Source organism: Lissotriton helveticus, chromosome 3_1 (assembly GCF_964261635.1).
Source record: "Lissotriton helveticus chromosome 3_1, aLisHel1.1, whole genome shotgun sequence".
Taxonomy (NCBI): Eukaryota; Metazoa; Chordata; class Amphibia; order Caudata; family Salamandridae; genus Lissotriton; species Lissotriton helveticus.
Window position 1 is genome coordinate 2,105,305,969 of NC_136061.1, and position 72,089 is coordinate 2,105,378,057.

At 47.4% G+C, this 72,089-nt stretch overlaps 1 long non-coding RNA gene across 1 annotated transcript; it reads right to left on the reverse strand.

The window, feature by feature from the left end:
- Positions 1 to 17,940: 17,940 nt before the first annotated feature.
- LOC144824147 (uncharacterized) lies at positions 17,941 to 46,801 on the reverse strand. Its single transcript, XR_013608910.1, has 4 exons — positions 46,720 to 46,801; positions 18,970 to 19,053; positions 18,837 to 18,872; positions 17,941 to 18,748 (listed from the first exon to the last, which is right to left on the reverse strand). It is a non-coding gene; the product is annotated as an uncharacterized LOC144824147 (long non-coding RNA).
- Between the last annotated feature and the right edge of the window lie 25,288 nt (positions 46,802 to 72,089).

Sequence of the window (72,089 nt, forward strand, 5' to 3'; positions counted from 1 at the left end):
GATAATATTAAAAAACCTGATAGATATCAAGACATTGATACACGTCCCTCTCAATCTTTTCAGAATTCCTCGCAGAAATCGGAAAGAAGAGGACGATCAGAAGAGCACGCCAAGTCCAAAGACAAGGAACCTGCTCAACTGAAAAAGAAATCACAATTTCCAAAAAAGAAGGTAGCCAGTATCAAGGTAGTTAACAATGCCGAGAATACTGAGGACACAACTGAAAAACGGAGAATGGGCTCAGACAATGCTAGACAGCGCAGCAGAGGTGAGCATAGCTCGCAAAGTCCTTATGGATCATCTGGAGACAGTGGACACGAATGAATACCTTCAAGTGGAAACTGCAGATACCAGAGTTAGCAAGCCCCACAAAATATACGAGATAACATTACGTATAGAGGGAGATAAGACTAGGAAAATAAGGGGACTATTTTGGGATAACCTATCCAAAGGCTATGACATCCTTCTAGCTGAAAAAGACTGGCCACCAGAGTTTGTCAGGGAGTGCCCTCATGGCGAAGAAGTAATTATGCCTGCCTTCTCGAATCAAATACCGATTCATAAAAAATATACACTTGCTAGAAAGTGGGCAGTGGCCTTAGCACCTGCTTTATATAAAAATCATGTAGGATGGGATGAGGATTCTCCTCCTCACAAAATCCAGTTAAAATCACAACCTACTGCACAAAGGCAGTACCCAATTAAGCAAGAAGCTAAAAAACAAGTAAATGAAATACTAGATCAGCTAGAATACCAGGGGGTGATTGAAACTTGCACCTCACAAATGAACAATCCTTTGTTTCCGGTCTCCAAACCAGACAATTCGTACCGTCTAGTTTTGGATTACCGACACCTTAACACATGTTGCAAAACTTTTGCAGTGCAAAACTCACACAGTGCTGCACTAATGAATAACATAGTGCGCAAAAAATACAAAACAACCTTGGACATCTCCAACGGATTCTTTTGTCAAAACATAGCACCAGAGAGCAGATATTTAACTGCATTCTCAGTAAATGGCACTCAAAAACAATTCTGTCGGTTAGCCCAGGGGTACAAGAACAGCCCGGGGGTATTCTCAGCGAGAGTAACAGAATTACTACAACTATATGATGATGAAGCATTATCTTATGTCGATGACATTTACTTAACAGATGATGACTTGGAAACTCACTTGAAAAGAGTGAACACCATAATACTTGGTTTCGCTGCAGAGGGTTACAAATTCAACTTCAAAAAGTCCAGAATTGCCCATCTGACGGTCCTATTCTTAGGATATGAGTTATCAAGTGAAGGCAAAAGCCTGGCAGACAATTTCCTAGAGAAATGTGCCGTAATCCAAGCTCCTAAAACACTAAAAAACCTACAGTCAATTCTAGGCTTCCTAAATTTCGGAAGAACATATATTGCAAATTACGCAGAAAGGGTCAAACCCCTTTATGATCTAATTAAACCAGACTTTAAAAGATCCAGTTGGACTCAAGCACACACAGAAATTTTGAGATCCTTACAAACAGACATGCTAATTAAAACAAAATTAGAAACCCGTGATAATACACGCAACCTTGTGATCCGAGTCATCCCAGGGAGATGCGGATTCACATACCTAACCTCTAATGAGGGAGATAAGGTAGCAATTGCATTCAAATCACATTTGTACACAAAAGCTGAACAGAGATTCAACAACAAAGGAAAAATTGTTCAAGCAGTTCAAACCGCAATAGCTAGAGAAAAAGACATAGCTGACGGTAGACATATCACAGTCAGAACAGCAGAATCAGCCTTTGAGGCATTAACAACACCGTGTAATTTACCAACAACAACATTGGATCCAGAATGGTTACAATGGGTAAATTCAATCACAACGGACAAAGTATATTACTTCTTTGATCCAGAACTAGAAGAATTAAAAAATCTAAAATATGAAAAAACGTATCCTCTGCCAATCGACATTCTGCCTCTACGACACTACGCCTGTGTAATCTATACAGACGGACATGGTCAACCCTCCGTTTGGGGAGAACATGCATACAATCCCACATGTGAGATTACAAAAGAAGTGTGGCACGGAGGTAAACTAAGACCTCTATTAACAAAATCACACTCAGTAGAAACTAATTCAGAACTACAAACTGAAATATTAGCTTTGAAAATGGCGCTAGATAATGCGGATCGCGAATTCCCGACACTTATAGTGTCAGATTCATATTTCTGCGTCAAAGCATATAACAAGGATTTGCAGACCTGGATTCAGAACGATTACAAAGATGACACGGATGCACCAATAAAGCAGAGACTGCTCTGGGAACAGGTAGCTCTTTTGAAAAAAGAACTACCAAAGACTCACGTGACACACTCACTGAGTCACCAGCGTGATGGCGTTCACGTTGTAGGGAATTCATTGGCTGAAACAGCCGCAGCGGCAGCCAGTAAACCGGCTCCCGTAGATCGAAAAAAGCGTACATTAAAATACATTGACGGCGAAACATTGCTGGCAGTAAAAACGTCATCAAAAGGCGACTGCTCGGCGTTACCGATCAACTATCCACTCAATTACACATACATCATAGATGCAAACTCCATTCCTTTTGCTCGAATCCCTGGAGTGGGGGATAGAGTGATTCCAAACATGGACAGGAGAAACTTGTTAATCGCAGACGCACACATGGGCGAGGGTCTCAGACACCTTAAATTAAAAGATTCTCTGGAAGAATTACAATCACGGTACTGGTGGCCAGGCATGAGCCTGCACTACACCATGTTTGTAAAAAACTGCCCAAACTGCAACAGAGATCGCAGTGGGGAGAGAAGCAGTTTAATACCTCGTCGTATCAGGGCAGATAAACATCACCACTAAAAAGAATGGCTTGCGATTAACATATACAGGCTAGTTTCCACTTATAATGTAGATCCACAGCACTCGGCTGACGTCCGGACTGTTATACAAGATTTGCGAGTCTAAATGGCATATACGCTAAGAGCATGCTACGTTCGACCATTTTTTTTTCTTTTTCTCAGGCAATCCAGCCTGGGGGGGGGAAAGAATGGCCAAATGAGCACAGCCCAGCGGGAATCTTCTCACTTCCTTCCTGAGGGTATAGGATGGTGTAAAGAAAAAACCAAGACAGAAAGCAATCTATAATAGAAAGGATATTAGGTTCGGGAGCTGGGTGGGTCAAACATCTAATAAGTGTCCAACGTAGTCTAAATAACTTGCCAAGAAATTCTCTGAAGGGATTCAGTCCGTACGAATTATTATTCGGAACTAGGATGTTGATCTCTGACCTTGATAGTCAGACTTCAGTGGTAACAGAAAAAAGCTTTGATGTCAAAGACCGTTTGGCTATTTTGCAGGACTTAAACAAAACAAGAAAAGACCTGAGCAACATACAGTTGAAAGAACAGCCAACGACCACTGAAGAATCACCACCTGTCCCAGCAAGACCTGTCTGGATTCCAAAAGTCGGGGATCTAGTCAGGGAGAAGATCGCGGTAAAGAAGGAATTTGGGCCTTCTTACAGAAAAGCAGTTCCTGTCTTGTCTGTCAACGGGACAAGATCAGTTGTACTACCGCCACTTGCTGGAAAAAAGGAGAACCGAGTTGTATCCATCGACCTGGTAAAACCACAACATGTGGCCGATAACCAACGGTAGGCCAAGTGGACTCCCAATAAGTAGCAGAACACCAAGGTTTGCTACCAGTACAGAGGTCCTATCAAAGAGGCTCATCACATTCGAAACGCCTACAGAAGAACAACAAGGACTATGCAACAATGCAATAGAACTAAGACCTCTGAAAACCCAAATAAAGACATTTAGCAGAGACACACCAATCTATACAGAAGTACCAAGTGAAAATGCAAGAAACAAAAATCCTGAACCAATTGGAACAATTGACAGAACTGCATCCGGTTACTTCATCAACTTCGATGATTCCTCTGACGGTTTCAGCGAACAAAAGACACAGCCATCATCAAAATCCTTTAAAGACAAAGCGAGGGAACTTTTGAAACAACTAAAAGAAACATATCTGATTTCTCCATGGATTGAATTTTGGGTGGGTTTTGGTGCATTTATCCTCATACTTTGGCTCATCATGGTATTTACCTTGGGACGCTTCATTGAGGGAAAATATGCTAAAATGGACACAGCAAGTCAGAACATCAACTTGGTCCTCAAACCACACACATCTTCACACGTCGAGAAACGAGAACTTTCTTCAGAACTTTCTTCAGCCAACTTCACAGCAATTCCAATACCTGGTGGGGTAGCCTGGGACAACACTGACTATGAAATTTATGGTCCGGTCGAGATCCTGAAATATCCACACCAAATTAAGATCTCTTTGAGTGACTTTGCAAAACCAAACTCATTTGCTGATGATTGGGACTTTGAAAGTATTAACAATATGATGTCTGACTTAGTAATGTCTGCTAAATATACAAAACATGATTATTTGCAGGGTTCTACAAATTATGACAGCATGTACTGCTATAACCATTATGGTAACCATTTCGTGCATAAATCTGCACAACCTAGAAATGTTTTAAGTTATAATCAATGGGAACATTGTGCTACACCTCCAAAAGGGAGCTCTAGAACCGTTTATGACAAATATTCATATTTTTCAGGTTTTAACATAACTAATGCTGAAACATTTTATTACAAATTGTCAAACAAGACAGGGATGAAAACCATGATAACCAACACAAAATTGATATATTCAGATTCTTTCTTTGAAAAAATGAATACTTTTGGATTTGATTATTGGGACAAAAATGTTGATTTGAAAAGTGTTTGGGGTACAAAAGAATGGCAAGTACAGGGTTTAGAAGCTTTGTTTAGAGCCTGCATGATCCCAGAACAAATGATATTTTTAAATGACACGGTTCAACAAACCACCTGTCTTGGCCTAGCAAAAATCAAAGATTTAAATAACCTGTCTATTCCAAAGCCAACAATGTTTAGCAATAACTCTGATATAGACATAAACCATATACTTAACCAAAACAGAACACATCCTGATTGGAAACAATGGTTGATCTGGCCCACAGATACAAATAACTGTCAAGATAGATTCCTGAATAAAACACAGGGTTTCAAAATGAACAGGCCAGACCCTAGATATCCTCAAAGACATCACCCAGGGATAATAACAACCTACAGTGTGGGCAAATTATGCCTTCAATGGCTACAAACTTCCACACTGCCTGAAATTAAGCAACACCTAACTTTACTTACTGATGGTGCTGACTTGCGTGATTTCATACTGGGACCACGCAAACAGCGTCATAAGCGTTTCATAGCAGCCTCTGTATATGCAGCATACAATGAGGCCTGGAAGGTTACTCAAATTGAGACAGCAGAAAGAATACGGGAAATTGACCGTATTAATTTGGAAAAATCACTTTCTGTAGTGGACAATGGGTTAATGACTCTGTCCTCCAGAATTTTTTCATTGGACAGCATTGTGTCTTCAGCAATCGATATATTATCGCAAGACTTACTGTTATTACAACATGGTCAGTCACAATTGCGTTCTATTGTACAGCTTGGCTGGACGTTACAAAATCTGCGTTCAGGCTACGTGCCTTGGCGTTTAATCAACACAACGTCACTATTCCAAATCTTTAACCTTACTGATAGACAAATCGGTATGGCGCAGAAGGGTGCTGATTATACAATATTGAGCATTGAAAAACTAGAAAGATTACCAATGACAATGTCAGAACGACCTGTCAGTGAATGGATAATCCACGGAATCATAAATATTCCAATCTCAACCTTCAGGTTTCAATACTGCCAAAAATATATACAGGCTGGCATGTACGAGAAATTGGGAAAGGGGTACCTTAAAACAACTTGGAACCTGCCCTATTCACATGCATGTGTCAGTAACAAAGGACAGAAAGTGTTTCTTAGTGGCAACAATTGTGCTATGTCACTAAGCGGCACGCTTCTGTGTAACGGTATTAGTTTGCACGGAGCCTGTGAAGGGAATTCATACAACCTTTCATGTCACCAGCAAGGCGCACCTGCAACTGAAATAGAACCATTCTTTCAAAGACTCTATAATGGGAGTTACATTCTTATTGTAGACCGCAGATGCTGTAGTCTTATGCCCGGGACTCCTTATCTCGTCACTACGACGGCGAAGGTCAAGTGCTGTGGACGTTCTTTGTTCCCCAGCTCCTTTCCAGACAGGGAGGCAAGGGCATGGCCCGGTCTGAAAATTACTTCTATTCGAATAGACACTTTAAGCAGAATGAAAACAGTGCTTCTTCAGACGCCTACAAGGCTCACGTCATCTAAAGAAACGTATGATCTACAAGTCGCAAGGACGACTGCAGAGATACATACATTATTATCAACCAATTCCCCCGTACATTTCGCGGAAAACCTGAGCGAAATCTTAAATATTTCTGATACCACTGGGGTCTCAAAGGTATTTAAGACAGTATTTTCGATGGCATTAACACCATTCAAAGCCATACTGGGTATTTTTCCAGATTTCGTCCATTCGATTTTTGGCGGACTTCCCCTGATCCTAGGACTAATTGCAGGAATCCTATTCCTGGTCCTTATTTTTCGTTATGGCAACCCATGTCACAGAACAAAATCTCACGACAATGGAAGATACGATCCTAGCCATTGGATACCGGGACCGGATATCAAAAATCCTGGGACTCTCCCGGCTTAGAGACCTAAACATGACTTGGTTTCTATCATTTCGACCAATGTGGCAAAGGTGTGTTTTACCTGTACTAAGGTGTCTGCTATGCGGAGAAGAATGCGTGTTAGACACCTGTCTGACGCTACAATCGGATGCGCCGGTGGATGCAGATACACTGTTGGTTCCTACCAAGGTTCACGCACTGTGCTGCCCTCAAAGGCTGCCAATTCTGATGACGGCATTCCTGGAATCTTCACCACTGCGATTGAAGAGTAGTGAAGTTCAAGATGAAAGCAGCATCGAACAGGTACGACCTTCTGTCAGCAATGCAAATCAGAATGTCAATGGAGACAATCATGCGCACGAATGCATGGTTACCCCTATTTCCGACTTAGTGGAACTTTCCCATGAAGCTGTTGACAGTTTTTTCGAAAGCCTGAATGATATGATGTTCTCTCCGGAACAGAAATAGAGACTTTTGAGTAAACTCGCACACGGCGTTCCCTGAATTCGGCCTTCAACTTTAAAAATAAAGTCACATGAACAATTACAATCCAGTTCACGGACAGCAACTTTTTTCAGCAAGCCCCTAAAATATTTTTCTATATATTTTTTCCCGGGACACTGATCGTCTGCTTAAAGTAAGAAACTATTCCTAGAGAACTAAGATTTCTATTTTTTTAGATACTTTATAGACTTTATATAGACTTTAGCTGCCCACTGGTATGTTCACAATATATTTTATGTGATGAAATGGTTTCGACTTTTTTTCTGTATAGCCATATTAAGAGCCATTTCATGTGTATTTCTCATATACCAACAAGCAATAATGCATAACAATGCGTGTTTACTTTTGCATTTAATTCATAGCTTATGTGCATACAATATATATGACTGCAATTTTTCAGTATATTTGAAAATTTCAAAATGCATTTATGTATTTTGGGGTGGTAAGGTATACACTATACTCTATAGTATGTTGTACTATGTTATACTATGCATAGATTAGTAGATATGACCATAGTTAGCGTGGAGTGGGTGTCGTGTATTTCTATAGGTTCTGAATCGATCCCCCTATTCCTGACCCTATTCTGGTTAAACTTACTAGCTAGTTAACTAACAGTCAGCCCATGAGGCAAGAAATCCCCCATGATGCAGATACCGTTATCTGACGCAGTCACACTACGGCACAGGAACGTGTTATCTGATTAGGTCATAACGCTTGAGATCTAATTAGACAAGCGATATTCCTCCAGCCCCTGATAAGGCATACGACGTTCTCATAACAAATCAAACCTATGACAACCTGGATAATCCGTGCGGCCATTGTTTTGATTTCACAGAGAACTTTAGTAAAGAATGTGCTAACGAGCAAGTCGTATGACATCTTTATTGACGTACCTATGTCCATCCTTACGTCAATCCCGGCACCTTTAAGGTATAAATATTGCCGACCTTGCCCTATGCAACACACACGCGTGGTGACAAGACGGAGCAGCCATACTTGCCGAAGCAGAGAGCCGAAGCAGACCCCGCAGGCAGCAGCCCCGCCTTCCTGACGCGCTGAGAGACGCGCTGCTATCTCAAGCCGAGAGACCCAGCACCGGCGCTTCTGGGCAGCCCTCGCAGGCAGCCTGGAATATCGAGAGCAGAGAAAGAGATACCATTCCTCATTCATCCTAAATTCCAGGTACAGAACTGAATAACCCCTCCTAGAGAATTCTTTAGTTATTCACTTGGCAAAAACAAAACTTAACTTAAACTGTAACTTTCTATTCCCGCCCCCGTATTAGACTTAGGTCAGGTACACGGGGTAGGCGTATTTAGAAACACCAGTTGAGTACGTTTAGTCAAATGTATATGTGTATGTAAATATATTTTAATCATTTTAAACATCATATGGCTCAGAAACCATATCAATGTTTTTACAGTATTATTTTATACTATTGCTTCTAATGTATGCACTTTACTTAACTATAAGTATCGCAATAATATCGATCCATTTCTCTTGTACGAGAAAAGAGACTGATCAATAAATAACATCTTTTATTGAACACGCCCGTCTCTTCCTTTTCTCTACATTCTGATGAGACTAAGAATGCACGTACTGACTGAGTAAAATAATTGCCTTGTGCTCACACGACTCTTGAGATTGACTCTTGATTAGGGGAGAGCAAAGTTGTCATGTTCTATGGTTGTCAGAAACTAAATCCCTTCTTGTCTAATCAGGGAAGTTAATCCTTCCTTGAACATTCGAGAAAGTTTCTAGCGAACTCTGAGCTTAGCTGGCAAACCCAAAAATTAAGTCTAGTATCGACAGTAGTAGACCTAGTTAACGTCTGGCCTAGGCCTTTACTGCTGTAGGTACTATTCCAATGCGCAGAGCCTATTGGGAAAATAGGAGCTACACTACAGTAGATCTACAGCCCCCCTATCGAGGGAATTCTCCAGGTGAATATTAAGGTCCCCCAGCAGTAGAAATTTGTCGTTCCATAGAGTTGATTCCGTAGTACCATCCAACAGGCTGGAGACAAAGCGTGCATGTGGGCCAGGAGGTCTATAAACCAGGAGTTCTTTCACTGTAAGGTGAGGACTGACCCCGATTATAAATGCACCTGCCTCACTATCAGCTATAGTCATCGGTTCCAGTTGGCATCTTAATGGATGTTTGAAAACAATAGCTATACCACCACCTCTACCAGACGTCCTATCCAGCCTAACAATCATGTACCCCGGGGGAAGGGCCTCGATAATTTCTGGCTCGGAATCGGAGTCCAGCCATGTCTCCGTGAGGAATAAAAGGTCAAGCTTTTTATCTGTGAGTAGATCAAAAATGTCTAGTTTATGTTTGCACATCGATCTACAATTCAGCAGGCCGCAAGAAAGCCTTGCTGCCCCTCGCTTTATCTTACCTACAGCGCTGTAGCTAAATGAACAATGTTCACATCCCACATCATGGTCTACCTTCATGCTATGGCTACACGCGCTGGGTATCTTGGGGCAGAGTTCATAGAGTTGACTATGGCTCCACTGGACTCTAGCAGTAATTTGGCCAGGGGTTATGGCGCGGTCCCCGAACGGCCGCGGACGGGCGCAGACGGGCTTCCCTTTGGCGCGCCCGTATTACACGTGTACATAGTGGTACACGTGTAATACTTACACTTTATGTGCACGGCCTGTAACATAGGAGCCGGCTACCAGCGTAAGCAGTACGCACTTGCAGGACCGACCCGGGCGCATGCACACTGCCTATTGCATAGACCTTGACATATCGATGGAGCTACATGAATAGAACCTTACGCGTAAATATATATTTGATCAAGTGTAGTGACCTCTGTAGAGTCGGAACCCAAAACGCACAAAAGAAAACAGGGACACACACCTGTTAGCAGTTTTGCGCATGCGCGATAGGGGCAGCATGGCATACTGCCTGCACCAGCGGACCCGGCGGCGAGTGCTTTTATCGCGCATGTGCGATGGACACGCACGCTATCCCCGAGCACATGCGCTGTGGCGGTAGCATCGACCATCATACAATGGACACGCACACTATCCCTGAGCGCATGCGCTGTGGCATAAGCATCGACCATTATGCTTTTCCCATAGCGCATGCGTTTCAATGAAGACATTGGCTATCCTATGGGCGTTCACTAAGAAAAGCCTGCGATCGGTTCTCAATAGCCACTTACCGACATGCGCTGGCAAAGATAGACACTCCTCCACTCAGGCGGCCAGGCGTTTTGTGAGAGGGACACAGGAAGTATAGCATACTCCCTCAATTAACACTCGTTACCCAGGTAATTGGCCACTTAACTATAGTATATACATCCCCTGGATCTGCACCACTTGCAGTCGATGGGGAGATCGAGAGGACGCCGCTGGGAAGAACTGCTGGAAGCACTGAAGCTAGACAGTAAGAAAGTGGATGACTGATTGAGTGTGTGTGAAAGGGAGGGATTTTTTACCCTTTGAGTACCAGGCGGCTGCGACATTCCCCTTGTGGACTGATTACACTCTAAATACTAAGCTTGAATGTACAAAGTATATTGTCAAATTTGCTAAAACTAATATCCTTGACAAACCTGTACATCTCAATTTCATAAAGTCTAAGTAGGTCCTTCCACCCTCCAGTCTCCCATGGAGCAAGTAGGATAGGATTTAGGGTAAGAGTTGATATGGTACAATTTACTTCCAGATGAAATGATAGATGACACAGGCACTTGCCACGTGTCTCATAAATACCAAACCTCACACGCAAATAGGTGTGATGCAGTATGAATGGGAAAATGTGCCTTGTTATATACATGCTCACCTTGGTTTGTATGTCTCTCCTTTTGTTTCCTTTTTTCCTTACAGAGTTACTTGCTTAGGTACTACACCTCCACTTTAGAGGAAGGTCCCCTCCTTTTTACACTAGGTGTGAGAAGTTGAACAGTTGGGTAGTAACTTCCCCTTTGGTCCTGAAGAATGCAGCGTACCCTACGGGGACATAATTGCAGAAACATGTCGACTGCACTTAAAACGGTGAAGGGAGAATAATGTCCCACATCACTGGTTACTTCTTTTAATCACCATACATTTGTGCCCTGAATAAACTTAGTCATTAGACAAAAGTAATGTTTTTTAAGTCACTTATCACTTACCCACGGCCATCACTTAGCTTTAGAAGTGCATCCCTGTCTCATGCCTCACTTGCGGATTTCAGGCTATGGACTCCTATATTATTGCTGGACGGCCCACTCACAACATAGGCCCCCAAGGAGGCGTAAAAAGCTTTTTGTTGAACCTCAGATCCCTCCCGAAACATCATACACAATTATGGGATACCATTCATAGTATTCAACCAGAGATTTGCTTCCTAACGGAAACTTGGCTGAAACCCCACACTACCCCTACCATCACTCTGGGGATACCCACAGGATACAGAATCCTCCGGCTTGATCGACCTGTGAAAATAGGAGGTGGAATTGCCATCATATACAAGGACACTCTGAATATCAGAGTCTTAGACCAAGTCATGCTACCTACCATGGAAGTGTTAATTTTCCATCTGGCATTCAGCCCCAAGGTATACTGGCGAGGAGCATTAGTTTACCGTCCGCCTGGGCCTAATGCGGGGTTCTCTCTTGCCCTCACTGAACTGTTAGCTCCTCATTTGAAAGCTAACGGAGATTTTATTCTCTTAGGAGATTTTAACTTTCATGTTGATATTAAGGATCACCCGGATACTAAAGTCTTTCTTGCGGACCTTGCTCTCTTAGGTCTCCATCTTAGAAACAGTGAACCCACTCACTCAGGTGGCCATATTTTGGACTTGATTTTCACCTCACATCCGAATGTTCACTGTTCTTCCCCTAAATACATTTTTTGGTCTGACCATAAATTGATTAATTTCTCTTTCACCCACCTAACTAATCCTATGAATCGCTCGCATTCCCAGCATATTAAACGCAGACCCTGGCATAAAATAACTTCTGCTAAACTTATGCAAACATGGGAACAGCCAACACTCTCCAACTCTGACAACATCAATACTGCTCTCTCTAAGTTTAATTCCACCCTGATGATGGCTATTGACACTCTTGCCCCTCAGAAAAACGTAAAAAAACCTACCATGGCCAAAAGGGAAGCTTGGTACACCGAGGCCCTAAAAACTGAAAAGCAGGGATGCAGAAAATTAGAGAAAATTTGGAGACGAACAGGCAAGGAGGAAGATAAAACCCGTTATCTGGAAGTAATGACCTCCTATTATAAAAATATCAAAAAGGCCAGGAAAGTAGGCCTTACAGCCCAAATTGAAGAGGCAGGTAACTCTACAAGAGAGCTTTTTAAAATCATTCAGACTTTTACTAATCCTGAGGTGTGTGAGAGCCCAGACACTTTCACCCAGGTCTTGTGTGATGATATATCTCAGTTCTTTGAGGACAAAATTGAAGGGATCTACAAAAAAATCACTGCAGTCTCAGATCCTTTGGGACACGAGGTCCCTGAAATGTCCCCTATACTGACCCCTGTAACGACCCTTCGGGTAATCCCAGAAATAACTCTTGAGGGCCTGACCATACTCACTCATCAAGTAAAGACTGGCTCCCCCACTGATTTGCTACCTGCCAAACTTATCTCCCCTCTTATTGACATAGTAGGACCTCCCATCCAGAAATTACTTAATCTCTCCTACACTGAGGGCCTGCTCCCATCTGCCTGGAAGGAAGCGGTGGTGAACCCCATACGCAAAAATTCCATCTTGCCCTGGTCTGAACTCTCCAACCTTCGTCCGATTTCTCTCCTTCCTTACATCAGCAAACTGGCAGAGAAGCATGTAAACACCATTCTTTCCAGCTTTATCGAAGCGACAGGGGGCCTGGACCAATCACAATCTGGGTTCAGGCCCAACCACAGCACTGAATCAGCCCTTCTTTCTGTGACTGATCAGATCAAAATGTCACAGGATAGAGGTGGCTCCATGATTCTAGTGCTGTTGGACCTGTCTGCAGCTTTCGATACCGTGGATCATAACATCCTCCTCAGCCGTTTGCAAGGAGTAGGAATCGGAGGCTCTGCACTATCATGGTTGGAGAGTTTCCTTTCCGGGAGGTCACAATCTGTCAGCCTGGGCCCCTTCCGCTCCACCTCTAGGGGGCTCACGAAGGGGGTGCCACAGGGCTCGTGTCTCAGCCCAACATTGTTTAATGTTTACGTGGCCCCCCTTGCTGAGATTGTGCGGAAGTATGGGTTCACACCGATCTCCTACGCTGACGACACCCAGCTCCTCTACCCTTTTAATTCCCTTGACTCTAGAGTCAAAGAGAATTTTGCTGAGGGTATGAGGGCGGTGTCACATTGGATGGCGACGAACTGCCTCCAATGCAATGTCACAAAAACTGAGGTCATGCTCTTTGGTAAAGCAAGCATTCTCTGGTCCCCTGACTGGTGGCCGGTAGATCTTGGCCCTGCACCCACATCTAAACATCATGTAAAGAATCTTGGGGTGAAGTTGGATCAAAAGCTAACCCTGAAGGAGCACACCAACCACATTGCAGGACTGTGCTTTTATACTATTGGTCTACTTAGACGTGTCTTCCCGTATCTCCCTGCCACCTATAGAAAGACACTTGTGCAGGCTCTAGTGACCAGTCGTCTGGACTATTGCAACAGCCTGCTGACACTAGCAAATGCTGATGCAATAGGTCGTTTGCAGGTAGTCCAGAACACGGCAGCAAGACTGGTCATGGGTGCACCAGCTAGAACCCCCTCCAAACCCCTGCTGAAGGAATTACACTGGCTCCCTATACGTCAACGCATTGATTTTAAGATCTGCTGCACGGTCCATAGGTGCATTTATGGTGTAGGTCCTAAATACCTGTCTCAATCTCTGGTGTTATATCAGCCGAGTAGGTCTCTTCGCTCAAGCAACCAAGCGCTTTTAAAACCTCCGGCCACAAAGAAATCCAGACAAGGAGACCGTGCCTTTTCATCGGTTGGACCTGCCTTATGGAACAATTTGCCACCTGATGTTAGATCAACTACCAACTATCTATCTTTCAGGAAAACATTAAAAACCCTTCTTTATCAAGAAGCATTCCTGTCCACTTAATTCACCTAGATGCACTGACTGAGAATTCTATAGCTGGCTCAGCGCGGAGATACCCTTACGGGATTGATTCCAGCGCTATAAAAGAAATTAAAATAAAATAAATAAATAAATAAGGTGTATGCCGGCCCTCTATTAAACCAAGTTTTTAGAGGGCGAGGACAGCCGATGATGAAGCATGACACCGGGCTGTGTGTGAGGCCAGTCCTTCATTTTTTGTGAGATGCCCTCATTGGTACTGCACACCTTATAGCTCTGCAAGCAACTGGAGGAACGCACTCTAGGGTCAGCCTAATTTTTGTGTTTACATGCTATAAAAAGTGCCATTGCTGTTGTCATTGGAGGTGCCGTTACACCTGTGCATATTGTTGAAGTCGCAGATAATGCTGTTATAAATGATTATGGGGCCTATTACAATGGCGGGTGGACTTAGCCTGCTACATTGTGTATGCAAATGGAGGGAGGTACCATGGGTACACCCAAAGTGCACCCCCAACTACTGGGGGCCCGCAACAGGCCCTCAAAAGTGAACTCCGCCTGGCTTTCCATGGCGGGCTCTCTGCCATGGAAAGCCCTGCACCGTCACCCATCCTAATATGCAGACACCGTCACCATATTTAAGCCCTTTTCTGCCCCGTCACCAGTCTGACTGGCGGAAAACCGGCGGACGGTCTTTCCGTCCGCCGGGGTCCCCACCGATGTGGCTATGATAAAAGTTGGTTAACTGATTTTTCAAAAACCTGTTAAATTAAATTCAAAACTAAAACAAAAGATTTTAGACTAAAACAAAGAGAATACCTAAAGAGCATGCAATGTCATTTTTGAACATTTGTTTTGCTATCTTTGTTCTCATGACCAAGACATATGTTTATATTTGAGTAATTATAACTTTACTGCAATGCACAATGAGCTGATCACTTACAACAAGGGCTCATATTTCAGACTTTCCAAAGTGCTTGTCTAGTGTTGTGTATAAAACACAGACATCTAACAGAAGACTGATGTAAGAAAGCGCCACTTTTAAAGTGCACACACTCAGCCGCGGCTTCACATCATCAGCTCACAATCCTATTTGCATAGACTAGGTGTGAGAGAGCCAAGGCTTTATTTAAGAGCAATAACAGAATCTTGGATTGCAAGGCACTCAATTACTTCGTATTCGTGTTCCTTGAGTACACACTTGCGAGCAGATTTATGGGGGTTTGGCGTAGGGTAGCGCACAGTTCACCTGGCTGTGCTGCCCTACCTCAAAGTGAAAGGGCAGGAAGGCACCTTATTTTTCTAATATGATGCATTCCTGTTCTTTCCCCCTGTACTGATGCCGTTTCAGCAGCCTAGCGCCAATGCAGGTGACCTTGCACCATAGTGCATTGGCAGGATTGTTTTCGTGCAAGAAGGGCACCTTCCTGCACAATAACAACCCTGGGAGACTTTTTCCTCTTATGTGTGTGTTTGCACATCGGGCATCATCAAGTGTTTTAGTGGTTAATGAGGCATATCATTTTACAGCAGGTAGAGTGCATTGAATTAGGTCTCCATCAACGCTGAAGTGGTGTAATCTGTGGGTTTCATTCTTAGGTTTGGGCAGGCCACATGAGACAGTTGAAGAGTGGATATCATTTTGTTGAGGAGTTACAAATGTATTACATTGCAGGAGTACATCCCCAAAGGGACCAATGCGTGAATGAGAGTGATCCCTAGCAACAGGAGTAGCAGATCCAATACTCCAATGTGGGCATGCAGGTGGTAGAAAGCATTCTTGTGTCATGTATTCCATACATGGCCCATTGCAATTTTCACTATGTTAGTCTAACTGTGCACGACACAGGACGCATTCGCTTTTCACATTACTATATAAACATGTTTGCGTTTGTGCCACATCATAATTTCAAACAGAAACTGCAATTGTTTTCTCGTATTGTTTTTCCTGGGATTTAGACTGAACACCGGGGACAACGACAAACAACAGTGTCCGTTGTTTTTTTGTTCTGGTCAGGCACTCACCACTAGACAGAGAAATGCCGCTATTGTTTATGAACATCTATACCTTGTCATATAAGTATGCAAAGCAATGGAACAGACAGAGAGAGATTTTCTGAGAGAAGATCACGGCTGATTCTGAGACGTAGAACATCCATCTGTGTATCTGAGGTACGGGTCTGCTACTAATCCCAGATATCTTTGCTCTATAATCAGTTTGCTTCTGTGGAAGGAGAGGGGGGTTGGGCTGTTCTGTCTTATAATATGACAGGGCTTTTCATATTATACGGTTTATTGACTATGCTGAAGGTATTTTTGCTAGGCAGGTGTTTCCTGATTGTGGCACGTATACTGCATTCTAGAGCACAATAGTTTAAATGAACATTTCAAACTTCCTTCGTGTCTCTGTCATATCTTACTGTGGATGAGTACAAGAGCAAGAAGGTGTATCTAGTTACCGCGATCCCTGAGAGGGTTGGGAGTGTTGTGTTCTGGGGTGTCAGTTCACTTTTCTCTCTGGATATGGGTAGGAGGAAAAGTGAGACACTATAGCTAGTCAGACTCTGGTTCATGGTGCTGATGTGGTATGGTGTCTCAGTCCCTATCTACCAATTTTCTATGGTCCCAGGATGGTTCTGTTCCTGAGCAGAATCCCTGTAGCACTTGGTGACTTTGTTCATCTGGTGGGCCAGGGACAGGATGTCCTCCAGGATGCTTCCCATCACACAGACTTTGTTCATGTAGTTGAATAGACACTTAGGGGCAGATTTATGAGGCCCTTGCGCCTCTTTGCGCCGCAATTGCGTCACTTAATTTGACGCAACGGCGGCGCAAACAATGCGCCCTATTTACAACGTGACGCATCTAGGAGATGCGTCACGGTGGAAAGCCCTGCGCCATAAGGAGGCGTTCCTGCGCAGGGGGGGGCGTTCCTGCGCAGGAACGCCTCCTAAAAGTGGCTGAGTGAAATCTATGAGATTTCACTCAGTCACTTTCTACGTCAATTCCTTACGCCTGCTTGAAGCAGGCGTAAGGGTGACGCACCATGCATTGTAGGGGTGGCCCCTGTGCATTGCAGCAGTCATGTCGCACTTGCGACATGACTCCAGCAATGCGCCGCCCGTACGCCGAAAGATGCGTCACGCATCTTCCCTGCCTTGCACCATGGTGCGCCGCATTGTAAATGCGGCGCACTATGGGTGGCGGAGCTGTGGCTCACTGTGGCGCACATTAACTGGCGCATCCCTGGGGATGCGCCAGTTAACATAAATCTGCCCCTTAAACTTGAAGAGCAATCCAACGTTAGTGTCGAGGAGTCCGGTGGTTGATGAAGCCAACTTTAAACTGTCTTTAATCATTGCATAAAGGAACAACCTTTCCACAGTCGTGTACCCAAAGCCCTACTACAGCTTCAAAGAAACACTGATTCAACAAAAGTAATTTGTCGGTGAGCCAAACTAGCTTACCCCAAAACCTTGGTATGTGATAACAATCAGTGCAAATATGCAGAAAGACTGGTCCTCACTTGAAGGAAATGCTACCACATCAAACCCATCCAAACACCCACAAGCCGGCATTTCATTGCATCATGACGAATAATTATTTATTGAAACAAAACACAACAAAGCAGCAACACACACATAATTAGCAAATAAAAACATAATGTGGACATACACTTTACTTAGCAGAACCCCAAACAATCTCTCAACTGGTGTTGATTCTGGAAACATCTATGAACAGAACACGTCATAGTTCAGGAACTCTAGAAGCTCAGAACTGGAACCAAGAGGGGGGTAGAGAGGAGCATCAAAAAACACTTTGGTTATAGTGTGTGAATCCTGGGTGAATGCTGTCTGCCATATCCTGGGTATCGAATTATGGGAAGTGATTCAGTTAAGGTGGACAGAGGCAGGAATCAAAAAATCAAGAAGGTTTAACAGCAGTTTTACCTCTGACACCATTGATCATATGCAATTTTTACAAACACAGAAGTCCCTTTTATTGACTCTGCTGTTCTTATTGCTTCTATCTCTTTAAACAAACTTTCATATAGATTAGGCATCCTTACATCCAATACACAGTGAGCTCAACATATATACACAGCATGACAATTGCTAAACAACCAAAGACAAGTATTTACAATACATATATTATGATCAAATTGAAGTCTAACAGTTATTATGCTACTGTAAGAAGAGTAGCCCTATTCTATATAGATTAATCAAATTAGCGTCCTACTTGTTTGCCGGAACCAAACTATTCTCTCTAGGCAGTTCCTGTTTGTTGGGTCCTGTTAAGAGTCAGAGATTATTGTTGACATTGTTCGGGTGAGCTAGAACACTCAAGCTCCACTCGCTGATTTAAACATTGTCCCTTGTAGTTATTATACTCTGATCCTCTAATAGTGATGCCAAAGCGTTTCGACTTTGCGAATTCTGGACCATTACTTTCTATAAGGTCTTCCTCAGGGCACGATCTGTTTATGGTAGGACAAATTTCAATCTCTGTGAAAAATAACGAAATGGCTATTTTTAGTTTTTTGGATTTAAACCTCTTAAAGTGTGCAGGTTGGTTGAATCATATTTTACTTACCGACTTTCTAGAAAAAGTACTCTTGATGGAGATTTTCTGTCAATAAAGAAAAGTGAGAGGGCCTGTAAGTTGTCACATGTTTCATTATGAGTGTCTCAAATGTCAATAGGCTTTTTTTATATCATAGACCTACCGATGATAGTCAGGGATTTTCGTTAGTGGTCGTCTATTTTATTCTAATGTTCATCTATCCTCTTCTGTGTATTGATTCATATTGCTGGAGAGAGAAAAAAACGTACTCAATATTACCTCTTTCTAAAAGAAAAAATCCTCAAGTGCAGCTTGCTCTATTGGTTGGCTTTTTTTTTTTTTTTTTTTTTTAAATTTTTTAACCCCCTCAAGGTCCACCACCTCCTTCCTCCCTGCCCTCTTAGCTTCAACAATCAAGGAAAGGGCCTGACCACGAATCACAGTTTTAAAGGCCTCCCACAGGGACACAGCCGAAGAGACCGACCCCTCATTTTCCAGGAAATATGCATCCATGGACTTGAGCAAGAGGGTACGAGTCTCAGGGGAGGAAAGATACCAAGGGTTAATGGGAGCCACTCGGCCCGCCGCCTCTACCCCAACCTCAAAACGAAGCCAGAGCGGCGAGTGATCAGAAATACCCCTCGGCAAATGTAAAATCTCGCGAACCGCCGATGATTGGGCTGCGGGCATCAGGAAATAATCCAGCCGGGACAGACTGCCATGGGCCCCAGAATGGAAGGTGTATTGGAGCTGAGTAGGATGCAACAGTCGCCAGCAGTCCACAAGGCCAAAGGTATCTAAAAACCCACCCAACCACTGCTGAGCCTGCGGGGTATCTCTAGGGGGATGGCGATCGTGAAGGCCGGAAAGCACCGAATTAAAGTCACCGGCAAGGAAGAGAGTGCTATCAGGGAGATCTAACAAAACACGGCCCAAGTCAGTAAAAGTAGAGGCCTGCAAACCCGGGGGAACATAAACATTGAAGAGAGATAGGGTGCGGCCTTCATATCTACCCACCAGGACAGTATATCTCCCACGGTCATCATGAATCACCTCATCGATAGCCAGGGGGAGGGAGGTTCGAACAAGAATACCCACACCCCTAGATCCGGAGGTAAACCCCGAGTGCGCCACAAGGCGGTAGCCCCATCTATTCATTGCATAACAAACATTACCAATCAAATGGGTTTCTTGCATGAAAACAATATCCGGTGACAAACGTCGTATACATTTTAAGACCACACTGCGCTTAATACGATCTCCCAGGCCATTAACGTTCCAGGAAAGAAATTTCAACCCTCTACCCCCCATCCCAACCGCCCGAGCCAAGACCCCCCGTCCATGAGCTAGACATCAGAAACAGCAGCAAACACAGGAGCAACTCGCCTTGAAAACAACACACAGAAAAGAAAAAACTTCCCAACCCCCCACCCCCAAACTGAAGAGAAACACCCCCCACCCTGCACCCCTGCAAAAAGCTAAAGAGCCACCCCAACCTGCAGTGTGCCTGTCGCCCAAGAACCCCTATTCTACACAAAGACCCCGGAGGAGGAAAGGTCTCCGTTCCATCCACCCCCCGACCTCAGCAAGAACAAAAATAACAAACGAAAGACAGAGTGATCACAATGTAGAGGGACGCCGGCCAACACTCCTGAGAATGTATTCAAAATAAGACATAAGAGCCGAACAGTTAGATCTCCACACCACCTTCGGCACCACCAGGGTGAGCGGCGGAGTCTGTCTCAGGAGGACGGTCAGGCAATGAGTCCAGCCAGTCATTAACAGCATCTGGCCGATCAAAGAAAAGGGTACGTTCATTGTATTCAACCCGGAGTCTAGTGGGAAAGAGCATGGCGTAACGTAGGCCCCGATCCCGGAGACGTTTCTTGGCACCACGAAACTCCATACGTTGTCTCTGAACCTGTTGGGAAAAGTCCGGGTAAAAGGTCACCGTAGCATTCTCAAAGGCCACCGGGCCCTTCACCCGCGAGGCCTGCAGGATAGCGTCCCGGTCTCTATAATGAAAAAGCTTCGCTACAATGGGTCTCGGCGGGGCTCCCGGCTTGACTTTGCCCCCTGGAACACGATGTGCACGTTCCACCGTGAAAAATTTTGTGAGACCAGAAGGGGCCAAATGATTCAAGACCAGATCCTCAACCAGGAGATCCACCGAGTGGGGTTCAGGGTTTTCCGGTACACCAACCAGGCGAACATTGCAGCGACGCGCCCTATTTTCAAAGTCCTCCAGGCGACGGGTCATGAAGTCGTTCCCCCGACGGAGATTTCCAATCTCTGTTTGGAGCTCCGAAACGTCATTCGTAAGGCTAGAGGATTTAATATCCAGCGATTGTACCCTCTCATTCGTCTTGCCGAGATCAGCACGAATCAGATTCACCTCAATAGCCACGGTGTCAAGTTTGTGGGCCAAGGCCTCGTACTGCAGGCCGATGGATTCCCTCACGCCCGAGATGGCGCCCATGATATCCTGTAGGGAGGGCTCCGCCGACTCTTCCAAAATTCGTTCGGACGCTATACTAGAACCAGGCAGGGCAGCTCCGGGGGACCCCTTAGAATGGGTATAACGGTCCATGACATTTGATTGAACTGGAGCTCCGCGCAGAGGTGTTTTTGTCTTGCGCGTCTCTCTGTCCCCTCTGCCCGCCATTTTGAAGATGCGTCACAGGACAAGCCACCAGGTTCGACGGGCCCGACACCCAAAATACAGGATCAAAAGTACATAAAAAGGGGGTACAACTCGGGTAGAGGTCGCCAAGCCAGCAAATAGATCACATGAAAGCCCAACAGCCGATCTGCCTCCAAGTCTCAGTCGCAACACGACATCCACGTCCGTGGCCCAAGTCGGAACGGAATCGAAACCGAAACTTAGGAAGGGGGGACCCACAAGGCCAGATCTCCTGCCGTTGTTGTTCAATTGCAGGACGGCTACAGTACCGCACCCCGTCCCGGGCGCACCTCAAGGGCGGAGCCCAAAAGTTCAGAGCACCATATCTCAGGAATACGAGATCCAAATCGATTTCTGAAAAGTGCCAGGGTAATCAGCCAAACGTCCCCTACACGAATTCTTGCAAGAAATCAGGATTCAGCCAGGATAAAATGTCGGGAGCGGCGAGGGTCCGGAGAGCGCTGTGCTCAAGCGGCCATCTCGGATGCCCGCCAAGCTCCTCCTCTATTGGTTGGCTTTTAAGGGGGACACCTTGTGGGATCAACCTCGCTCAGTGTGGAGTGAATCAGCTTTACTTTTTGTATTCAAAAACGTGCTGTTGGTGTGCAGCCTCGTATCTGATTTATCATCGTATGTAGTGCACTTGTGAGCAGGCGCATGCACATGAAGTGGGATTGCTACGTCCTCCTTAAACATAATGTGGTTATGCACAGAGAAGCTCTGGATGTACTTGATATCTGAAATTAAATCTTCGCAGTGTCTCAAAAGCAGATGACTCTCTTCTGGAACGCTCGTATCTCACGCCAAAGCGTACGCGGCTGCACTCGCAGTCTATGTCGGCGTCTGACGTCTTCGTAATGCGCTGCGTCGCCTTGGCACTACTCGTCCTTTCTAAAGTTGTAGTCCTTCTTCTAACGCATGCGCGTTTTGTTGAACTACTGTGTAGTTTCTTCTTGTCAATCACTATTCCCTAGCAACGTTTTTCGCATCGTAGTGTTTATGGAGATTTCTTGCATTTACGATATTTTAGGCTTGAGGATGCCTTCGTTTACATGTTTGGATTAGTTTTGCCAGTGGATATTCCACGCTTTGTCTACATGCGGAGTTTAAGAATGTTATCATTTTTTTCATCGAGCTTTTCTTGGATGATTGTTTTGTGCATAGATGTTTTATGTTGAAAATACTAATACAAAAATGAGGCCACAGGAAACCTGTACACAGAAGAGGATAGATGAACATTAGAATAAAATAGGCGACCACTAACATAAATCCCCGACTATCATCGGCAGGTCTATGATATAAAAAAAGCCTATTTACATTTGAGACACTCATAATGAAACATGTGACAACTTACAAGCCCTCTCACTTTTCTTTATTGACAGAAAATCTCCATCAAGAGTACTTTTTCTAAAAAGTCGGTACGTAAAATATGATTTAACCAACCTGCACACTTTAAGAGGTTTAAATCCAAAAAACTAAAAATAGCTATTTCGTTATTTTTCACAGAGATTGAAAATGGTCCTACCATAAACAGATCGTGCCCTGAGGAAGACCTTATACAAAGTAATGGTCCAGAATTCGCAAGGTCGAAACGCGTTGGCATCACTATTAGAGGATCAGAATATAATAACTACAAGGGACAATGTTTAAATCAGCGAGTGGAGCTTGAGTGTTCTAGCTCACCCGAACAATGTCAACAATAATCTCTGACTCTTAACAGGACCCAACAAACAGGAACTGCCTAGAAAGAATAGTTTGGTTCAGGCAAACAAGTAGGATGCTAATTTGATGAACCTATATAGAATGGGGCTACTCTTCTAACAGTAGCATGATAACTGTTGGAATTCAATTTGCTCATAATATATGTATACATTTGTAAATACTTGTCTTTGGTTGTTTAGCAATTGTCATGCTGTGTATATGTTGGACCTGTCAGCCTTAGGGTGGTCTTCCCCATTCTTTTTGCCCTTTAGCATCTCATTTTTACCTTACCTTTTGTTGGACTTAGGACTCTGGGCGCCTCACCACTGCTAAACAGTGCTGAGGTGCAGGTGCTCTCCCCTAAAACCTTGTGAGGCTGGCATATCTACCACAAGCCACTGGTACCGCAGTAAAGCTTAATCCACCATAGGCTAACATTGGGAACCTCCCCTTATGGGATAACTTCTGACAGGGACCTAATAAGTCTGTCATGTTTGGTCTTGTTGGACTCAGGGCGGGGAACCCTTTCCAATGATATATAGGGTTTGGGCATTACTTCGCTAGGGATCCCACTTTTATAAAGGGGACCTTTTCCTGCCTACACTTAGATTAGACTCTGCAGACTCCCCCCTCCCCTCTGCATACTGATAGCCTGCCTGGGTTGGGAGGTGGGAGTGGTGATTCACACCTTCTTCCCTGGGAGGAGCTGTGATGGGCTGGCCACTGTAGCCTTAACGACCTGTCTCTCGTCACTGTGACAGCTAGGTCAGGGAAGGCAGGGAACATACAAGAACTCCCTGGACTCTTCCAGAAGCCCCTGCCCCCAGACCCTTCCAGAGACTTCCACCACTTTCTAGCCCCTGTACTGTAGAATATATAAGGGAGGGTCCTGGCCTCACATTCTTGTTACACTGCTGGACCTGGAAGAATCCCTGCTTGAGTGAGGACTGCTACGCAAGAGGATTGCCACTGGGAAGGAGGCTGACTGCTCCAAGGAACTGCTACCATACAACCTGCTGAGCTGCCCTACTGTCTGCTGATCCTGCCCTGCATGGGAGACTGCAACATCACCACCAGAGTGTCTCCACAACATCCCAAAGGAACCACTTTTCTTTGAACCACATTTTAAAGAGTCTTCAACCTTTTAAAGATTGCCTTTTTGGGACTGCACCCTTTTTAAGCTAAAGGAAACTACTTGTCCTTGGACCATAGCGTTTTAAAGACTGCCCTTTGGGACAGCAACAACACTCTCAAGATTTGCCCTGCAACGCTGTGCCTGCCCTCAGCACTGCTTGCCCCGTGATCCTCCCGAGGGCTCTGTGATTGCCTCTGCTTCTGGCGCAAGCCGACTGAAACTGGCCCTGAGGTCACTGCCTCTGGGACCGGAGCGCGCTGTGTAGCGTTGAAAAGCGAATCGCTGTGTGGCAGGAGGCTCCGTCGTTGCCCCGGACTTGGAGGCACTGTTAAGAGCTGTGCTAAAGGAGCGCTGTGTGGCCGTGACCCCCACCCGTGCAGCGCCTGCTGAGCCCGAGGCCCCAGGGGGAGAGGAGCCTCACACCCGCGCCCGCAACCACCACCCCAGGTAACGCCTCAGTGCAACCAGCATCCAAGTTGCCTAAAGATGTGATGGCCAGTTTTAAGGTTGGGGAAAATATTGATAAGTGGTTAGCTGCCTATGAGGTGTCACTAAGAGCCCATGGGGTCCCAGAGAGTCACTGGGGGGGTGATCTGTACAAGTACATACCTCCGTAAGTTAGGGACACCATCCTTAGCCTAGAAAACGAAGACCAGACCAACTATTCTGTTATGAAAGAAGCATTGCTTAAGAGGTTCGGTCTTACCCCTGAGAGGTATAGGCCGAGGTTTAGGAATAGCCACAAACTTCCCACACAGAACTGGGTAGACTTCCTGGACTACGCTAGTAAAGCTTTAGAGGGCTGGGTGCGGGGCAGCAATGTGCATGACTATAAAGGGTTTTATGACTTGTTTTTAAGAGAGCACCTTCTAGGGAAATGTTTTCCAGAGCTGCGCCAACACCTGGTTGACTGCAAGTTGACCAATCCTAGGAAGTTTGCGGAGGAGGCGGACACCTGGGTCAGTACCAGGGTGTTCAACAGGGGTTGTGGGGGGACTCCCAAAGGGGTGGTCAGGGTTCCCACCAAAAGAAAGAGGGGGAGACAAAAAGAAAGAGTTCTCCAAAGGCCCCCAAAATAATTCACAAGGGAAAGGGTCTGGGTCCCAGCCCCAATCTGGCCACCTGAAGCCCACTTATCCTGACAAAGGTCAGCAGCCCAGAATTGTCCGGTGCTATGAGTGTGATGAACTTGGACACTACAAGGGGGATCCCAAGTGTCGCAAGAGAGCACCACAGCCCACTGGAGGTAAAAACCTCGGGGTGGCTAGTGTAGCGCTTGGGGAGGAGCTGTCCCTAGATGATGGGAGTGAGGGGGCAGGGCTTGTCCTAGTGTCTATGGGAGACAGTGAGATGGATCCTAAGGTCCACGTGCCCTCCAATACTACTAAGTATAGGCAGTGGGTCACCCTCAGTGGTCAGGCGGTGGAGGTCCTGAGGGACACAGGTACCAGCATGACTATGGTAAGGAGTCTGCTGGTGTCCCCAGAGCAAATAATTCCCGATGCATTCCATCCAGTTGTGATGGCTGACAAACGGGAGGGTCATTATCCCGTAGCACAGGTTCCATTTGAGTGGGGAGGGGTTTCAGGCCTTTTAAGAGTGGCTGTGAGCCCTGCCATGCCAGTGGACTGTCTATTAGGGAATGACCTTGAGCACACTGCCTGGAAGGAGGTAGAGCTCAAAGCGCATGTGTAGATGCTAGGGTTACCAGAGTGGATCTGTGCTACCACACGGTCCATGGCTGCCCGGAAAGGGAGTCAACCAGGGCTGGAGCCTGGGAAAATGGCCCAGCCAGCTGCTAGAAAGGGAGGAACCCGAGGGCGTGGGAAGCCCGCCCCGGGGCGGTCACCCCGTGAGATGGATGGGGCACCTCAGGAGGTCGCACCAGAGTCCACGGAGGGGGACGTTGTTCCCTTGGGAGACCTACCTACCCCTGCAGGGTGGCAGGTGGAAGGAGGGCCCACCAGGGAGGAGTTTTGCCGGGCACAGAAGGAGTGCCCCACCCTTGAGGGCATGCGGCGACAGGCCGAAGCCCAAGCAGCAGGCAATGCCTCCGCAAAGTATCATATTTACTGAGAGGATGGGCTCCTTTACAGTGAGCCCAAGGCTCCTGTGCATGGGTCATCAAGGGCCTTAGTGGTCCCAAAGTGCTACAGGGCCTTTCTTTTGGAACTGGCTCATGAGATCCCTTTGGCAGGACACTTGGGCCAAGACAAGACCTTTGCTAGGCTTGTCCCACATTTTTATTGGCCGCAGATGAGGGTCTCCTCAGATACATTCTGCAGGACCTGTCTGACCTGCCAAGCTAGTGGGAAAACAGGGGCTAGGCTGAAGGCTCCCCTGGAACCACTGCCTGTCGTTAGCACCCCCTTTGAGAGGGTGGGCATCGACATCGTTGGGCCCATGGATCCACCGACTTCTTCTGGTCACAGGTTCATCCTGGTTCTGGTGGACCACGCCACCCGGTACCCAGAGGCTATTCCTCTGAGAACCATCACTGCACCTGCAGTGGCCCGGGCCCTGATGGGGATTTTTACCAGAGTGGGTTTCCCAAAAGAGGTGGTGTCCGACAGGGGCACCAATTTTATGTCTGCTTACCTGCAATCCATGTGGAAGGAGTGTGGGGTTACTTATAAGTTCTCCACCCCTTACCACCCACAGACTAATGATCTCATGGAGAGATTTAACAAGACCCTAAAGGGCATGATCAGGAGTCTGCCTGAGGGCCTGAGGAAAAAGTGGGACGTCCTCTTGCCCTGTTTGCTGTTTTCCTACAGGGAGGTACCGCAGAAGGGGGTGGGTTTCAGCCCCTACGAGCTCTTGTACGGTCACCCTGTTAGGGGACCTCTCAGTCTAGTGAAGGATGGGTGGGAGAAGACTCCAAGGAGGTTTCCCCAAGATGTAGTGAGCTACATGCTGGCCTTCCGCAGCCAAATGGATAAGTTGTGGAAGCAAGCTTCTGACAACTTAGAGGCCAGCCAGGCGGTGATGAAGGAATGGTATGACCCAAACTCACACCCTGTGGAGCTAGAACCTGGACAGAAGGTGTGGGTCATGGAGCCTGGGGAGCTTAGTGCCCTCCAGGATCGCTAGACTGGCACCTATGAGATATTGGAGAAGAAGGGTAAGACCACTTACCTGGTGGACCTTAAGACCCCCAGGCAACCCCACAGGGTACTACACACCAACCGTCTCAAACCCCACCATGAGAGGTCTGAGCTCACCTTACTGATGGTGACTGATGGGGCCCTAGGAAGAGGAAAGTGAACCTCTCCCGGACCTCTTCGCTTCCAAAAAGAAGGATGGATCGGTGGAGGGAGTGGTCCTCTCCCCATCCTTGACTCCTGAGCAACAGAGGGACTGCCGTCAAGTCCTGGGGCAGTTCGCCGCAGGGTTTTCCCTTATCCCTGGGATTACCCACCGGTGTACCCATGATGTGAACACAGGATACAGCCCCCCTGTCAAGTTCAAATCTTACAGGCTGTCAGATAAGGTGAAGACCAGCATCCAGAGTGAAGTCACTAAGATGCTGGAGTTGGGGGTGATAGAGCCCTCCAACAGCCCTTGGTCCAGTCCGGTGGTTCTGGTACCAAAAGCTGCCCCAACGGGCACCACAGCAGAACTTAGGTTCTGTGTAGATTACAGGGGACTGAACTCCGTGACCAAGACTGATGGTCATCCTTTCCCTAGGGCGGATGAGCTCATTGACCGGCTGGGGGCTGCCCGATACCTGAGTACCTTTGGCCTTACGTCAGGGTACTGGCAGATCACCCTAACAGATGGAGCTAAAGAGCGGTACGCCTTTTCCACCCCAGTGGGCCACTACAAGTTTAGAGTGATGCCCTTTGGATTGAAAAATGCTCCTGCCACCTTCCAGCGGCTGGTGAACCGGGTCCTCTCCGGTTTAGGGGCTTTCTCTGCTGCCTACCTGGACGACATAGCTGTCTTCAGTAGCAGCTGGGAGGACCATCTGGGTCACCTCCAGGAAGTGCTTCAGGCCCTTGAGCAGGGAGGCCTGACTATCAAAGCCAGCAAATGCCAGATAGGGCAGGGGTCGGTAGTCTACCTAGGACATTTGGTAGGCGGGGGCAAGGTGCAGCCCCTACAGGCCAAGATAGAAACCATCCTGGCCTGGGAGCCTCCCAAAACGAAGACTGAGGTCAGGGCATTCCTGGGACTCACAGGTTACTACTGCAGATTTGTCAAGGGCTATGGCACCATTCTGGCCCCCTTGACTGAGCTAACCTCTAAGAAATACCCTAGAAAAGTGATTTGGACGGAGGCTTGCCAAAAAGCCTTTGACTCTCTAAAGCAGGCCATGTGAACAGCTCCTGTGCTCAGGGCCCCTGACTTCTCCAAAGAGTTCATTGTCCAAACGGACGCCACAGAGCATGGCATAGGGGCAGTACTTTCGCAACTCAATGAGGAGGGACGGGACCAACCAGTTGCTTTCATCTCCAGGAGGCTACTCCCCGGAGAACAGCGGTGGAGTGCGATAGAGAGGGAAGCCTTTGCGGTGGTCTGGGCTGTGAAGAAGCTGAGGCCATACTTGTTTGGCTCCCACTTCCTGATTCAGACTGACCACCGGCCCCTCAGGTGGCTCATGCAAATGAGGGGCGAGAATCCCAAATTGTTGAGGTGGTCCATTTCCCTACAGGGGATGGACTTCAGGGTGGAACACAGACCCGGAGTAGACCACGCCAATGCTGACTGTCTCTCTAGGTTTTTCCGCCTTAGTGATGAGAACTCCCTAGAGGTTGGGTAGTTCTCCCCACTTTCAGCTGGGGGGGACACGTCTTGGACCTGTCAGCCTTAGGGTGGTCTTCCCCTACCTCTTTGCCCTTTAGCCTCTCATTTTTACCTGACCTTTTGTTGGACTTAGGACTCTGGGCGCCTCACCACTGCTAAACAGTGCTGAGGTGCAGGTGCTCTCCCCTAAAACCTTATGAGGCTGGCATATCTGCCACAAGCCACTGATACCGCCGTAAGGCTTAATCCACCATAGGCTAACATTGGGAACCTCCCCTTATGGGATAACTTCTAACAGGGACCTAATAAATTTGTCATGTTTGGGCTTGTTAGACTCGGGGCGGGGAACCCTTTCCAATGATATATAGGGTTTGGGCATTACTTCGCTAGGGATCCCACTTTTATAAAGGGGACCTTTTCCTGCCTACACTTAGATTAGGCTCTGCAGACTCCCCCCTCCCCTCTGCATACTGATAGCCTGCCTGGGTTGGGAGGTGGGAGTGGTGATTCACACCTTCTTCCCTGGGAGGAGCTGTGATGGGCTGGCCACTGTAGCCTTAACGACCTGTCTCTCGTCACTGTGACAGCTAGGTCAGGGAAGGCAGGGAACATACAAGAACTCCCTGGACTCTTCCAGAAGCCCCTGCCCCCAGACCCTTCCAGAGACTTCCACCACTTTCTAGCCCCTGTACTGTAGAATATATAAGGGAGGGTCCTGGCCTCACATTCTTGTTACACTGCTGGACCTGGAAGAATCCCTGCTTGAGTGAGGACTGCTACGCAAGAGGATTGCCACTGGGAAGGAGGCTGACTGCTCCAAGGAACTGCTACCCCACAACCTGCTGAGCTGCCCTACTGTCTGCTGATCCTGCCCTGCATGGGAGACTGCAACATCACCACCAGAGTGTCTCCACAACATCCCAAAGGAACTACTTTTCTTTGAACCACATTTTAAAGAGTCTTCAACCTTTTAAAGATTGCCTTTTTGGGACTGCACCCTTTTTAAGCTAAAGGAAACTACTTGTCCTTGGACCATAGCGTTTTAAAGACTGCCCTTTGGGACAGCAACAACACTCTCAAGATTTGCCCTGCAACGCTGTGCCTGCCCTCAGCACTGCTTGCCCCGTGATCCTCCCGAGGGCTCTGTGATTGCCTCTGCTTCTGGCGCAAGCCGACTGAAACTGGCCCTGAGGTCACTGCCTCTGGGACCGGAGCGCGCTCTGTAGCGTTGAAAAGCGAATCGCTGTGTGGCAGGAGGCTCCGTCGTTGCCCCGGACTTGGAGGCACTGTTAAGCGCTGTGCTAAAGGAGCGCTGTGTGGCCGTGACCCCCACCCGTGCAGCGCCTGCTGAGCCCGAGGCCCCAGGGGGAGAGGAGCCTCACACCCGCGCCCGCAACCACCACCCCAGGTAACGCCTCAATGCAACCAGGCTGATGTGAGGGGGCGGGGTGCGGGCTGGCCGGGTACCTGGAGTGTGAGCTTTGTGCTCGGCTGGGAACCGTCCTTCACTGACCGGCCTACGGGGGCATTATTACTTGGTAATTGACACTGGGGCATTTTTTTAGCATTACCAGCAGCGCCTGGGCAGCCGCACTTCCTACGCTGGGAGCATCACTTCTATGAGAGGCACACTTATTACGCCACAAGGGAACTTTGGACTAAAAACCTTCCCACAGAGAATTTTGACCATAAGAACCTACCTCAAGTGAACTTTTACCATCCAAGGACACTGTGAGAGAGACATTACCAGCAGGAGCCCTTGGCACACATGGGCTTTTGGTGATTTGATCAGGCCTGGGAACTGGATTAATTCTTATTGATTATTGGTCTTGCTTGGAAACTGGAATCCTTTTTATTATTGATCAGGCCTGGGAACTGGATTCATTCTTATTGATTATTGATCTTGCTTGGAAACTGGAATCCTTTTTATTATTGATCTTGCCTGAAGCTGGATTTACCTGCTTTTGGTTCTCGCATAATTGTTAAATAAAGAAATTCTTATTCTTATACAAAACTGGTGTGGTGTTCCTTTTGTGAGTGTTTTTACTGTGTCCTCGCCGTTGTGTGTTGCAAAAATACTTTACACATTGCCTCTGAAGTTATGCCTTTGCTGCTTTGCGCCAAGCTACCAGGTCGGAAGCGGTGGTCCCTAATTGGACTAGGGTGCATACCCCTGCCAACTAGAGACCCCGGTTCTAACATTGGTGATCGAGGGGTGGGATAGGACTTGTGCTTGTGTAACACCACACAGTGACTCAGTGTACACCACAACCCTACACCTGACTCCACTGAAACCTTTTTTGTCTATCCTCTCCAATTGGCATTTTAATTTTTAAATTCCCCCTGACTGGCTGCTCTTTTGCGAAGTTCTATTTGCCAAGTTCCATTGGTTTTCTCTACGAACGTCTGAGGTCCTACCTGGCAAGATGGAATTTGAGCTGGCCGACCTGGAAACTTACACGGCGGCGCAGCTCAAGGAATTCTGCGAGGAGAAAAGTGTGCCCTTCAAGCGGAGCGCCAAGAAGACGGAGCTTCAGAAAGCCTTGAGGGCATGGGTAACGGCCCACCCAGAAGGAGAAGGAAAAGGGGACGGGCAGGGAACGGAGCACGGCGCCACAGGAGAACTTGACCTGCTGCACTTGGTAGAAAATGGCAACTTGTTACCAGGTACAAGAGTACCTTCCAGGGCAGGCAGTAGTGTGTCAGTAAGGACCCTGTCCTCAGAGGAATTGGAGGACAGGAGAGAGGGGAGACAGTTTAAATTGGAACTCGAAAATTGGAAAGGGAGCGTGAGGAAGAAAGGTGGGCCATGGAGGAGAGGAAACTTACCCATGAGCTCAACCTGAAGGAACTGGAAATTCGAGCCCTACAAGCAGGGACGAAGAGCATCAAGAGTGGTGGCAACATACCTACGGAAGCTTCACGTGAGTCCAGGGTCTTTATGCCTAAAGATGTGATGGCCAGTTTTAAGGTGGGGGATAATATTGATAAGTGGTTAGCTGCCTATGAGGTGTCACTAAGAGCCCATGGGGTCCCAGAGAGTCACTGGGGGGGTGGTCTGTACAAGTACATACCTCCGTAAGTTAGGGACACCCTCCTTAGCCTAGAAAACGAAGACCAGACCAACTATTCTGTTATGAAAGAAGCATTGCTTAAGAGGTTCGGTCTTACCCCTGAGAGGTATAGGCAGAGGTTTAGGAATAGCCACAAACTTCCCACACAGAACTGGCTAGACTTCCTGGACTACGCTAGTAAAGCTTTAGAGGGCTGGGTGCGGGGCAGCAATGTGCATGACTATAAAGAGTTGTATGACTTGTTTTAAGAGAGCACCTTCTAGAGAAATGTTTTCCAGAGCTGCGCCAACACCTGGTTGACTGCAAGTTGACCAATCCTAGGAAGCTTGCGGAGGAGGCGGACACCTGGGTCAGTACCGGGGTGTTCAACAGGGGTTGTGGGGGGACTCCCAAAGAGGTGGTCAGGGTTCCCACCAGAAGAAAGAGGGGGAGACAAAAAGAAAGAGTTCTCCAAAGGCCCCCAAAATAATTCACAAGGGAAAGGGTCTGGGTCCCAGCCCCAATCTGGCCACCAGAAGCCCACTTATCCTGACAAAAGTCAGGAGCCCAGAATTGTCCAGTGCTATGAGTGTGATGAACTTGGACACTACAAGGGGGATCCCAAGTGTCGAAAGAGAGCACCACAGCCCACTGGAGGTAAAAACCTCGGGGTGGCTAGTGCAGCGCTTGGGGAGGAGCTGTCCCTAGATGATGGGAGTGAGGGGGCAGGGCTTGTCCTAGTGTCTCTGGGAAACAGTGAGATGGTTCCTAAGGTCCACGGGCCCTCCAATACTACTAAGTATAGGCAGTGGGTCACCCTCAGTGGTCAGGCGGTGGAGGCCCTGAGGGACACAGGTGCCAGCATGACTATGGTAAGGAGTCAGCTGGTGTCCCCAGAGCAAATAATTCCCGATGCATTCCATCCAGTTGTGATGGCTGACAACCGGGAGGGTCATTATCCCGTAGCACAGGTTCCATTTGAGTGGGGAGGGGTTTCAGGCCTTTTAAGAGTTGCTGTGAGCCCTGCCATGCCAGTGGACTGTCTATTAGGGAATGACCTTGAGCACACTGCCTGGAAGGAGGTAGAGCTCAAAGCGCATGTGGAGATGCTAGGGTTACCAGAGTGGATCTGTGCTACCACACGGTCCATGGCTGCCCGGAAAGGGAGTCAACCAGGGCTGGAGCCTGGGAAAATGGCCCAGCCAGCTGCTAGAAAGGGAGGAACCCGAGTGCGTGGGAAGCCCGCCCCGGGGCGGTCACCCCGTGAGATGGATGGGGCACCTGAGGAGGTCGCACCACGCCAATGCTGACTGTCTCTCTAGGTTTTTCCGCCTTAGTGACGAGAACTCCCTAGAGGTTGGGTAGTTCTCCCCACTTTCAGCTGGGGGGGACACGTCTTGGACCTGTCAGCCATAGGGTGGTCTTCCCCTACCTCTTTGCCCTTTAGCCTCTCATTTTTACCTTACCTTTTGTTGGACTTAGGACTCTGGGCGCCTCACCACTGCTAAACAGTGCTGAGGTGCAGGTGCTCTCCCCTAAAACCTTATGAGGCTGGCATATCTGCCACAAGCCACTGGTACCGCAGTAAGGCTTAATCCACCATAGGCTAACATTGGGAACCTCCCCTTATGGGATAACTTCTAACAGGGACCTAATAAATCTGTCATGTTTGGGCTTGTTGGACTCGGGGCGGGGAACCCTTTCCAATGATATATAGGGTTTGGGCATTACTACGCTAGGGATCCCACTTTTAAAAAGGGGACCTTTTCCTGCCTACACTTAGATTAGGCTCTGCAGACTCCCCCCTCCCCTCTGCATACTGATAGCCTGCCTGGGTTGGGAGGTGGGAGTGGTGATTCACACCTTCTTCCCTGGGAGGAGCTGTGATGGGCTGGCCACTGTAGCCTTAACGACCTGTCTCTCGTCACTGTGACAGCTAGGTCAGGGAAGGCAGGGAACATACAAGAACTCCCTGGACTCTTCCAGAAGCCCCTGCCCCAGACCCTTCCAGAGACTTCCACCACTTTCTAGCCCCTGGACTGTAGAATATATAAGGGAGGGTCCTGGTCTCACATTCTTGTTACACTGCTGCACCTGGAAGAATCCCTGCTGGAGTGAGGACTGCTGCGCAAGAGGATTGCCACTGGGAAGGAGGCTGACTGCTCCAAGGAACTGCTGCCCCACAACCTGCTGAGCTGCCCTACTGTCTGCTGATCCTGCCCTGCATGGGAGACTACAACATCACCACCAGAGTGTCTCCACAACATCCCAAAGGAACTACTTTTCTTTGAACCACATTTTAAAGAGTCTTCAACCTTTTAAAGATTGCCTTTTTGGGACTGCACCCTTTTTAAGCTAAAGGAAACTACTTGTCCTTGGACCATAGCGTTTTAAAGACTGCCCTTTGGGACAGCAACAACACTCTCAAGATTTGCCCTGCAACGCTGTGCCTGCCCTCAGCACTGCTTGCCCCGTGATCCTCCCGAGGGCTCTGTGATTGCCTCTGCTTCTGGCGCAAGCCGACTGAAACTGGCCCTGAGGTCACTGCCTCTGGGACTGGAGCGCGCTGTGTAGCGTTGAGAAGCGAAGCGCTGTGTGGCAGGAGGCTCCGTCGTTGCCCCGGACTTGGAGGCACTGTTAAGCGCTGTGCTAAAGGAGCGCTGTGTGGCCGTGACCCCCACTTGTGCAGGGCCTGCTGAGCCCGAGGCCCCAGGGGGAGAGGAGCCTCACACCCGCGCCCGCAACCACCACCCCAGGTAACGCCTCAGTGCAACTAGGCTGATGTGAGGGGGCGGGGTGCGGGTTGGCCGGGTACCTGGAGTGTGAGCTTTGTGCTCGGCTGGGAACCGTCCTTCACTGACCGGCCTACGGGGGCATAATTACTTGGTAATTGACACTGGGGCATTTTTTTAGCATTACCAGCAGCGCCTGGGCAGCGGCACTTCCTACGCTGGGAGCATCACTTCTATGAGAGGCACACTTATTACGCCACAAGGGAACTTTGGACTAAGAACCTTCCCACAGAGAATTTTGACCATAAGAACCTACCTCAAGTGAACTTTTACCATCCAAGGACACTGTGAGAGAGACATTACCAGCAGGAGCCCTTGGCACACATGGGCTTTTGGTGATTTGATCAGGCCTGGGAACTGGATTAATTCTTATTGATTATTGGTCTTGCTTGGAAACTGGAATCCTTTTTATTATTGATCAGGCCTGGGAACTGGATTCATTCTTATTGATTATTGATCTTGCTTGGAAACTGGAATCATTTCTATTATTGATCTTGCCTGAAGCTGGATTTACATGCTTTTGGTTCTCGCATAATTTTTAAATAAAGAAATTCTTATTCTTATACAAAACTGGTGTGGTGTTCCTTTTGTGAGTGTTTTTACTGTGTCCTCGCCGTTGTGTGTTGCACAAATACTTTTCACATTGCCTCTGAAGTTATGCCTTTGCTGCTTTGCGCCAAGCAACCAGGTCGGAAGCGGTGGTCCCTAATTGGACTAGGGTGCATACCCCTGCCAACTAGAGACCCCGGTTCTAACATTGGTGATCGAGGGGTGGGATAGGACTTGTGCTTGTGTAACACCACACAGTGACTCAGTGTACACCACAACCCTACACTTGACTCCACTGAAACCTTTTTTGTCTATCCTCTCCAATTGGCATTTTAATTTTTAAATTCCCCCTGACTGACTGCTCTTTTGCAAAGTTCTATTTGCCAAGTTCCATTGGTTTTCTCTGCGAACGTCTGAGGTCCTACCTGGCAAGATGGAATTTGAGCTGGCCGACCTGGAAACTTACACGGCGGCGCAGCGCAAGGAATTCTGCGAGAAGAAAAGGGTGCCCTTCAAGCAGAGCTCCAAGAAGACGGAGCTTCAGAAAGCCTTGAGGGCATGGGTAACGGCCCACCCAGAAGGAGAAGGAAAAGGGGACGGGCAGGGAACGGAGCACGGCGCCACAGGAGAACTTGACCTGCTGCACTTGGTAGAAAATGGCAACTTGTTACCAGGTACAAGAGTACCTTCCAGGGCAGGCAGTAGTGTGTTAGTAAGGACCCTGTCCTCAGAGGAATTGGAGGACAGGAGAGAGGAAAGACAGTTTAAATTGGAACTCGCAAATTGGAAAGGGAGCGTGAGAAAGAAAGGTGGGCCATGGAGGAGAGGAAACTTACCCATGAGCTCAACCTGAAGGAACTGGAAATTCGAGCCCTACAAGCAGGGACGAAGAGCATCAAGAGTAGTGGCAACATACCTACGGAAGCTTCACGTGAGTCCAGGGTCTTTATGCCTAAAGATGTGATGGCCAGTTTTAAGGTGGGGGATAATATTGATAAGTGGTTAGCTGCCTATGAGGTGTCACTAAGAGCCCATGGGGTCCCAGAGAGTCACTGGGGGGGTGGTCTGTACAAGTACATACCTCCGTAAGTTAGGGACACCCTCCTTAGCCTAGAAAACGAAGACCATACCAACTATTCTGTTATGAAAGAAGCATTGCTTAAGAGGTTCGGTCTTACCCCTGAGAGGTATAGGCAGAGGTTTAGGAATAGCCACAAACTTCCCACACAGAACTGGGTAGACTTCCTGGACTACGCTAGTAAAGCTTTAGAGGGCTGGGTGCGGGGCAGCAATGTGCATGACTATAAAGAGTTGTATGACTTGTTTTTAAGAGAGCACCTTCTAGAGAAATGTTTTCCAGAGCTGCGCCAACACCTGGTTGACTGCAAGTTGACCAATCCTAGGAAGCTTGCGGAGGAGGCGGACACCTGGGTCAGTACCGGGGTGTTCAACAGGGGTTGTGGGGGGACTCCCAAAGGGGTGGTCAGGGTTCCCACCAGAAGAATGAGGGGGAGACAAAAAGAAAGAGTTCTCCAAAGGCCCCCAAAATAATTCACAAGGGAAAGGGTCTGGGTCCCAGCCCCAATCTGGCCACCAGAAGCCCACTTATCCTGACAAAGGTCAGCAGCCCAGAATTGTCCAGTGCTATGAGTGTGATGAACTTGGACACTACAAGGGGGATCCCAAGTGTCGAAAGAGAGCACCACAGCCCACTGGAGGTAAAAACCTTGGGGTGGCTAGTGCAGCGCTTGGGGAGGAGCTGTCCCTAGATGATGGGAGTGAGGGGGCAGGGCTTGTCCTAGTGTTTCTGGGAGACAGTGAGATGGTTCCTAAGGTCCACGGGCCCTCCAATACTACTAAGTATAGGCAGTGGGTCACCCTCAGTGGTCAGGCGGTGGAGGCGGTGAGGGACACAGGTGCTAGCATGACTATGGTAAGGAGTCAGCTGGTGTCCCCAGAGTAAATAATTCCCGATGCATTCCATCCAGTTGTGATGGCTGACAACCGGGAGGGTCATTATCCCGTAGCACAGGTTCCATTTGAGTGGGGAGGGGTTTCAGGCCTTTTAAGAGTTGCTGTGAGCCCTGCCATGCCAGTGGACTGTCTATTAGGGAATGACCTGGAGATGCTAGGGTTACCAGAGTGGATCTGTGCTACCACACGGTCCATGGCTGCCCGGAAAGGGAGTCAACCAGGGCTGGAGCCTGGGAAAATGGCCCAGCCAGCTGCTAGAAAGGGAGGAACCCGAGTGCGTGGGAAGCCCGCCCCGGGGCGGTCACCCCGTGAGATGGATGGGGCACCTGAGGAGGTCGCACCGGAGTCCACGGATGGGGACGTTGTTCCCTTGGGGGACCTACCTACCCATGCAGGGTGGCAGGTGGAAGGAGGGCCCACCAGGGAGGAGTTTTGCCGGGCACAGAAGGAGTGCCCCACCCTTGAGGGCATGCAGCGACAGGCCTAAGCCCAAGCAGCAGGCAATGCCTCCGCAAAGTATCATATTTACTGGGAGGATGGGCTCCTTTACAGTGAGCCCAAGGCTCCTGTGCATGGGTCATCAGGGGCCTTAGTGGTCCCCCAGTGCTACAGGGCCTTTCTTTTGGAGCTGGCTCATGAGATCCCTTTGGCAGGACACTTGGGCCAAGACAAGACCTTCTCTAGGCTTGTCCCACATTTTTATTGGCCGCAGATGAGGGTCTCCTCAGATACATTCTGCAGGACCTGTCTGACCTGCCAAGCTAGTGGGAAAACAGGGGCTAAGCTGAAGGCTCCCCTGGAACCACTGCCTGTCGTTAGCACCCCCTTTGAGAGGGTGAGCATCGACATCGTTGGGCCCATGGATCCACCGACATCTTCTGGTCACAGGTTCATCCTGGTTCTGGTGGACCACGCCACCCGGTACCCAGAGTCTATTCCTCTGAGAACCATCACTGCACCTGCAGTGGCCCGGGCACTGATGGGGATTTTTACCAGAGTGGGTTTCCCAAAAGAGGTGGTGTCCGACAGGTGCACCAATTTTATGTCTGCTTACCTGCAATCCATGTGGAAGGAGTGTGGGGTTACTTATAAGTTCTCCACCACTTACCACCCACAGACTAATGGTCTCATGGAGAGATTTAACAAGACCCTAAAGGGCATGATCAGGAGTCTGCCTGAGGGCCTGAGGAAAAAGTGGGACGTCCTCTTGCCCTGTTTTCTGTTTTCCTACAGGGAGGTACCGCAGAAGGGGGTGGGTTTCAGCCCCTTCGAGCTCTTGTACGGTCACCCTGTTAGGGGACCTCTCATTCTAGTGAAGGATGGGTGGGAGAAGACTCCAAGGAGGCTTCCCCAAGATGTAGTGAGCTACATGCTGGCCTTCCACAGCCAAATGGATAAGTTGTGGAAGCAAGCTTCTGACAACTTAGAGGCCAGCCAGGCAGTGATGAAGGAATGGTATGACCCGAACTCTCACCCTGTGGAGCTAGAAGCTGGACAGAAGGTGTGGGTCATGGAGCCTGGGGAGCTTAGTGCCCTCCGGGATCCCTGGACTGGCACTTATGAGATATTGGAGAACAAGGGTAAGGCCACTTACCTGGTGGACCTTGAGACCCCCAGGCAACCCCACAGGGTACTACACGCCAACCGCCTGAAACCCCACCATGAGAGGTCTGAGCTCACCTTACTGATGGTGACTGATGGGGCCCTAGGAAGAGGAAAGTGAACCTCTCCCGGACCTCTTCACTTCCAAAGAGAAGGATGGATCGGTGGAGGGAGTGGTCCTCTCCCCATCCTTGACTCCTGAGCAACAGAGGGACTGCCGTCAAGTCCTGGGGCAGTTCGCCGCAGTGTTTTCCCTTATCCCTGGGATTACCCATCTGTGTACCCATGATGTGAACACAGGAGACAGCCCCCCTGTCAAGTCCAAATCTTACAGGCTGTCAGATAAGGTGAAGACCAGCATCCAGAGTGAAGTCACTAAGATGCTGGAGTTGGGGGTGATAGAGCCCTCCAACAGCCCTTAGTCCAGTCCGGTGGTTCTGGTACCAAAAGCTGCCCAACGGGCACCACAGCAGAACTTAGGTTCTGTGTAGATTACAGGGGACTGAACTCCGTGACCAAGACTGATGGTCATCCTTTCCCTAGGGCGGATGAGCTCATTGACCGGCTGGGGGATGCCCGATACCTGAGTACCTTTGGCCTTACGTCAGGGTACTGGCAGATCGCCCTAACAGATGGAGCTAAAGAGCGGTCCGCCTTTTCCACCCCAGTGGGCCACTACAAGTTTAGAGTGATGCCCTTTGGATTGAAAAATGCTCCTGCCACCTTCCAGCGGCTGGTGAACCGGGTCCTCTCCGGTTTAGGGGCTTTCTCTGCTGCCTACCTGGACAACATAGCTGTCTTCAGTAGCAGCTGGGAGGACCATATGGGTCACCTCCAGGAAGTGCTTCAGGCCCTGCAGCAGGCAGGCCTGACTATCAAAGCCAGCAAATGCCAGATAGGGCAGGGGTCGGTAGTCTACCTAGGACATTTGGTAGGCGGGGGCAAGGTGCAGCCCCTACAGGCCAAGATAGAAACCATCCTGGCCTGGGAGCCTCCCAAAACGAAGACTGAGGTCAGGGCATACCTGCGACTCACAGGTTACTACTGCAGATTTGTCAAGGGCTATGGCACCATTCTGGCCCCCTTGACTGAGCTAACCTCTAAGAAATACCCTAGAAAAGTGATTTGGACGGAGGCTTGCCAAAAAGCCTTTGACTCTCTAAAGCAGGCCATGTGAACAGCTCCTGTGCTCAGGGCCCCTGACTTCTCCAAAGAGTTCATTGTCCAAACGGATGCCACAGAGCATGGCATAGGGGCAGTACTTTCGCAACTCAATGAGGAGGGACGGGACCAACCAGTTGCTTTCATCTCCAGGAGGCTACTCCCCGGAGAACAGCGGTGGAGTGCGATAGAGCGGGAAGCCTTTGCGGTGGTCTGGGCTGTGAAGAAGCTGAGGCCATACTTGTTTGGCTCCCACTTCCTGATTCAGACTGACCACCGGCCCCTCAGGTGGCTCATGCAAATGAGGGGCGAGAATCCCAAATTGTTGAGGTGGTCCATTTCCCTAAAGGGGATGGACTTCAGGGTGGAACACAGACCCGGAGTTGGATGGGGCAGCTGAGGAGGTCGCACCACGCCAATGCTGACTGTCGCTCTAGGTTTTTCCGCCTTAGTGATGAGAACTCCCTAAAGGTTGGGTAGTTCTCCCCACTTTCAGCTGGGGGGACACGTCTTGGACCTGTCAGCCTTAGGGTGGTCTTCCCCTACCTCTTTGCCCTTTAGCCTCTCATTTTTACCTTACCTTTTGTTGGACTTAGGACTCTGGGCGCCTCACCACTGCTAAACAGTGCTGAGGTGCAGGTGCTCTCCCTTAAAACCTAATGAGGCTGGCATATCTGCCACAAGCCACTGGTACCGCAGTAAGGCTTAATCCACGATAGGCTAACATTGGGAACCTCCCCTTATGGGATAACTTCTAACAGGGACCTAATAAATCTGTCATGTTTGGGCTTGTTGGACTCGGGGCGGGGAACCCTTTCCAATGATATATAGGGTTTGGGCATTACTACGCTAGGGATCCCACTTTTATAAAGGGGACCTTTTCCTGCCTACATTTAGATTAGGCTCTGCAGACTCCCCCCTCCCCTCTGCATACTGATAGCCTGCCTGGGTTGGGAGGTGGGAGTGGTGATTCACACCTTCTTACCTGGGAGGAGCTGTGATGGGCTGGCCACTGTAGCCTTAACGACCTGTCTCTCGTCACTGTGACAGCTAGATCAGGGAAGGCAGGGAACATACCAGAACTCCCTGGACTCTTCCAGAAGCCCCTGCCCCCAGACCCTTCCAGAGACTTCCACCACTTTCTAGCCCCTGGACTGTAGAATATATAAGGGAGGGTCCTGGCCTCACATTCTTGTTACACTGCTGGACCTGGAAGAATCCCTGCTGGAGTGAGGACTGCTGTGCAAGAGGATTGCCACTGGGAAGGAGGCTGACTGCTCCAAGGAACTGCTGCCCCACAACCTGCTGAGCTGCCCTACTGTCTGCTGATCCTGCCCTGCATGGGAGACTGCAACTTCACCACCAGAGTGTCTCCACAACATCCCAAAGGAACTACTTTTCTTTTAACCACATTTTAAAGAGTCTTCAACCTTTTAAAGATTGCCTTTTTGGGACTGCACCCTTTTTAAGCTAAAGGAAACTACCTGTCCTTGGATCATAGCGTTTTAAAGACTGCCCTTTGGGACAGCAACAATACTCTCAAGATTTGCCCTGCAACGCTGTGCCTGCCCTCAGCACTGCTTGCCCCGTGATCCTCCCGAGTGCTCTGTGATTGCCTCTGCTTCTGGCGCACGCCGACTGAAACTGGCCCTGAGGTCACTGCCACTGGGACTGGAGCGCGCTGTGTAGCGTTGAGAAGCGAAGCGCTGTGTGGCAGGAGGCTCCGTCGTTGCCCCGGACTTGGAGGCACTGTTAAGCGATGTGCCAAAGGAGCGCTGTGTGGCCGTGACCCCCACCCGTGCAGCGCCTGCTGAGCCCGAGGCCCCAGGGGGAGAGGAGCCTCACACCCGCGCCCGCAACCACCACCCCAGGTAACGCCTCAGTGCAACCAGGCTGATGTGAGGGGGCGGAGTGCGGGTTGGCCGGGTACCTGGAGTGTGAGCTTTGTGCTGGGCTGGGAACCGTCCTTCACTGACCGGCCTACGGGGGCATAATTACTTGGTAATTGACACTGGGGCATTTGTTTAGCATTACCAGCAGCGCCTGGGCAGCCGCACTTCCTACGCTGGGAGCATCACTTCTATGAGAGGCACACTTATTACGCCACAAGGGAACTTTGGACTAAGAACCTTCCCACAGAGAATTTTGACCATAAGAACCTACCTCAAGTGAACTTTTACCATCCAAGGACACTGTGAGAGAGACATTACCAGCAGGAGCCCTTGGCACACATGGGCTTTTGGTGATTTGATCAGGCCTGGGAACTGGATTCATTCTTATTGATTATTGATCTTGCTTGAAAACTGGAATCCTTTATATTATTGATCTTGCCTGGAGCTGGATTTACCTGCTTTTGCTTCTCGCATAATTTTTAGATAAAGAAATTCTTATTCTTATACAAAACTGCTGTGGTGTTCCTTTTGTGAGTGTTTTTACTGTGTCCTTGCCGTTGTGTGTTGCACAAATACTTTACACATTGCCTCTGAAGTTACGCCTTTCCTGCTCTGCGCCAAGCTACCAGGTCGAAAGCGGTGGTCCCTACTAGGAGTAGGGTGCATACCCCTGCCAACTAGAGACCCCGGTTCTAACAGTATATATAGTGTGCATAATTGTGATATGAAATATTATTGAGATCACTGTGTATTGGATGTAACGATACCTAATCTATATGAAAGTTTGTTTAAAGAGAAAGAAGCAATAAGAACCGCAGAGTCAATAAAAGGGACTTCTGTGTTTGTAAAAATGGCTTATGATCAATGGTGTCAGCGGTAAAACTGCTGTTAAACCGTCTGCCATATCCTGAGCACATTTTCGAACTAACCAACCTATGAAATGTAACAACATCGAACAGAGAGCAGCTCGAATCTAGCGTCAGCCGCAACTCCCCCATTACAACTTTTTCTGCATCAGCACCAGTACTCCATTCATCCTCTGAAGACTAGGGGCATTCTCTCCAACCTTATAAAGGGGGCAAAGTTTCTGCACCACGCTGTCAAGAAGCACTAATATGCCATATCAACCATTACATTGGTACCAAATGGAAATATATTAACACTGCAGCAGCTGGCCTCATGTGAATTCTGAGATCAGCAGTGTTTCTGCAGATCTGATAATTTACACACAGAATCTCCATGTGCAAATCCAGGGGTTCGTGAGGAAATATCAGTGGAATCGGACCCGGAAATGCGAATCCCTCCGGTAATTACTGATTTCTAAGGAGGCCTTCACTGCTCTAAAGGCACTGGTGCTATGCTCGTGTTTTGCACTTACAGTGTTGTGCAGCTCGAGACAGAGTGAGAACAAAATTGTGTGTAGCAATGTATGAAGTACACCGACACTGACATATTGAATTCCTTTAAAGCGGTCAGGATGAAGTTTTATTTTTTTACGATTGAATTAAACTTTGGAAGCAGTTATTTATATTGATGTATTGATTTCATATAATTTAATATGTAACCATTGACATTCATTTAATTATATAATGATTGAGGCCGCAAACCACTGATTGAAGGAGGTGCATCGCGGAGCGTGTAGAACGTGCTGACGCGGGCGAGGATGTGGCTGGGGGGAGGAGTCGGGTGAGCTGGCGAGCGGCGCGGAGGCTATGGCGGCTTGAGGCTGTGGCGGACTAACGCCGAGGTGCAGGCTGCGAGCCGTTGTGACCCGTGACGGGCTGAGGCCGAGGTGCAGGCTGCGAGTCGTTGTGACCGGTTGCGGACCCGTTGTGGAAGTCGATGGGGACGTGGTGACGCGGTGAAGACAGGGCCAAGTAAGTCGCCCAAGTGAGCGGTGGTGAGCGGTGGTGTTATCGAGCTATGGTTTCATTGCATTAGCTCTAAGTTAAGGCGGGCCCCCTGTGCTGCTTCTAAGCTTAATGCCTCGCTCCCCCTGGACGCATTTGTGCCCCCCGCTAGCCTGTTCTAGACTGCCCCTGAACCACTTCTCCTCCGGTTTACCCAAGCCACTGGCTTGGTGTAGGTCCCAGCAGGGTCGCCTTCAACGTGTCGCTCAGTGGCCGCACCCTAGGTCTCGGTCCCGGCCGCCTCGCATCCCCGCTCCGATCTGCTCTGCTTTGCTCACACTCCCCCCATCACCCACCTCCTCCGGCTGTTCAGCTGCTTAGGACGCTCGTTAGCTAGACCTTCCCAGCTTTGGTTCTGCTCCCCCCGCCCCCTCCAACCCTCCTAGCCCGTTGCCACCACTGCTGGTCCCACTGCCCTGATTGGAACTGGGGCGCGACGGCTTACTCACTACCCCCTACGTGTGACCCCACCTGGTTAGTTGCGGTGTCGCATCCGGGGGGAGTGTTTAGGACCCAAAGCACGGGCCTCAGGCCACCGGAGTATTTAAGACCAGTGGATAGGTGGCCGCGAGCGAGGGGTTGGGTAGGGACCAAACGTGCGGAGGGGGGTGCTTACGCGCATAGCACCGGCTATTTGATCCTGCTGCTTACGATAAGACAAGACAAGATAAGACAAGATTAGCAATTTCGCCCTGGAGCTATCTTGGTTCTTCACGATCCTCCAGGCACCCAGTAAATACATCCTAGTGCAGTTGGCGAAATAGAGAGCGTTTGGAAGAAGGCCCACCTGCACAAGTCCTCGAAACTTACTGGCTCTGAATAGCCACGTCCAACAACAGAAGTGATGAGATCTGGGAAAATACATAAAGCTCCCTTCGCACTAAAACGGAAGAAATCAAAACAGGCGGCAACCGATGCGGAGTGCCCCTCTGCCAACCACACGAGTCCATTGACCTCTGCGGTCATACTGAAGGCTCCTAAATCACCATTAAATGGATGGCAACATACCAATTATGTATACACTAAAAGAGGGGGGACTAGGAGCTCAAATAAGAAACTAGAACAGGAAAGAGAGGTCCAGTGCTCTTGCTCCCAAGGTCAAATGTGTTAACACAAATAGGGTCAAAAGTTCTTCAAGGGAGTATACCTAAATGTAGGATGCTCCAAAAGAAAAGTTAGAGAAATAGAGATAAGTATGGGGGAATGGTTTTGCTCTTGTTCTGGACTTACAGGTGGAGTTGTAAGAAATGCGTGGAGTGAAGTGAATGCTTCTCCTTGGTAACCTAGTGCCCTCAGACAACCTTACGATCGCCCTAGATCAGCATTGGGCATTGCTCACAAGGGGGGTCTTTGACTGAGTTCTTTTTTTGGAGATGCCGCAGTTGTGCATGGGAGTCTGGGGGCCTAGAAAAAATTAGTAGTGAGTGTGAGGAAGTTAAAATAACTGTACAGAACCCTCAAACTAGTTTATTCAGGGGTCTGTAAGGTTAATTAAAAGGGGGTGGACCCTGGAGTTTCCCTATGAAATAAATCATAGGGGCGGTTGTCTAACTAAATGCTGCTCTCAGGGTAGGTGCTCAAGTGGGGGTAAACAAATTATTCGGTCGACATGTTTCGCACGTTTGGTGGTCCCTAGTGGATCCAATCGCGCTTCTTCAGGACCATATGATGTGCAAAAAACAATCTAGGTTTGTTGTTGCAGGTGCCAGGCCTATTGCCCGTGTACCCGCTGTACCTTCATCGTCAAGGTGAACAGCGTATTATCGCTGACTGGTACGGTCACTAATGGTACCATAACCCAACCTGTGAAGAGAAAGTCTTGTGAGCAAAAGAGCAAAACCAGCTATTAAATATACATAACTGTAATGGAACAACAATGTCATGCCATGCTACAACATTATAGTAACTCGGCCCTTTATCTGAGTTGCGTGAATCACAGAGCATACATCTAGCAGCATGTGTTTGGCGTGTATGCATTCCATTGAACAATTTAAAGATTAATCTCATTGGTCTCATGTTAAAAAGATCTACAAAATGCCTGGTTTGGTCTGGCATAAGTGCATGTAAAACAAAAGTGCGTGCAGACAGGGACTAGGTAAGCTACAATTGTGCCTACGAACATGGTAACAGTAAAACAAATCGTGACTTTGTCCCACAAGTGAAGAGATGTATGGGGATGGAGTAAAAACCATAGACCCTGATCGATTGTGGTACGGGGTGCCTTATTATGATGAGTCAAGCTCTGGCGTGTGGTCACTCTCTCAGCGTCTTAATATAAATGAGCGCATTCAACTCATTTATAGTGTACCACACATGCTGAAAATACGCTTGTGAATAAAGTAAATGACGCTGCCTAGCAATGGTGTGGAGCAGGCATAATATAGATATGCAGGTCGTATATGGACTAATGGTAAGCATACCCAATCAGTCTAAGGTCTGGGCCCCATCGACGTCGGCTTGCCTGTTTAGCGAGGGAGCACTGCGGAAACAAAATAGGTGTCACGAAACGGTAATCCGTTATCAGATTGACTCTTAAGCCCCCTTTAGCAAAGGAAATCGACATAGCAGTGGTATTGTCACTAGTGATAACCATCGTGGCACGTAGTGCCCTTATCAGTTAAGTGAGCCGCATTTTCAAGGGAGGGGCAGGAGGGGAAAAAAACGGTGTTTTCGACGAGCTCGAGGACGATGAGTCCCCGTACCGGTACTCACAGTTGTCTCCCTCAGCGGGTGTCTCTGACTCCTACCCACGGCAAGCTCGGCGTCGGAAAGAAGCAGATCTCCCTCCTTCCCGCGTATTTATTCGGTGTCAGCATCGGTATCTTCCCATGTCAGCTGATCTGGGGGGCGGGTAGTTACAGTACCCGGATGTTGCTAGAGCGTGATGTCATAAGGGTGCCAAACATGGCGGCCTTCTTAAGTAGGGTTTCTATGAGTGACTAATCGGATAATTTCTTCATGCTAAGTTCTGTTATGTATCACTAGATCCTCATTAGTTCCCAAACGGTCTTTCAATGAGGACATTCTCTTTAAAAAGGGATGTATTAGTCATCCGGATATTGATGGGGCGGAACGCCATTTGTGTGTCAGGTGTGGCGGCCATCTTAAGAAGGGGTTGTTCGGACGTTTTATCATTTTTACTTGGTGCCAAGTACTGCTATGCATGCCTGTACTAAGTACCCAGAGGGAATGGGAACTGGAGACATGATCTTTGAGGGGGTCAAATGATCTTATGTTACAATTTTCTTGCTAATTCCAGAACCCTTGTTCCTAATGGTGAGTACTGTTAGTGCCTAAAGCATTGCCTCAGGGTAGTTGTCCTGGAGAAAGGGAACTAGGTGGCCTACTGATTGGGTCCCCCTTCCTGACTGTAGTGTTGTACTCCTTATCAGTGGACCTATACATGATGTGTCTCCATCTGTGTAAGGCCCCACTTTATTAATCAGACAGTTCCTCTGGATTAGTTCACAGAAGTTCTACCCAGGGAATTTCCTCATTCAGACCCTCCTTGTCACACTTCAAACGGTAGACCCACCTTTGTTCGTACCTGAACAAGGTTTTTGGGGACCAACGAGGGTTGAAATCAATCCCTATCCATTTGATACTGGTGGCTGGATGTTTCTTCTCTGCAAAATGGGATAACATCTTCGTGTTGGTTTTTCCTGTACATATGCGACTTTTGTGCTCTCCTATCCGTACTTTGACCTGGCGTGTCATCATTCCAATGTATCTGAGCCCACATGGGCATAGGATCATATAAATGCAGTTTGTAGTGTTGCAATTCGTATGTCTTGTTAGACGCCATGGTGTTGTCAGCCCCAGATCTATTTCTTTCGTTGCCTGTGTCTCAGGACATAAAGCGCATGTGCCGCAGGGGTGATGTCCCACCACTGGGAGTAACGTCCATAAGGTAGGTCTCTTCAGTGTGGTTTGTTTGGAGCGTGTGTGGATAAGGAGATCTTTGAGGTTCCTTGTGCGTTTGAACGCAAAAAGGGGTGGTGGTCCTGCTGAGAACGTGCCAGTCTTTAGGATGTCCCAGTGTTTTCTTACTATTTTCTGTATTGCGTTGGAACTGGGTGTAAACGTCGTGACACAGGTTATAATGTCTGTTGTGGGTTTTGTATTCACCTCTAGTAGGGCCTGGCCTTGATTGTTCCTGGCCCTCTTGTGCGCTTGGCGTATGATGTTGGTAGGATAGTGACGTTTCCTCAGGTTGGACGTCAGAATCTCTGCTTGATGCTCGAATGCCCTCATGGTATCACAATTCCTGCGGAGGTGCAGGAATTGGCCCACCGGCAGATTGTCCCTTAGTGCATAAGGATGATGGCTCTAGTATACTAAGAGACTATTCCGATCTGTAGGTTTCTTGTAGATGGTGGTATGCAGGGCGCTGTTGTCCTTGGAGATCAAGAGGTCCAAGAATGGTACTTCCTTGCGTGATCTGGTGCTAGTGAACCTCAAGAAAGGGTCAAGAGTATTGACCCACTCGCAGAACCTTTCACATAACTCTTCTTTTCCTGTACAGAAAGGACGTCGTCGATGAAACGGCACCACAGGAGTACGTTTTCTTTAAATGGGAACTTATTAAATTATGAAGTTTCTAACATCGGCACGTACTTAAATCTTTGCCATAAACTTAGACAGGCAGACCTAGGCTCACTAGAGTCACTAGTTTGGCTGGACATTACCCAGAAAAACCCAGGGGGCTCTTATGGTCGCCTTTTTAAGGATTCCATCCGCGAAATGTCCACGGGCGACCTATGGGCCCTCAACCCTAGTACGACAGCATTTAAAGCCAGCATTAAGAAATGTGTCAGAATGAGCTCCCTTATCATTGACAAAGCCCATTTTGCCAAATGCAGACACGCATGGGCAATTATGAATTATTATGGGCGGATATCTCCCGTTACCTACCTGTCCTGTACTTACTCTCTGTATTTAAAACTTAGCTTTATGGCTTTTAGATTGGGTGACTGGCAATTCCTAAAAGATTTGCCCTCTTGGCGTCGTACGTCAGAAGTTTTATTGTGCAGAGGGTGCGGCTTGACGGCTGAAACCTTGGAGCACGCTGTCTGTCATGCCCCGCCCTTATGTTACAGCGCAGACGTAAATTGAAAACGGTGTGGAATAGGTTGGGTATTCAGACCTGCAGACAGGCAATTACTGCAGCTCTGAGCCCTGAAAATACAACTTTCAATATAGGCCTTACAACCTATATACGCTTTGCATACCGTAATTTTACGTAGTAACCGGAAGGGCCTGCTAATGCTTCTCCCTTTTAAGTAATAGTTTAAATTAAACTGCACCCCATTTCTAAGCTACTAAAACTGTTTTTTATCTTATCGCATTTTATCATAACCCGCTGCTATTGATCTGTTTGCTGCTGTTTTTTTATCTGATCGCATTCTATTAACCCGCAGTCATTTGCTGAACATCAGACTGTTTTTATAAGCCTAACATTGCTAATCGTCTGTACCATGAACCTCTTCTGTTTTAATGTTATCCTGACCCTGTTGTTCTGCATATTATGTTTTTTTTATTAACACCCATATGTAATGGAAGCCGCATAATGCGATTTGGAAGATTCTCATTTAATTATTGTTGTTTAATTGATTTTCCTTTTTTCTCAATAACGTGCACTGTTGTTGGAATCATTGAGGTGCTCTTTTGAGGATATTTTACATCCAAATAAAGATTATTATTATTATTATATAATGATGTGAATAGTGACTGTCATCCTGCAATGGCATTATTCTGATGTGTATTATCATAGGTGTAAATTAAAGAGCATTTTTCAAGACCAATGTCAAGATTCTTAAAGACACTTAATGGAGACACCACGTTTGTGTAAATACCATTTCAGTTGAACATAGAGAGATGTGCTTCTAACATATTGTTAATCGTTATTGATTATATTGCAGTTTATGCATCTTTTAATTATTCATGCAGTTGGTGATTCCAAAATACAACTGCGTCAAGAAGCCACTTACAGATCCTGGTTTGAATTAGAAGCAGAATTTCCAGCTGGGACTTTTACAGAAAAGGCGTGGTAGAGGCACATTTGGGAATGCATAATAAACCTGTCAAAGAAGTTCCACAACTCTCCGGTCCCGGCTGTTGCTGTTTATATCACTGAATTCGAGTGCACGAGACACGAGTCAGATTTCACTCAAAGGCCGTGCTTAAAAGCCGCTGCCCTGGTTTGCATGCTCCCTCCCTGCCGACGCGGTGCACGGAGGAGCGGCCCGGAGACTCTCGCCATACGCGTTTTTGGAATGAGGAAGGAGTGCTGTGCTATCGACGCTGCTCCCACGTGCACCGCAGTCTGGGCGGGAAGCTCCTGGGAGGCACCCCAGCAAATAAAAACCTGCGGTTTCACTAAGTGCCCATGCTTTTCTCCCTGAAACCTGAAATCTCGATGTGGTCACGAGATTCGATCCACTAAGGCCCTGCCTTGGGGCGGGCCCAGCGTCCAGACACCACCGCCTGCAGTAACACCAAGAAGGGTTCTAGGATAGGGCTGTTCGGTCGGAATAGAGATGGGTCTGAAGCCCTTCCACCTGGGTGCACTCCAAAACCTCGCTTTCTTTGTTTATGGTTCTTAATATTGACCTCCTCCGTACCTAGTATGTGCATAATGTATCTTTTGGCACAAATATCACTTTGAAGCTGGGGAACCGGGTTCGAGTCTTGGCATCAGCTCAACGCCCTGTGATTCTGGGCAAATCGCTTAATCTCCCCGTGCCTAACAAAAATGAATGTGTCCTTGTGTAATGTAACTGGTGCCCATGTAAAGCGCTCCAATACCTTCGGGTCGAGTTCACGCGACATAAAACTGCAAAAAACAATACTAATACTAATTATTATGGGTCTTCTACACACAGCGACCAGCTGCAGAGGCACAATATGGATGGGTCGCTCCCTGGCGGACCCTTTCGGCCTAAGGCATTTGAATATTTGTCAAGTGGCAAACCTAAGTGAAACTAACCTGATTTTTCAGGCCTCATTTTGCATTACACCTCTCCATCCATGCGGCTCTTATACATGCAAGGTGGGTGCGGAGTGCTGTAGGTGTGGTGTGTGAAAGAGACAAGCCAAGGAACATACCACCACGAAGGAGAAACATTCACTTTGCAGTTGGACAAGTCTTGATTTGTTTCTGGCACACATCCCCTGAATATTCACCGAGTAAGCAATTCAGCGTGTGACTAGGAAACACAGAGAAGGCAGGGACGGGTGACCGACAGTGAAACAGAGAGAAAAACAAGAAGACAGGGAGCAGCACAGGTGAGGATCAAGACAGTGGAAAAGAACAGAGAACGGAATGTGACAGAGCATTTCACTCTGGGTGTGGTAGTGTACTTAGAGAAGGATGGGTTTCTCGTAATGCCTGATATGTTCTGCTGTCTACCACAACACTGTGTGGCGGTGTCCAGCTCACCTGCCACGAAAAATCTTTCTGCCTGCCTCGATGGACACACTGCAAAGTCACTGATCCCCACAGAATGCCCAAACAGCTCTATTAAACTGTATTTATAAAAGTGCACTCAGAAAACAGCTATATCCACTGAAGTATCTAACAAGCACCGGCAATAGCAATAGGTCTGGCCTATAACTGAAAGTGACTTTTCAGTCACTGATGAGTTTAGTCACTCAAGAAGTCATTAAACATGCACTCTTTCACTCACTCTTGCACTCATACATCCATTCATCCACCTACTGACTCATTCCTTCTTTTACCCATTTAACCATCCTCAATAACACAGACACACAAATTCAACAAACATGCAAGATAAATTAAAAGTAAACAATAAAGACAGATGCACCTAAACTTTGCAAACATGAGATTGAAATAAAATAAAGTAGTGGGTTGCCAACTTGCTGTGGTATTCTACATAGTGTATTGTTGTTTTTAATTTCCATCTTGGAAAAGTAAAAACAATGATACGCTATGCACAATACCACTCCAAGATGGCCACTCAGTAAGCATTGCACTATGCAGCCATCTTTAAATGCTGAAGGGTATAGTGTATCAGTGTTGTAATGATTCAAGCAGTGCTTAATTGGTAAAATATTAAGTGCATGTGCTCACACTTTTTGGGAGACAACACCCACTTCACCGGCTTTCAATCAATTAATCAATCAAGAGTATTAGTAAAGCTCGCTACTCACCCGCTAGGGTCTCAAGGCGCTGGGGGGGGGCTGCTACTGCTCGAAAAGCCAGGTCTTGAGTTGCTTCCTGAAGGAGAGATGGTCCTGGGTGAGTCGTAGGTGGGTGGGGAGGGTGTTCCAGGTCTTGGCTGCCAGGTAGGTGAAGGATCTTCCTCAGGTGGTGGTTCTGCGGATCCGTGGGACGGTGGCGAGGGCGAGGCTGGCGGGTTGGCGTGTAGAACGTGAGGCGGTTGTTGAGGTATTCGGGGCGCAAGTCGTGGAGAGCCTTGTGTGCGTGGGTGAGGAGTCTGAACGTGATCCTCTTGCTGACGGGGAGCCAGTGCAGGTCCCTCAGGTGGGCGGAGATGTGGCTGTGTCGGGGGATGCCCAAGATAAGTCTTTGCTGAGGCGTTCTGGATGCGCTGGAGTCTTTTCTGTAGTTTGGCGGTGGTCCCAGCGTAGAGGGCGTTCCAGTAGTCCAGACGGCTGGTGACAGTGTAAGATCTTAAAACGTTGGTATCAGCCGTTTCGGTCGGCCCGATATCTTCGGAAGAGGATTTCCGAGCTCCTAGGAGGGGTTTTGAGACATTCAAAGTTGAAAACACAGCCGCGTAAATCGGTCCGGTATCTGAGCCCGATGATTCTCAAGACTCGTAAAACGTGTCACCGCAGTCAACGCTAGATATCGGGCTGACCGAAGCGGCTGATACCAACGTTTTAAGATCTTACACTGTCCAAGTTAACTTTACCCTGGGAACTTGTAAATCCATGTTCCAAGGAATCGGATGTTTTCTAAGATTGTGAAATTATCGTGCGCCTTACATCTCCTCAGTCAGAGCCCTGCACCCCAGCATATCAGAGAGCGGATTCTGTTTACTGAAACGCCACTGCACGGCAATCATCCCTGGCTAGTGTGCTTATATTAGAGATTTCCTGCCCCTTGTCCACTCTAGTCCTGATGAAGACCCTCGAGCAAGGTTCTACCGTATACCTGCATTGATTTGGGTCGAAACGTCGACACTTCCCTTCCTTGCTCAGCCTTTTTTGATATATCATTTATGATTCTGGTCTGATGAGGCATGAGTTCATTGGAGTAATTGTTTTATGAATTGTTATATTCAGTTTACTGTAACAAATTATTAGTATATATTTTTACTGAGGTCATAATGACCAGTGTTTTATTGTTTGTATAGTATCCTCACTTCTCACTTACTACCTTCCCTTCCCATTCCCTCAGGGGCATTTATTGTGATGAATTGTTGATGTATTTTATGAATTTTGTTCAACTGTACACGTTGTGATTAAAAACAATGTTGTGATACCTAGTCTTTGAAATCATTGAAGTTAATATCTAATTGTAGTACCTCGGACCACTTTGCTTGTATCACTCATTGACCCAGGTCCCAGTGACTTATTGGGTTAACCCGTGTTTTTGCAACATGAGTTTAGTTTCAGGCGGCTGAGCTTCATCCAGTCTGCGATGTCTTTCATTCCGTCCTGGAAGCTGGCTCTGGCGGAGGTGGGGTCGTTGGTGAGGGAGAGGATCAGTTGGGTATCGTCGGCATAGGAGATGATGTTGAGGTTGTGCTTGCCTGCGATGGCTGCGAGGGGGTCATGTAGACGTTGAAGAGGGTGGGGCTGAGCGAGGAGCCTTGAGGTACGCCGCAGATGATCTTGGTGGCTTCTGCGAGGAAGGGCGGGAGACGGACTCTTTGGGTTCTGTCTTTGAGGAAGGAGGTGATCCATTCCAGGGCCTTTCCTTGGATCCCGGCGTGGCGGAGGCGGGTTGTCAGGGTGCGGTGACAGACCGTGTCGAACGCAGCCGAAAGGTCGAGCAGGATGAGGGTGGCGGTTTCTCCGTTGTCCAGCAGTGTCCGGATGTCGTCGGTGGCCGCGATGAGGGCGGTCTCGGTGCTGTGGTTCGCTCGGAATCCGGACTGCGATGGGTCGAGGGAGCCGTTAGTCTCCAGGAAGGCTGTCAGCTATTTGTTGACGGTTTTCTCGATGGCTTTTGCAGGGAAGGGGAGGAGCGAGATGGGGCGGAAGTTCTTGAGGTCTGAGGGGTCTGCGGTGGGTTTCTTCAGGAGGGCGCTGATCTCTGCGTGCTTCCAGCTCTCCGGGAAGGTGGCGGATATGAAGGAGTTGTTGATGATGTCCCAAAGTTTGGGTGCGATAATCGAGTCGACTTTGTTGAAGATGTGGTGTGGGCAGGGATCGGCTGGGGAGCCCGAGTGGATGGTGTTCATCGTGTGGGTGGTATCTTCCGGGCTGACCTGAGTCCAGGTGCACAGGGTGGTGGTGGGGGGTGTAGGTACGGTGGTGGGGTACGAGTTCTGAGCGCCGAAGCTGTCGTGTATGTCAACGATCTAATGGTGAAAAAAGGTGGCCAGAGAGTTGCAGAGGTCTTGAGAAGGCGTGATGTCGTTGTTGCTGGCATTGAGGTTGGAGAGCTCTTTCACGACGTTGAAGAGTTCCTTGCTGTTGTGGGTGTTGTTGTCCAGTCGTTCTCTGAAGGATGACCTTTTGGTGGTGCGGATCAGCTGGTGGTGTTTGCGGGTGGTGTTCTTGAGGGCTGTCATGTTATCCGTTGACTGGTTGTGGCGCCAGGCTTTCTCAAGGTCACGGCAGGATTTCTTGGAGTCTTTCAGATCGTTGGTGAACCACACGGCTTTCTTGCTGTTGAGGTTGCTGGGAGGGTTTTTCAGTGGAGCAAGGGTGTCGGCGCAGTCGGTGATCCACTGTGTGAGGTTGCGGGCTCCTTCATTGGGGTCCGTGGTGTTGGTGGGAGGGTTTAGGCTCAAGGAGGTGGTGAGTCGGTCAGTGGTGATCTTGCTCCAGCATCTTCGGGAGGTTTGTTGAGGGCGGTGGTGGGTCGTTGTTTTCCTGAAGTTGAAGTGTACGCAGCTGTGGTCGGTCCAGTGGAGCTCGATGGTGTGGCTGAAGGAGATGTGGTTGCTGGAGGAAAAGACGGGGTTGAGTGTGTGGCCAGCGTAATGGGTGGGGGTGTTGACCAGTTGCTTGAATCCGAGGTTGGCAAGGTTGTCTAGTAGGGTGGTGGTGTTGTTATCCTGGTCGTTCTCCAGGTGGAAGTTGAGGTCTCCTAGGAGGATGTAGTCGGGGGAGGCGAGGGCGAGCGGGCTAATGAAGTCTGCGATGGCCTCGCTGAAGTGTGAGCATGGTCCCGGGGGTCTGTAGATGAGGGTTCCTGTGAGGGTGATCTTGGGGTCGGTGTGAATCTGGAAGTGCAGGTGCTCTGCGGTGGCGAGGGTGTCGTCGGTGTTGGTCATGATGCGGATAGTGTTTCTGTGGGCGATGGCGATGCCTCCTCCTGTCTGGTTGACGCGGTCCCTCCGGATGATCTTGTAGCCGTCCGGGATGGCAATGGCGACGTCGGGGGCTGAGGAGGCGTTCATTCAGGTTTCCGTGAAGAAGGCGACGTCTGGTGTCGTTTTGTCCAGGAGGTCCCATAGTTCGACGGCGTGCCTGTGGATGGAGTGGGTGTTGAGCAGGATGCACTTGAGGTGGTTGTTGTTGGCGGCAGGTGAAGTAGCAGGCGTGGCAGGTGAAGGTTCCGTGGGTGCGTTTCGGGGTGGCTTGGTAGCAGGCTGGATGTCGGCCAGTGTTGAGTGCGTGGAGGGTGGCGGCGGCGTAGCTCAGTCGGGTTGGCTGGCTCTGGCGGGGTCCAGGGGTTCTGGCGCTGGGCGTGGTCCAGGCGTGGACGGGCATAGACGGGCTTGCCTTTGGCGCACCTTCGGCGTGCAATCAGCGCGCCCGCTGCGCGTGGCTGCTGTGCGTACGCGCGGTCCCCGCCATTTATGGCGAAGTGGGAGGGAGGAGCAGCTGGGAGGCGGGAGGCGGGAGCGGGGCGGCGAATGGGGAGCGGGAGACAGGAGAAGGGGACGGGGCCGCAGGAGAGCAGTGGCGGGGAGCAGAGGGGGGGTTGGAAAGAGAGGGAAAGTGGAGCGGGGAGAGCGAGGGCAAGCCTGGGCAAGCCTGGAGAGCAAGGGCAAGCCTGGGCAAGCTTGGAGAGCCAGGGCAAGCCTGGAGAGCAGGGGCCCTAAGGAGAAGCGGCAGCAAGAGGGCCAAGCAGGCAGCGGCAGCAGAATCCGGGCACACGGGGGCCGTGCGGTAGTGGAGTGGGCTTTGCCCACTTCCTCCAGTGTCCCGCCCATTTCCTTTATTGGTTCCACCCACATCCACTACACTCAACAGATCAGAGCCACCTCCTCACATCTTTGAGTTCCACAAGAAGCTGAAGACTTGGCTCTCCACATAAGCTCCTCGTGGACCTCACATCTACATACCTGCCCAAGTGCTTGGATACCCTCTCGGGTGATTAACATTTTGGAACATATAGGAAACCGTTTTTCAACAACTTAAAAGTGAGCTCAATTTAGAAAATGTGTGTAAATTCTTAAAATACAGCTTTAGGAAAGGTCGTTTGAGAACTTGAGGCAGCTCTGACTACTGCGCTCTAGATGGCCGCCCGGGAGGAACTCCGGCCAGACATAGCCTTTTTGACTAAAATCCCTGGATTCCCACCTCCTCTGGGGATAAACCTACTCACCTTGGTTTCCGTCCTCGACTGCGGTCCTCGATGCTCCATTCCTGCGCTTGTGAGCCTGAGATACTCAACAGAATTGGCGCCTGAGGCTTTCTCCCATGGAGTTCCAGAGCCAGCATGGGCGATGTCCAGTGGAGCCGCTCTGTTCAACTACAGGGGAGTCTGGCCCAGGTATCTCGCTGCGGCAGACACCTACCCAGCCGGGCATCGGGCATGGCTCCCCTCCTAAGTCCGCTGCTAGTCTTCATCTTCCCCGTCCTTTTCCTCATCATTTCTCAGTTTACAACATTCAACGGACCCCTTTGCTTCGTAGTGGATGCCTCTTGGATCTTTCCGGAAGGCTGCTGAAGAGCTGGGCGGAGGTTCCCCCTCCTGTCTCTGGGTCTGATTGCCGCTGCCCTTCCCTACAGCCAGCCCGCCTACTTTACCTCTTTGCAGGACATCTGGACTTTTTTGGGGACATGGGGGAGGTGACAAGTACCAGTGCCGCTCTCCGTGGCTGTTCTGAGCCCTTCGTTCCTCAACCGTATCGGAGAAGCGCCCCCTCCGTTTTTTCTAACTTTGCTGCTGCTTCGCCTCCTCGCTAGACATCGGGCCGATTTGGAGACATAGCAGAGGTTTAAAGTCTGCACCGCTCTCCGTGGCTATCTGAGCCCATATTTCTGTGACCGTGCCGGACCGTGGCAGACATTTTTGGACTTTGCTGCCTCCCGTTCTGTTTACAGCTGCCTTGGCGCCCGTGGTCTTTAATCCCTGACCCATGGTAACCGGATTGGACACTGTTGCCCTCGCTGCCCCAAGCCTTTGCTCATGGACGGTGTGGCCGTTACTTTGGATCCGACTGCCTTCCTCCTTCCTGACTCTCTTTCCTGTTTCCCCTCTGGTAACCCTCTGCTAAATTTGCTCTTGGTGTATTTGGGAATGTTTTCCATTTGACTTTCGTACTTGGACCCTTGGGCTCCCCGCCATTTTGTGACTTGCTTCTTTTACTCCCTTATACCTGATCTGCCACCTTAGCGATCTCTGACCTCTTCCTCTGTCCCAGCTGGGCGACCTTTCTATCATCTCCCCTGTGCCTCTAACCTACTCCTCACTGTCAAACTAGTTACTATCGCTGTTTCCCTCTCTCGACTTTCCTGTCCTTATCTGCCTTTGTTTCCCTTTTTTTCTCTCCCCCTCTTCCTTCCCCTGCCCCTAAGATTGTTCTTGTCTCCTATTCTCAGCCGCTTTTACTGCCCTCCCACTGCTTTTCGTTGCCTCACCTAGCATCATCATTTGCCATCCTCGAGTATTCTCATGTCCATACCCCCTGTTTTTAATGTGTAAATTTGTGTAACTTATTGTACCTCTGTTGATACTCTTGTAAAGCACCTCTGAGTCTAGTCAGAGCTACATAAAACTCATAACATAAAAATAAAATAAAGCTCTGCAAACTAGAGAAAATGCTTGTACTGTGTTCTTTAGAAGAAAAGAAGGGATGAAGGAAGTGTTGCTGGGATTCTGCTCAGGAACAGAACTATGCTTGGGACCATAGCACATCAGAAGTTAGGGACTGAGTCACCATACCACCTCAGTACCATGAGCCCAAGTCTGACTATAGTGTCTCACTTGCACTCCTACTCATAACCAGAGAGACAAGAGAACTGACCCCAGAACACAACACTCCCGATCCTCTCAGGGATTGCAGTGACAGGACACTTCCTTTCTCTCACACACTCGTACTTGTCCACAATAAGATATACGGTAACCAGTCAAAATATCGAGTTTTTAATTTCGACTAGACATAATATCGAGTCAAAAATATAGAATAGACATAATATCGACTAGACATAATATAGACTACCAAAATATCGGCTAGAAATTTTTTATATCGAATAGAATGGACATAATATCGAATCAAAAATATAGAATGGACATAATATCGACTAGACATAATATAGACAACAAAAATATCGATTTTTAGGTAAGTTAATATTAATTTTTATTTTTTGAGTAATAAAATTCTGTAGCGGGTTGTGGGTTTATAGGGGAATAGGGTGGGAAGTAATTTAATATTAATTAATTAAATATGTTAATTTATTTATTGTTATTTATTTAGAATTAATTGTTAATTAATTATTAATTGGTAAATAATTAAAATATAATTGGTAATTAATTTTAATTGATTAATTGATAAATATTTTAATTATAGTCATTTTCTGTAGCGGGTTGTGGGTTTATAGGGGAATAGGGTGGGAAGTAATTTAATTATAATTAAATAAATATGTAAATTAATTGGTAATTATTTTGAATAAATTGCTAATTAATTTTTAATTGATAATTAATTGTTAATTGATAATTAATTTTAATTAATTGTTTAATTGACAATTATGTGAATATTTTTTTTTCTGTAGTGGGTTGTGTGTTTATAGGGGAATAGGGTGGGAAGTAATTTAATTATAATTAATTTAATATGTTAATTAATTAAGTGATTGGTATTTATTTTGAATAAATTGTCAATTAATTTTTAATTGGTAATTAATTATTTGTTAATTGATATTTAATTTTTATTAATTGATTAATTGATAACTATGCGAATAATATTATTTTATTTTTAGCAGCGAGTTGTTGGTTTATAGGGGAATAGGGTGGGAAGTAATTTAATATAATTAATTAAACATGGTAATTAATTAATTGGTTATTTAAAATAAATTGTAAATAATTTTTTATTGGTAATTAATTAATTCTTAATTGGTAATTAAAATGTATTAAATGATTAATTTATAATTAAGTGATTTATATTAATTTATTTTCACTAGAGTGGGGATATTAAAATGTACCCTTACGCTATCCAACGGTTTCCCTACTGTTGCATTCGCTGGAGTGGGAATAGTAATTTTTACCCCTATGCTATCCAACGCCTTCCCTACTGTTGCACTCTCTGGAGTGGGAATAGTATTTTTTACCCCTACGCTATCCAACACTTTCCCTACTGATGCACTCGCAGGAGTGGGAATAGTAATTTTTACCCCTGCGCTATCCAACGCTTTCCCTACTGTTGCACTCTTTGGAGTGGGAATAGTAATTTTTACCCCTACGCTATCCAACGCTTTCCCTACTGTTGCACTTTTTGGAGTGTGAATAGTAATTTTTAACCCTACGCTATCCAACGCTTTCCCTACTGTTGCACTCTGTGGAGTGGGAATAGTAATTTTTACCCCTACGCTATCCAAAGCTTTCCCTACTGTTTCATTCTCTGGAGTAGGAATAGTTATTTTTAACCCCTACGCTATCCAACGATTTCCCTACTGTTGCACTCACTGGAGTGGGAATAGTTAATTTAAACCTCTCGTTATCCTACGGAAAAAATATTGTATATGCTTTGTTAATAATATGTATATATATATATATATATATATATATATATATATATATATATATATATATATATATATATATATATATATATATATATATATATATATATATTTAAAAATATTTTTTTTAAGTTGCAATAATTATTTATTAATTTTAAGTTTATTTAAGTATTTTAAGTATGTTTAAATTAATTATAATTATTATTATAGTACTTTAAAATTACTTTTAAGATATCTAAAAAAATCGATATTTTGACTGTCTATATTTTTTCCTATCGATATTTTGGAGTCGATATTTTTGTACTTACCTGTTTGTAGATAGGAAGTCGATATTTTAGCGTTCTATATTTTTACCTCGATATTTTGGTAAGTCGATATTTTGTCTGTCGATATTATGTCAGTGATCCAAGATATACAAGAGATATGAAGGAAGTTAGAAATGTTTATTTAAACTATTGTGCTCTAGAATAGAATATACGTGCTACAACCAGAATACAACTTCTTGGCAAAAATACCATCAGCATTGTCAATACACCATATATTATGAAAAGCCCTGTCATATTATAAGACAGAATAGCATAATGCCCTTCCCCTTCTACAGAAGCAAACTGATTATACAGCAAAAGATCTTTGGGTTTCAAAGCGGACCTCGTACCTTAGCATACACAGATGGACGTTCTTCATCTCAGATACAGCCTTGATCTTCTCTCAGAAAATATCGGTCTCTCTCTGTGTGTTACATTGCTGCGCATACCTATATGGCAAGGTTCACATGTTCATAATCAACAGCTGCACCTCTATGTTGTGGCCAGGTGTGAGTGCCTGACCAGAACAAAATAATAAGGGACATTATTGTTTGACCTTGTCTGCTGTTCAGACTGAATCCGGGGAAAGAACAGAGTGAGAAAACAGCTGCAGGTTCTTTGTGAAAATATAATGTGGCACATGTGTTTATATAGTAATGTGTGCAAAGCTAATGTGGCTGTATCGCGCACAGTTAGCCTAACATAGGGAAAACTACAACGGGTCCTGTATGGAGCACATGACACTCTCCCCTTGGTCAGAAAGGAAGCACATAAGGCGAAGATAATAGTAAAGGTAAGCAAAATCTAAGCTCAACTGTAAGAACAAATTGAACTCTGGAGGGTAACAAGTGACAATTTGAAAAATAACAAATTCATGCATGTCAGTGAAATCCAGTATGTAAGCAGCTATTGTAGAGCAAAGGACTCCATGATGGGGTCCGATTCCATGTAGATGGATAAGTCTGCTGCCTAATTCATAAGTTCCAAAGAACAGACATGATCCTCAGCTCCAACAGATGCAGACAACATCACATGGCAACCTGTGCTGGCCTCAACTAAACTCTGATCCAGCAATCGCTGTGCCGATGCACAGGAACTCCTGTTTGCAATATGTTCTAGATATGGATTGTGTAGAGGTCACAAACCCAGCGATACCAAAGGAGGTGATGGACGGAGCACTCGAACAAATCAAACACTCACCCCCAGTCAACTGATCTGGGTTTATTCCATCACCATTCTTTAGCTCACTCCACCACCCCAGTTCAGACATGGCCATATGCAAATCAGTCTGACCCTGTGCCTCATGGGAACAGTCCAGCCCGAACTGCCAAGCCATGCCTTCTGTGGACCGGAAACAAGCATCCTGGGACCAGTTTCGGATTCATAATCCTCATCAGCCAGGCTATCTTGAATCCAGTGGTAGAGTGAGCAAGGCACCCACGTCTCGGCATACCCAGCCAACTTAGGGCGAACAAAGCGATACCAAAGGAGGTGATGGATGGAGCACTTGAACAAATCAAACACTCACCCCCAGTCAACTGATCTGGGTTTAATCCATTACCATTCTTTAGCTCACTCCACCACCCCAGTTCAGACATGGCCATATGCAAATCAGTCTGCCCTGTGCCTCATGGGAACACTCCAGCCCCACTGCCAAGCCATGCCTTCCCTGGACCGGAAACAAGCATCCTGGGACCGGTTTCGGATTCATAATCCTCATCAGCCAGGCTATCTTGAATCCAGTGGTAGAGTTAGCAAGGGACCCACGTCTGGACATACCCAGCCAACTTAGGGTGAACAAAGCGATACCAAAGGAGGTGATGGACGGAGCACTCGAACAAATCAAATACTCACCCCCCAGTCAACTGATCTGGGTTTAATCCATCACCATTCTTTAGCTCACTCCACCACCCCCAGTTCAGACATGGCCATATGCAAATCAGTATGACCCTGTGCCTCATGGAAACAGTCCAGCCCAAACTGCCAAGCCGTGCCTTCCCTGGACCGGAAACAAGCATCCTGGGACTGGTTTCGGATTCATAATCCTCATCAGCCAGGCTATCTTGAATCCAGTGGTAGAGTGGTCACAAACCCAAGCATTAGTCCTGATAATGGGCCACAACGGGACCCATCAGCCGTTTGGGATCTAGGGCAGCGGGCGTCTGTAGAGCCAGGCTTACATCCAGTGCCCATTGAAAGGGGTACCAGATAGAATAAAATGCAGGTTGCATACAGGTAAAGTACAGTGGAAGGTTAGACACCAGTCCACAACCAACACCTGTAGCCGAATCATGGCAAAGAGCTGAAGCACACGCTCACAGTAATGCTCGAGCAATGCCAGGTCCAGGGCAGCAATAGAAGAAACATCATTTCCGGAACAGCAGTAACAGGATGACAATGTTGCAAATGAGGAACAGCAGTAGCAGGAACCCACCCGAATACGCTGAAAAAAATAGAGTGCACAAAGGCCGGAATTACTCCAAAGATAGTTTGGAAAGAAGTGATTAGGCCGGAGCCCACAAGTTTAAAACAATGTACCACACTAGTGGTATCAAAAGCATTAAATATTTGATGTATCAATTCCCTGAAATGCAGGGGAAGATTTGTATTTAACAATGAATGTATTTCAACAGTAGTTCTGGCCACCTGCAATTCGAAGGTCTCGCAGGCAGTTATTAGAGCCACTTCTTGTTGAAACAATAATGCATTGAGTCTGCTTAGCTTGTTGAAATCTGCTTTCAAAGTGGGAATGGAAGGCCACAGTTAGCTATCTATAACTCCACTTGGAGGGGGAAACAGGACATTGTTTTAACAAATGACAGATTGGGAAATGGACATAATATATGGGACTCCCACCTGCATGCTTCAACAGAGTTGATTATTAAGCATGAGATAGCTTCCATTTGGAAGTACCGTAATAAAGGGAAGAATTGTGGGAACTAGAGCCAAATTAGATGCAAAAAACATTACAAGCGCCATGGATTTTAACAAGTTGACAAACAAGGGAATGACTGGCAGTGGAGTCGCACTCCTCTCCCAGAAAAAAAAACTTCTCTAGCAGCTGGTTCACCGCGTTAGGTAAATGACAGGGACCATAACTCATGGATGTAGTCGCTCCCAAGCGGCTCATATCTATCTATTGGAACATGTTGCATGCACGCTGTAAATCAAAATGTTGATATGGGCAAGGAGATAACTCAGTGTATCAACCATACTGCTGAGGGCATTTCGGCTACCTTGAAGGGGATTTTCTCAAATGTTTCTAAATGTAACATGGCTTGCATCTTTCATTGCAATCAATTGTTGTTTGTGTGTTAAATTAAAATGCAAAAATAAAGCAGTACAGTACAGGTAATATCAAGGAACGTGTCCCTTTTTAAGTGTTTGAAGCGTTCAACTAAATTTCATAATGGATTGGAGCTAATTGTGACCATGATACAATGTTGACATATCATTCTGTACAATGTTGATAACAGAGGACATAATATTGTTCAAATTATAATATAGGATGATAGCATATTATTGCTACTGTATACTACATAAAGAACTTTATCCAGATTATAATGATCAATCTGTCTTAAATGTGTAGCAACTTCCACTTGTGATAACTTCCAAATGTCACTGTAAGCTGCATATAGGAATGTTTTAGAATGAGTGGACTTGGGACCTTTCAAGAAATCTGATAGATTCATGTCCCCAGATAAAAGAGACAGATGTTGTTTCACTGAAGAAAGTGTAGAATGGTCTAACCATTGTTAGCATAGTTTATCCACTGAATAGGTGGTAATAATGTTAGAATGGGTTGACTGAGTACCGTGGATCTGGTCTACTTGATTTGAAACCTGAGGTGAAATTAAGAAAATGAGCATGAGAATCATTCGTGTCTACTGGACACAATAACCACCCAACAAGATTTGAAAATGACGAGTTAAATGTAGCATTTTGTATCATATAATTTAACTGGGTTTCTGTATAATTTGTGTAAGATTGACAATTATCAAAGCGGGCATTTGAAGGAATTGTGGGGGCATTTAGGGCCATATGTAGGTTAACTATGAATACCGATTCCTTAATACCGAATATTGCCGATTCGGTATTAAGGAATCAGAAATTACGATGTACGTAAAAAAAATTTAAAATTTACCGATTCGCTAAAATTCGGTAAAAAATACAGATTCGGAAGGAATCAGTAAAAAAAAAAACGAAGCACCAATACCGAATCGGAATTACCGAATCCATTACCGAATCTGTAAATACCGATTCAGTAATTCAAAATTTCATAATTTGATGAATCAGCCAATCCTGTGTCATCCAATTACCTCCCAAACAGGAAGTGGCCACACCCAGGCAGCTGCACTGAACCTGGAGCTGACTGTGAGGCAAGCAGGTGAGCTGAGGATCCAGGAGCAACAGAGCCTCACATCTACAAACCAAAAAAAAACTCTGGAAATGGCAAGCCAGGAGAGAGAGAAGGAGGGAACTGAAAGGAAAAGGAAGCTGAAGTTCAGCGAGAAGGAGCTGGAGGTACTAATTCAGGATGTGAGTCAGGACCATGGCAAGCTTTTTGGGAAGCAGTCCCTCCATGTGCCCGAGTCTCAGAAGAGACAGATCTGGAGTGCGATACAGAGTCAAATTAATGCAATTGGTGTCACCCAGCGTTCCATTGAGGACATCAAGAAGGGATGGTACGACCTCAGGAAGACGGCGAAGGCAAGGATGGCTGAGAGGCAGAGGCAGGTTGGCAAAACTGGCGGAGGGAAGAACACAGCACCTGCACCAACACCACTGGAACTGATGGTAGAGTCCACCCTCTAGCCGGAGAGTGTGAGTGGCATGGGAGACGCAGACAGCTCTGCCAGAGCTGCAAGGAAACAAGGTAAGATGCATGCCCAGCATGCTGTGCTACCCCCTCCCCAACCCCAATCCCCATAGTGGCATAGGGACTCCCACTCCACTCCATGTCTTACTCATTACCTGCTATGCATTGTGGGAGATGTAGTCCTAGGGAACTGTTTTATAGGAGAGTCAGCCTAGCAAACACAATAGCATGTGAAAGTAATTAGCAAGCTCAGGACAGTCACTGTGATCTGTAGGTATGATGTTTGATGCACTGCAAATGCAGCTAGAGAGGTGAGTATATCGACATTCTGTCATTACAGGCGAGACATCTCGCAGTGCTGCAGAGGGGAGCAGACCAAAGACAGCCAGGCCAGAGGGGAGGCAACATGTTGAAGAGAGATTTCCTGCAGGGCACACAAGCTCCGCACAACCACCACCACCAACTACTCCTTCACAGACATCACCACAGCGCCAGGGAACGCTGCCATCTCCTCATACTCAATCCCCACTGCAACAATCACCAACACCACCAGCACCACAGTCAGGCAGGAGGCATGCCGTGGCCACCCTCCAGCAGATGGAGGAGTCGGAGGAGGAGGGCACAGGGGGCCAACAGTCACCAGTCCATGAGGAGGGCAACATAGTTAAGGCTGGTACTCCATCTGAGGGCGCCCACACTTCATCAAGACGCCACAGGGCAAGGCCAGCCAGTCCTCAAGGCTCCGAACAGGGTGAAAGTGCTTTGCTGGACTGAAAGGCAACGTGCTCAAGGTCCAGCGCTTGCAATGGAGGGAGATGTGATCATTGTACAGAGAGGTGGCCCACATGAACAAACACATGTACAGGATTGAAAAGGGCATTAGTTCAATGGGCGACAACATGTCTGAGGGAATGAGGGAAATTGCAACCTCTGTGGACAACCTCTGCAGCCAGTTGGAGAAGGACCCTCTTTGTAGGCGCAGGGAGAGGCAGAGACTCCAGGCCTATACCAAGGCAGTGAACCAGCTGGCCACTGCTACCTCCCTAATGTGTCGAAGGTCTATCGTCATACAGGAGGAGATGGCGTATTGTAGCAGGGACGTGGCCAGGGGCATGGTCTCAATGATCTCTGCATTGGAACTGCTGCAGAATGTGAAGGCGGCCACAATGGAAGGGGGGGACAGTGAGGAGGCTACCAGCCGTGGTAGCACTACACCCTCTTCCACCGAGGGCAGGAGGCGCAGCGAACGCCACAGCGCTGCCTAGGAACATTCTGACACTACAGACAATGTGGCCAGGGAACGTGTATATGCAGCGCGTGGGCGCAGGAAATAGGTCCTACTGCTATTTGGCAATCATTAGATGGGTGATGTAATCCATGTCTTTATGGACACTGCTTTCAATCCTGGTGGTGTGCTGATTAAACACCATTACACAAAAACTGTTGCTGGCTCTGTCTCGTTACTCACTCAGAAATAGTTGGATGTTATCTCTGCCCGTCTGTGTCTTCCATCCTGTTCTATTGCAACACCAGCTGTGCAGGGCTCTGGCTGGGGATTGTCCTCGCCCTCGTCCTCATAGTCAGTTAGTTCCTCTGCTGTTCCTTTTTTTGTGGCTAGATTATGTAGCATTGCACATGTTGCAATTATTCTGCAACATTTGATGGAGCTGTTCTGACGTGCACCTCCACTTTTGTGGAGGCAAAGGAATCTGCTTTTAAACAGTCCAAAGATGCGCTCCACCACGTTGTGTATGCTCTCAAATGCCACATTGTAACTCCTCTCCCTTGGGGTGGATGGGTTGAGATATGGTGTGAGTAGGTAAGACCGGAGGGCATATGCGCTGTCACCTAAATGCAAAAGAAAGTGCCATTAATTTGAGTCACCAATAGGTTGAGCCAAGGTATACATCAGGTTGTGTCACATTGATTTACCTAGTAGGTATCCTTCTCCGAATTCACCAGCAGCCAGACGTGTATGGATACCACTGTTCCTGAATATGTACGAGTCGTGGGTACTCCCTGGGAATTTGGCCACAATGTCAGTTATGATGAACTTAGCATCATGTATCACCTGTACATTTATGGAGTGGGTGGATTTGCGATTGCGGTAAATGTATTCTGTTGCTGGAGGTGGGCAGATTGGTATGTGGATGCCATCGACGCAGCCAATGACGTAGGGAACTGCGCCAGTTGGTAGCAATCCAGCTTGGTCTTCTGCAGCTCCGCCTGTGTACTGGGGAAGGTTATGTAATGATGAATTCGTTCCATCATGGCATCCAGGAAGGTGTTGAAAAAATGGGATAGACAGCTCTGTGACACACCACCTGCTATGGCTATCACACCCTGGTAACTTCCTGATGCCAGGAGGTGCAGGCAACAGAGCACCTGTACATGGGTGGGTATTGCGTGCGCCCTTGGTGTCTGAAGCTCAAGATATGGTTTCAGGTCCTGTATGAGGTCAAGGATGGTGTGTGGGTGCAGCCTGTACCTCTCATGGATTTCTGGTTCAGTCGATTGGAACAATGTTACGCGCAGTCTGTACACCCGCTCTTCCCGTGTCCAAATCCTCACTCCTGCTGCTCTCAAATGTAGCCGCCTTGCTATGAGGTAGAGGGCCGCCATTGTGTTCACACTGTTGCATTTTGGGGCTGTTTTTAAGTACTGCACCTGATTACCACCTGCTCAGGATCAGTGGTAAATACCGAATTGTTAATACCGAATATGGTCAAATTCGGTATTACCGATTTTTGGTACATCGCATTTTGGGATTATTACCGATTCGGTATTGTTTGTTTCGGTGTTCACCGATCGGTAAATAAGGAATCGGTAATGATTTACCGATTCGTTATTACCGATTGCATTCGGTAATACGTACATCGCACAGGGCTAAATACCGGTCGTTAAAGCCGAAATGTAGCGAATTTCGGCTTTACCGACCGAGATTTGGCCACCTACATATGGCCCCTAGTTCTTTCATTTTAGCCAATCCAAAACAAGTCGTTATTTTGTTGAACTGTTTCATTTTGGAAAAATAATTTGTGTGGGAATCAGATAGGCTTGAAACAAAGTTTCTGTGCCCTGGACCTGTCAGGCTTTTGTACCCCAAATTAATTTGAGCTCAATATTGCTTTTCCAATAATCATAACCCTTAAGGGCCAATTGTTCGACAAATGAAGCCGCATATATAACTTTATCTGACTAAGCATATATTTTTTCAACTGGGTTGGAGTCAATTTAATATAGTCTGACGTCAGGTCTGATATCGTATAACGCGTAAAATATGTGTGCTTGTCTGTCTGCGTTAACTTCCCTGTGGTGGAGTTGGGCAATGTTCCCACTGTGTATAGTTATAATGGGGATGTTCCCCACTTGCTCGATGCAGAAAATGATGTCCATAACTGTGGTAACAAAATATCTCAGTGTAATTTGTGGAATTAAGATTTAAATCTTCAGATTCAAACACAGTATAATATTGCAATTCATAAAGCATTGAATTCACAGTATGAACGTCTTAATTATCTGATTTTAACCTCGGTACATTTACATTATGCATGGAAACTTTGAGCAGATATGTAATTTGAGGGTCTCCGTAGGACCATATGTATTGAATTGAACTTTAACCCACACAGTTCCATCAGTCAATAGAACAGCTGAAATGTTGACAAGGGACAAGTCTGTTTTAATTTTATTTGATGAGGAATGTGGAGCCAGTACCCCGTCGACTAGTTCCGTAGCACAACATTCTGGTAGGTAATGGCCGTTAATCAGGAGAAAAAAGACAGTCAGAAATCTAATCCACATGAATAACAAAACCAAAGAAAAGATTATCCAAATGTATATCCAAGGAGGGACAAGATAAGTGCATTTAAACTGAGAAATGAAAACACAAATCCACACTGGAGGTGAATGTAGAACCAAAAACACCGATGAACAGTCTGATGATAAATGGTCTTGATTCATATAGGACCCTGAGGAACTCAAATGGAAAAGAGGTGGCTGCGATTCAGCAGTAGCATTTGAAAAATGTAACTCAGAAGGTGTTTCCAATGGCAGATAAGTATAAACGGCATACATTGTAGAAGATGGACAAGTAGAAACAGGAGCCAAATTGACAGAAATCTCGATCTCCCCCCTGCCACCGGCAGCTGGGGATAAGTAGTAGTGGTGGTGCTCACAGGCTGCAAAGGAAAGTCTAGTGAGGGACCACTCCTAGGCATACTATGGACAATTGGCCATATGGTGTAGCTTGACATATTCAATGGAAACAAAGAGATTTTCTTTATGACCTGGAAGTGGTGGCAAAATCACAGTTTGTGTCCCCTTGATACCAAGGACTGTAACAGGAGCATGGTACATTGGTCCGAATTCCTTCTTGATGCCCACTTTCTCACAAACCAGGTCCCCAACTTTGGGAATCCAACCAGATACATGAATTTGAGTGTCTAGAGCCGAAGAGCGAGATGAAGGCAAATATGTGGGAGCCAGGTCATCACAGTATTTTTGTAGATCCTGTAAGACAGCACAGTGGTTATCTACGTCAAAGGTTGTGCTACAACATCTATACCATCAAGGTCTGGAACATACATCATGATACCAAAGAGCATTTCATATGGGGTTCGCTTACCCAGAGATCATTTAGGGAGAATATTTAATACCTATTGAGCCCTATAGAGATGATTTAATCAACCACGCCCTATACCTCACGCTGTAGCCGTTAAGGATTTCTTTAAGTCACAGTTAATTCTCTCCAAAACAGAATTGCCCTCCGGCCTTTACAGAGAAAAAAATACACTTGCACAACCATGGACTTCATCGAGTCATGGTGCACCTTAGACCAGACCTTGGTCAGAGTGGAATGCGCGACAGGCATAAATTCTGACAAAGACTTGCAAATCTTTCATAACAGTTTGAGCGTCAGCCGAGCAGTGTGGCCAAACCCAGAGGAACCTGGAGCAAGAAAAACTGCAACCTAAATAAAATTGAAAGTGCTATCAGAAATGTAGGGACCGCTATGATCTAGGTAAACACAGCCAAAAGGCTGATTGGAAATAAACAAATGAGTCTGCGGTGGACGAGACACAGTAGAACATTACATTTGTTAGCAGATGTCGCAAACTAAAACATGGTTTATGGTTTGCTGGTTTAAACCTGTCCACCAATAACGCTATAAAAGGGAAATAGTGGCAGCCACCGCCTGTGTAGAAGCGACACCTTGTGTGTGTGTCTGCGGTTAAGGTCAGTTATCATGCGCTTACCAACACCAGGAATAGTTACAAAAGGAACCTGATGCTCTTTCAGGGAATAGGAATACTTGAAAGGAAAACCTTGAGGTAAAGCAGGGCCGGCCTGAGAAGCATGGATGGCAGCCAAGATATCATTATAAACATTTGATTTAGAACGTGTCACTGTTGCAATTTTACATGTGGCTACTGCAAATTTGGCTGCCTCATCAGCCAAAGAATTCCCTAGTATGTGTGCTCCCACATGTTGATGAACCCAATGTATGAATCACATGAACTCGTGGCAACCTATCCTTCAAATCAGCCACCTTAACCCAAAGCATTTTATGCTCAGTTGTGATACCTTTAGAATCTTTAAAGTAATTTCCTAACAAAAAAACCACATTATTGTTAAATGATTGTCCACAATAAAACGAATCACACACAATGAGTGTGAGGAATTCAGGATCCGTATGCTCTAGGATAAGAAGCAAAGCTTTCAGTTCGGCCAATTGTACAGTACAGTATCCTAGAGACTATGGGCCCTATTATGATGGCGGACGGACTTGCGTCCGTCCACCACCCCTGAGTAAGAGGGACCGTCCGCATGGGCAGCGGCGGTCCCTCCATGGCAATTAGGATGTGACCGCCACCCTGGCGGTCACATCCTGTATTTTTTACATTGCGGCGGGTGCTGCTTGAAGCAGCACCCTCCGCAATGTGTAAAATGAAAGCAGTGCATTTGCATGCACAAAGCGGCAGGCACCGCGCGGTGCCTGCCGCTTTGTGCACGCAAAGGCAGGGGGGTACCATAGGTACCCCCCATGTGCACCCCTACCCCCCTTCACCCAGGGGGGCCGCAACGGGCCCCCAAAGTGAATGTCCGTATGCTTTTCCACGGCGGAAAAGCATGTGATTCCCTCCATCCTAATATGGCTGGCGGTGTCTGACAGACACCGCCAGCCATGTTAGTGCTTTTCCGCCGCGGTCGCCTTCCGACCGCGGCAGAAAAGCTGCGGACGGAATTCAAGACCCACCAGCCATCCTAATTTGGCGGTGGGTCTTTGGAGGCTTCGCAGCGGTTTTCCCGCATCCTCCGGGCCGGCGGTGGCTTCCGCCGGCCTGAAGGATGCGGGAAAACCACGATCATAATCGGCCCCCAAGTGTGGGAAATAGTAGGTTGAAACGCCGTCCAACAGTGCCTAGAACCATAGCGCATGCCGTGGAGTATTCCTGTTTAGAATCTATGGCAGGTTCTGCGGAACCATCGGTGTAGATGATACATCTGTATTGATCAAGAGGTAGAACTGTAGAAGGCAAAGAACAAACATGCTCCTATTGTAAAAATGTCTGCATCTGTAAGGACGGGTCGAAAATAAAGTCGACATCAACTGCTGCTAAGGATGTAGCCCATTGAATTCAACGGGGATGAAGGGCTTTGAATGTGGAACGCTAGCTTTTGTGACCGCCTCTAAAACAGGCACAGGAGAAACAATCATAATTTGTTTACCTTGAGCCAAAGGCCGTTCTTTGAGGACGGCTATCTGGACTGCTGTTAATATTTTTTCAACAGATGCAAAACGCATTTCCACCTGTGAGTATAAATGTGACTTGAATGCAATAGGAACTGTATCTACTTCACTAAATGTGACATTGGTAAAACCAATA